Source organism: Heteronotia binoei, chromosome 1 (genome assembly GCF_032191835.1).
Source record: "Heteronotia binoei isolate CCM8104 ecotype False Entrance Well chromosome 1, APGP_CSIRO_Hbin_v1, whole genome shotgun sequence".
In the NCBI taxonomy this organism is placed as follows: Eukaryota; Metazoa; Chordata; class Lepidosauria; order Squamata; family Gekkonidae; genus Heteronotia; species Heteronotia binoei.
The window spans coordinates 98,762,302-98,833,786 of NC_083223.1; the positions used below are offsets into that span (position 1 = coordinate 98,762,302).

The 71,485-nt window shown below is 45.3% G+C and overlaps 2 protein-coding genes across 2 annotated transcripts; one reads left to right on the forward strand and one right to left on the reverse strand.

The window, feature by feature from the left end:
* The first annotated feature begins 1,287 nt into the window (after nt 1–1,287).
* On the forward strand, nt 1,288–31,914 carry NR2E1 (nuclear receptor subfamily 2 group E member 1). The gene is made up of 9 exons (XM_060237852.1): nt 1,288–1,338; nt 8,472–8,617; nt 15,059–15,146; nt 16,921–17,156; nt 19,475–19,621; nt 27,338–27,434; nt 27,826–27,975; nt 28,778–28,883; nt 30,527–31,914. Exons 1-9 carry the CDS (start codon nt 1,314–1,316, stop codon nt 30,687–30,689), a joined length of 1,158 nt encoding a protein of 385 aa, XP_060093835.1. The 5' UTR covers nt 1,288–1,313; the 3' UTR covers nt 30,690–31,914.
* Nucleotides 31,915–35,063: 3,149 nt separating this feature from the next.
* Nucleotides 35,064–65,733, reverse strand: SNX3 (sorting nexin 3). Its single transcript, XM_060237865.1, has 4 exons — nt 65,285–65,733; nt 37,773–37,868; nt 37,466–37,590; nt 35,064–35,745 (listed from the first exon to the last, which is right to left on the reverse strand). Exons 1-4 carry the CDS (start codon nt 65,444–65,446, stop codon nt 35,640–35,642), a joined length of 489 nt encoding a protein of 162 aa, XP_060093848.1. The 5' UTR covers nt 65,447–65,733; the 3' UTR covers nt 35,064–35,639.
* Between the last annotated feature and the right edge of the window lie 5,752 nt (nt 65,734–71,485).

The window sequence follows — 71,485 nt, forward strand, 5'->3', positions numbered from 1 at the left end:
TCCCACGTGAAGAACACTTTCCTCTCGGTCGCTTTCTCTCTCCAGTCGTAGTTGTCACCCACCCTGAGCATTTCTATGGCTGCTACAGCCCTTCACTGACGTGTGATCGCCCTCAGGGTCTTGACAGCAGCCCCCTCCTCGCTACTATCCCCCGTTTGCCCAAGCCTTGGATGGATCAGAGACTGAGGGGCACGGCCCGTGCCCCCCAGTCATCGGCTGCCCGCCCCGGTCCCCGTGGCTAGCTGGTGGCTCCGTCCCGGGAGAGGCAGCCGCCCTGGGCGAGTCCCGAAGAGGTCCCCGCTTGGCCCCGAGTGACCCTTGGCCGGGAGTTGCTTAGCCTGGCCCCGAAGAAGTCAAGACCGCGCCGGCCAGGAGGGGAGGCGGCCTGCCAGAGAGGCTCCTACTCCCCCCCCCTCAGTTCAGAACTTCTCCCCTCCCCCTCCAGGAGGGGCAGGGGGGAAAAGCATCTTTCACACACTGGCGCATCATTCTGCGGGTTGGGCAGCCCCCCCTCCCCTCCCTCCGCCCGCCCGCCCCTTCCCGCGCCCAGTGTCGTCACGCTCCGCCAAGAAGTGAGGGGGGGCAGGGAGAGGGGGAGAGAGGCGCAAAGGGAGCCCCCTCCCCCTGGGCTGCCCTGCCTGCCTGCCTGTCACAGCTCCTCCGGGGGGATATCTCAGGCGCTCCGGGCTGCGCGCTCAAAGCACAAAGTCAGCCAGTGGGATGAACTTCTGGAAACCCCCCACACACACACACACACACCACCCACCCACATCCCCGCGCTCCCTTTCCCCCCTCTTGGCTGGGGCCACTCACTTGCTGAGAACCAGCCCCTGCCCCCCCCCCCGCACCCCCGCGCTTTATTATTCCGCAGCCTCTGATCTCCGCCTAGGCTCCCGGAGCCTCGCCGCCCGCTTTCTGCCTCCCCACTCCTGCCGCCGCTGCCTTCTTCGGATTCCAGCGGGCCGCTGTTGAGTCCGACCAGCAGGCAAGAGGGGAGCGGAGCAACTTCTTCTTCTTCTTCCCCCCAGCTGGAGAGGAGATTCCCGCCGCCCGTCCAGCCAGGAAAAGTTCCCGCGCCTGTTTCCCCCATTCCCTCGCCCCCGCCCCGTTAAGCAACTGCGAAAGTGACTGCGGAGGAGGAGGAGGAGGAAGAGGAGGAGGATGCGCGGCTTCCCCGGGCGGCTGGGCGGCTGACGGCAGAGGAGGAGGAGGAGGAGGAGGGAGCACCTGCTGCTGCTGCCAAGGAGAGGCGAGGCGAGGCGCAGCGAGCTCCTCTGCGGGGCCTGGGCGGCGCGGCGTCCGGGGCCTCCAGCATGAGCAAGCCGGCCGGCTCAACAAGTGGGTAATGCTCCGACGGGAGTCCGGGGCGCTGCGCGGGGAGGGCGGCGGGGCGCGGAGGAGCGAGTCCCCCGGGGGGGCGGCGGGGCAGGCAGGCAGGGCTGCGGGGGGGGGGGTGGCGCCCGCGGGGTTTGGGGCTCCTGCTGCTTTGTCGGGGCAGGGCGCGGATGGGCTGCGGGTGCAGAAGGGACAGCTGGCCCGAGGGCAGAAGTGGAAGAGGCCCCTGCGGGCTTTCTCCCCCCCCCCCCCCCGTCCCGAGTCGGTCTGAAACTTGCGAGGTTGCCTGCCGCCCGGAATGGCCGGGCTCTGCTGCTGAGAGAGGATTTGAAGGCAAGGCTTAGCACACCGTTTCCAGTTCTGCAGAGTAATCCGGCAAAAGAGGGAAGCAGAAACAACTTAAAAGTCACATTTCCCTTAATCCCAAATCCGGGCACACCTCGGAGCGGCGGGATTTATTCCCCCCCACCCTCGGAAGCCACAAATCCCAGAAGGGAGCCCACCCGACGCGACCCGACCCGACCCGACCCGGAGAGCTGGCTGTCGCCGGCCGGCCGGGAGGGAGGGAGACCATGCAGTTGGAGGGCCAGGCCTTTCCGAGCCGGCTTCGGCGGCCTCGGCTACAGGTTGAGAAAACGCTGGCGGGGAGGGGGGCAGAATAGCGGAGAAACACGTGCGCGGAGCCTGTTAAAGCTGCGACATCCACAGCCAGGCCGCTTCTCCGGCCTTTGTCCTCCTTCTCTCTTCTTCTTCTTCTTCTCCTCCTCCTGTTTCTTGGCCCTTTGCTGTGGTGGCTTCAGACTAAGTTGTACTCGTAGCTTTTTTTACTTGGCTCGCTGCATTCACGCTCCTATTCAAAACTTTCTTAGGGAAGCCAAAATCAGGAGACTTTACTGTGTGTCGCTCCCAGGAAAGAATTTGATCTGAAAACAAGACGGTCCCGTGTAGTCTGATCACTTGCATTTCTAATCAGGAAACTTATTTTTTAAGAAGAAGAAGAAGAAAACACACTGCCCCGCCCCGAATGATTTCATATATTAGAAGTACCCAAATTCGGCGTGGGGAGGGGGCCGTTTTCTGGACGGATTGGATAGCAAAGCTTTTAGAAATCGATTCATTGGTTTTTTCCTCTGGAAAGCGTTTCCAGCCCCTGTTACCTGACTTTGGGAAACACTAGAAGGCAAGAGGGAGGAGAGCGGAGTTGCCGAGGGACTTTGTGGCCTCGGGGAAAAGGTCCAGTGAGCGGGGAGAATGATACCGTGGGAGACGCCCCCCTCCAGCCCGAATGCGAGGGAGATCTACTCGCAGGTAAGGAAGTTCTTGGACCCGCTCTTGGCCTGGGGTGAGACAAGCACCCCAGAGAGCCGGGAGGACGCCTGGGTCGGTCGGCTCCCGCGACCGGATCTTTGGTCCTGGATGAGAACCTGTCCACATGAGGAAATCCAGAACGTGACCTAAAAGCGAGACGGGTTTCGCCGCCCCCCAAACCCTTGTGCCTTTGAAGCTCCACCTGTGTCCCGGTAATAGTCCGTGGCGGGCAGAGTTCCGGCTGCGGGCGCAAACAGGGAGCAGCTTTAACATTCCCGGCCTTAAAGAAGGAGTTTTGAAACATTATTCGAAGCTTTCAATTCCAGCAGATTGCTGCGGATTTGAAGTCGGTGGCCACGGAGCGTGCTCCGGACCCGGGCCTTACACTGCGACTCAACATACTTAAAAAGGAAACGGGTCCGGCTGAAATCACCCATTCACATTCTCACTTTTTGCAGCCGGTCCGCGAAATCTTTCATAGGGCAGTTCGGCGTCGTTTTGGGGGGTTTTTTTAGCAAGCCAGTCGAGCTGCGGTCCGTTCACGTCTTTGTTGCCCTTCGTGATCTCTAAAAGCCCGACCGGCCTCGGTGCGGAGGGCCCGGGGATGCAGTCCACCAGCCAGGCTCCATTGGAGCGCCGGATCCAAGCGGCGGGTGCTGGGCGTCCTCTGGATCCCCAGGCAGGCGCTTCGAGGCGGCGATCCTGGCGGCGCCTACTTGGTGGGGCTCGGTGAGTGTCATTTCCGCGTCCAAATGCCTGGGACTGGGACTGGGCTGCCGGCTCCCACAGCTGCTCGCGGGAGGCCACTGCCCTCGAGAGAGTCCCGGCGGATTTACGGCGACCCTGCGGGGTTTTGGAGGCCAGAGGCGTTGGGAGGTGGTTTGCCGCTGCCTCGGCCCGGTGGACTTGCGGGCGAAGATGCTTGCGTGGCCAGAGGTGCGAGTTGCCGGGGCTTCGGCTTGAGGGAAGCAGCGGAGGCTGGCCCTGGCCGGGCGGGGATCGTGGCCGCGGAGTTGTGCTGCTGGGTGCGGGTCGGGGGAGAGGCGGTGGCGGCGGGGCGCGGGGCTGTGCTGCGGGCGGCTTTGCTTCTTGACCTGGGGCGGCGTGTGAGGCCGCGGCTTGGCCTGGCCGGAGCGGCTGGAGGTGCAGGTGGCGGCGGCGGCTGCTGGGCGGGGGCTGGCTCCGCTTTCCCTTCCGCCAGGCTGGGCTGGAGTGATGTCAGATGTGATCTCTCTGCTTGGGTGGTAATCAGACCCCGCCGCGGAGGCCTCGCAAAGCAGCCTCACTTCTTTCAACAGCCTCTGATGGTAATTACAGTAATCGAAGCTGCCATATATCTTTAAGCAATTAGGAGACACAAAAAGCCCCCCGGGACGCCCCGTCGAGGGATGTTCCAAACGGTTTCCCAGCCCAGCCCGGGCCCCGTTTGTCTTTCCCGGGAGACTTCTGGGGCCTTTAAACGGGGTCAATCAGTTAGCGGGTGACCTTGTGTCAAGTGAACGGGGAAGCCTCGCTCGCCTGGCAGCCTCCGGAGGCCCAAGAATTTTTCTCAGCACAGCAGCCCCGGCGGCTGGCCAGGCCTTAATGGGCCCCGAGAGTCTGCCTCCCCCCCCCCCCACGCCCCAAATGCCAGCAGGCCTTCAGGGAAGGAAGGAGGGGGACAGTTTGGAGCAGGGAGAAGCCGGGGAAGAAAGATCCCCCCCCATCCCTCCCCGCCGGCTTCCATAGGCAAGGCCCCCAGTAGATCTCCCCCCACGGCCATCATCAGTGGGCCCCGAAGGCGCTGAACTTTGCCCGGCTTGCCTCTGCTTAGTTACACTCTCCTGGTCTGCTGCGAATGTCGAGATCTAAGAAGGCTGTAGGGAGCGGGAGGAGGAGAAGGAGAATGTGAGAGGGGACCGACGGGGCCCTCGAGGGCGGGTGCCTGCCTGGGGGGAGAAAGCGAGCAGCAGGCCCACTCGACAGGCGAGAAGGTTTGTGCAGAATATCTCCACAGCGGCGGGATGGAGATGCAGTTGTCTAGGCGCGCTGCACATGGCCCGGGCGGAGCAGAAGCAACAGGTAGGGCAGGAAGCTTCCGGGGAAGAGTTAGCTCGAGGTGCCCGGCAGCAGCAGGGACTCGGCAAGGTCAGAAAGCGGAGGCGTCAAGAAGTCGGCTGCCGACAGCGATTCCGGCGACTCGCACGGAGCAAACGGCGGCTGAAGTCATTTCACAACCGGGCTCCTCCCGGCAAAGTTGAAGGCAGAAGAGCCTCGGGGCTTGGCAGCCGCAGCTGCGTTAGCAATAGGGAACGATGGACAATCGAGGTGTTTGGTGTAGTTGTGATTATTACACATTCACCGTGGTCAGAAGTGTTTCTCCACCCAGTCGCTTTCCTGCTCCCGCCGAAGTCCCACCGGGTCTGGCAGAATTTGCTGCTGCCCAGCAGAGCCGCCTGCTCCGAACCCTAAGCACGCCCGCCGGTGCTTGGAAGCCAAGACCCCCTTGGACCCAATGGACAGTTCAGTAATAATAATGAGAACGATGATGATGATAATACTAAATTATAATACTAAGTTTTAATAAATAATAATAATGCAAAATAGAATCGGGCAATCCACAACCCATTTTACAACTTGAAATAAGTGGGTCTGTTTCGAAATAAGTGGACGGTGGATATAAACTACATCTTCGTGAGAAAAATCTGTATTCTGATATTTCCCGTAATTTAGATGTGCAACTGGACATTCTATATACACAGCCAAGCAACACCAACCTCCTTCGATTGGTGTGTGTGTGTGTGTGTGTGTGTGTTGTGCTTTTGGAAACGGCGGGTGGTGTTTCACCCCAGCGAAAGGCGAGTTCCAGGCGGGGTTTTAGGCCAATCCAGGCAGGTTGGGAAGGGGAGGCAGCGCACTTGAGAACTCTACTCCGAAGGTCCTTCTCTGCTTCCTCCTCCGAATGAAAAGCTCACCTTGCCTGGCGCGGGGCTGCCTTGGAAGGGAGGAACCACCTTGCAGCCCGCCGCCTTCTTGTTCCTCCCGAGCAGGCGCGCCTGGGACCGCAGGAGAGAGGCGTGGGCTTCTGCCCAGCAGCGGGCAGCGGGCGGGACGGTGGGCCGGCCGGGGGGGAGGTGTGTGTGCTGGAGGGGTCGAGAGACGAAATCGACCAGCCAGCCCGGGGTCCGCGGCGGGGCCCTGCGGGGAGCGGGGCCTTCTGTCCGACCGAGCAGCGAGCGAGGCGACAAGGCTCCCGCAGGCCCGGGGCAGCAGCGGCAGCAGCAGCAGCGCCTCCAAGTTCCCCGCCTCCCCCCGCGGGAGAGTGCGGCCAGGCTGCAGGCAGGAGGAGCCGCCGAAGGCCAAGGGGGGGGGGCGGAGTGCTCTCCCCTGGGGCCATTGTGTGCAATCCGAATTCCCAGGCTACTCTTTTTGACGGGTCACTGGCGACCCAAGAGGCAGGTGGCAAGGAGGCCGTGGAATTACACCGCTCCCGCAGCCAAGCCCCGCTCGCCGCCCAGCGACCACCTTGCAGCCCGCCCGACCTCGGCTTCCACCCCCCCCCCTCAGTAGCCCCCTCGCCCTCCCGGACTCTCCTTCCTTCCTTCCTTCCTTCCTTCCTTCCTTCCTTCCTTCCTTCCTTCCTTCCTTCCTTCCTTCCTTCCTTCCTTCCTTCCTTCCTTCCTTCCTTCCTTCCTTCCTTCCTTCCTTCCCTCCTTCCCCCACGGCCCTTCCCGGCCGATCCTCCCCCCCACACACACACTCCGGGCCCTGGCGCGCTTCAGTGGCAGTGCCCGCATTCCCCGGGCAGCGGGAGAAGGGCCGCCCTCCTCTCCTCTTGGTCCCGCCGGGCGCAGGGGCCACAGGCTGGCAGGGGGCGGGGGAAGCAGGCCTCCCTCGGGCAAACAGGCTGCCTGGCCTCAGCTCCGGCTCCGCCCTTGGCCGCTCTGGCCCTTCCGTTCCCGGCCGCCTGATCATCGAGGCCCCGGCTTTGGCCCTCGCCTGACCCTCGCAGCCGCCCTCCGCTCACGGCGTGCGGTGCCATTACTCGGGAGGGAGTTCGGCGCTTGGCTTGTGCCCCGGCTGACTCCCAAAGCCCGCGGGCCAAGGAGGAAGGCCTGCAAGCAGCGCATCGACCCATCCCGCTGAAACAAACGCATCCCTCCGCCTCCACTGTGCGGCTGAGAGAGAGAGGCGGCTTCTAGAAGCCCAGGGTCACTCACTAGGAGGCAGGCGTCCCGTCATCCAGGCCACTGGGCTTAGACTGGAACAAACCTACAGGACTGGGGGGCCTCTAGCTGACCCTTCTGAGTAAGGCTGGAGCACAGGCAGCAGGCGAAAGTTTCGGATTGTTTCGAATCAGGCTCTTTCTCCTGACCTTTTCAAGAGCGAGCTTTCCTATTGGCTTCGGTGCTGGGCGGCGGGGGGGGGGGGCTACTGCTTGAGTGATGAGAAGCGGAAGGAAGGGAACAGGGTTGTTCCCACTGGGAAGGGCTTGTGAGACTTTCAGCGATGTGTGTGCGTGTGTATTCTGCGTTGCTGAAATTATAAAGGGCAAAGGCAAATTTGTTTGGTTTATTTTTTTAAAAAAAAAAAAACTTTATTTAAACTTATATAACACATACACTACTAAGACAATACAAATAACAAAGTAATGTCAGGGCAACTTTGTTACCGGATCGTAATAGTGCATTTACTTGGAAATTCCATTTAATTCCAGGGACTTTCCTCCAGTAAAGCCCCGAGAATGTTAACGATGCAAAGAGGAGGGGGAAAGAGACATCTTCACAGGAGCCACCTGTTTGCATCTCAAACGTTCCTTACTCCAGTTTTTAATACCCGTTTTTTTCATCAGTGGTGGTAATCGACCTGTCTTCCCGGAGAGTGAACGCAGTCAGACTCCGCTGGTTTAACTTGTGAGCAACCCAAACCCAATGACACTCAATAGATCTTACTTCGGAGTAAACCAGCACTGGTGGTGCTGTTGTTAGAACCGAAGGCTGCGGGTTGGACGCTGGACGCGCTCCTAGACCAAGCTCCTAAGAAAGCAAAATCCGGTGAAAGCCATACGGTTATTAGTGCTTTGGAATGAAAAGGCTGCGCTTGAGTTTATGTTTGCAAGGATCCCTTCAGGTCTGTTCCTCTTTGGTTCATATTCATTGAGGATCCGATTTCTTGTTGGTAAGGGGCTCTTTCCGGCAGACGCCTGTTTAAGACGCTTTGATTAGGTCTGCAGGACAGAGTCGATTGTGTGCACGTTCGTAGACTCTCCTGGCATGATAGTGTTTAGAATTTTCACTCAGTTAAACGCCCTTGAAGTTGGGCGGGGGGGGGCTTTTCAAGTTCGGCTGCACCCCTATAACACAAGCTTCGTTGACACGACACCCCCCTGAAAGTAGCTGGACTCGCTTGTGAGCACATATGAGTGGCAGAACCGGCTGGTTGAAGAAGGCATTTGTGCAGCAGTCCATCCTAGGAGACTTTCCCGGGCTGGAGGGCTGGCAGATCCCCGTCTTAAGGCTGCAAGCCCAGATTTACCAGCAGGCCCCATTGACATCCCCACTGGGTCGTGCTTCTTGAGGAGCAGTGGATCGGGCTGTACGTGCGCTGAGGACTGCAGCCACAGAGCCACCTTCTCTCCTGTCGGGACTTCTGCTGCTGCTCCCGCAACGAGGGCTGGGGGTGCGGTCGGCGTCCCTGATGCGAGGCAGCAGGCCAAAGCAAAGCAGTCTGGCTGCCCAAAGGGTTCACCAGACCTGATACCCCGCCCCGCCCCCCCCCCCCCCCCCCCCGCACACGGGTCGCTATTTTGACTCTCTTCTTTTTCCCTCTCGCCTTTCTTTCTGTTTCAGGCCGGATTTTAGACATCCCGTGTAAAGTCTGCGGCGACCGCAGCTCTGGCAAGCACTATGGGGTTTACGCCTGCGATGGATGCTCGGGGTTTTTCAAACGAAGCATCCGAAGGAACAGGACTTATGTCTGCAAATCTGGAAACCAGGTACCTGTTCCCGTCCCTACACTTCTTCTAACCATCCGGGCGCTTCCCCTCGTTTGAGGCAGGGGGTCCCTCTGGGCCTTTTCCATTCCAGCCACACACACCCTCCCCTCCCCTCCCCTTTGCCGGTTTGTTTGTACCTCTTGGAAGGAGCTAAGAAACCGGCTGGCATTAACCGCTACGCGCCAGTGGAAGTTTTAGTATATTCACGGTAAAAGCAAGTTTCCCATCTTCTAAAGAGGTCTGCGTGCGCTTGGGTTTGCTCCAGGGGTGGTTTTTTCAACGGCAGACAGAACCTGAATGCTGAGAAACTCATCAAGAGGAGCTGATGGTGAATTTTGGGACGGATCCCAGAAACCTGAATTGCCTGAGGAAAAGGGGATCGGCCACGTAGAGCTCGATCCAGTTAGCATTAGACTCTCCGACAGGGTTGCCAACAGGCCTGGAGAAAAATTGTCCTGTCCCTTCAATAGACGCCTAACTGGATGTTATTGACCGAGAGATGTCATTGGTCGCCCTGCCCTGAAAAGCTTCAGCTGCCCATTCCCACACATGAAGCAGCTTCTCATCCAGGGGCCACTTTTCTCCCGGCCTGTTGTCACCTCTGCCCTGGGATGGCTGCGGTCCTCTTTGCGCATTCAGCCGCTCGACCGCCCACCCACAGAGGCGGGACTCCTCGGCTGGGATCACACGCGCTCATTAATGCGCCTTCACTCCACTTTCCAACTGGATTTTGCAAGTTCACGCAGTAAAATCCAATTGTGAAGTGGATTGAAAGTGCATTTTGTGTGTGTGTGATCCTGGCCCCCGCCTCTCAGCTGGAAGCTCTGCCCCTGCCATGAAATGGAGGCTTTAGCCGAAGTAAGCCTGCTGGAGAGTAAACTCTTCCTGCCCGTGGGGTCTGTCTGGAGGGCTGTAATCCTGTTTACTAGGAAGTAAATCCCCGCCAACTTCAAGGGACGTGGCATCGCTTATCACGCCTGGGGATCGATGGAAGCCTTGACCGGCTGAGTGGTGTCCCCGAGGGCTCTGCGCAAGCCCACCCACACATCCTCGCGAAAGAGACCCCCGGAGTTCAGCGGCAGGAAGCAGAGCGCCCACTCAGGGCACCAGATGCAGCCGCCGGAATCGCGGGAGGTCGAAAAGAACAAGAAGACACCCCCCCCCCCTTTAAGGGGGTCTAGCAGAGCTCAGTGGAAAAGGCCCGCAGTGGCCCCCTGGGTCGTCTGAGTGTGCGGAGAGGAGCACAGCAGGCGGGTTGCAGCCCTCCACGCCACCCCTCCCCTCCCTCCCCTAGAACACGGTGGGATTCCCTCCGAGGAAGCGTGGACTGGCTCCGGCTGCAGGACGCATGGGCTTCAGTAGGACTCGGAAGATCGCTGCCTCCCCCTTCTCCACCCCGGCAGGTCCCCTCTGCTCTGCCTTCCTAACAGATGGAGAGCACGCGGGAGTCAAAGGGAGGAAGTTTCCCCCCTGCCTCCAGATGCGGTTTCACCCGCTGAATTGCTGCATGTTGCAGGCGCAGAAAACTCTCCTCTCGCCGGGCAAAACGCGCGTTGACTCGTGGCAAAACCGGTGTGCTGCGTTTGTAGGGCGGAGTATCCAGGGGGGCTGCACTATCCCACAGTTAGGCGTGCCTGACCTCCATTCCAAATTCGCCGGCTTGATGTTTTTAGATCCGAAGAGGGAGGCTGTTACGTGCCTTCGTGTCAGCCAGGTAATTCATGAAAGCATCTCGATGCAAGCGCCCGTTTGGTTTGGCTTTGAAAAACAGTCGTAAAGGCGTTGCTTGAGGAATATGTCTTTACAGGAGAACCGATGAAATGCACCCCCCCCCCCTTCCTTTAAGCAGGTAAAAATATCTTGTTAATATGGCCCGTCTTGTACTTTGCTAGTGAACTAGACAAGCGGTCAGTTGTATACTTCTGGTCAGGATGGGAGGTTTCTGAGTGAATTTCGAGGCAGCAAGGCGAGGCCCAGTCCAAGTCAGACCCCCGTTGTTAACTTTTCCATTCACAACAATGGGAATTCAGTACATGCCTTTGAGTGCCATCCTCTAGACTTACTCTAGAGTCTAAACCATTAAAACCAATGGGCGGAGGTTGGAATAACTCTACAGAGGAGTTATTCTGCCTTGTCAACTTCCCTCACTGAAGAACTGGCTGCTTAACTGCAGATATATTACTTTCAGTCTGTACCAGTTCCTTCAACCCACGGTATGCAGGAAAGGATGCAAGCCGTGACGTTGCAGCAAACTTAGCCGCCTAAGCATCAAGAAGCACAGTTGTCCCCCTTGCCCAGGACAAAGCACCAACCAGGTAACCATTACTCATTGGAGAAAGGACACCAGGCGTCCGCTGGAGCCTAGCCCCCTTTAGTGGGAAGGGCGCTCTTCACCCGCCGCGGAGGGCCTAGAGAAAAACCACGCGGCTGGCGGACTCCGCCCAGATGTTCTCCCATTGGCCGGCTGAGTAGAATCCGCCCCTTCACCTCTGTCACGCCCTGTTTGCAACGTGACTTTAGAGCGCCCAGCTTAGCGCCCTTGTGTCTGGGGGCGAGGAGTCAGGGGGTGATCCCATGTTTCCAATCTTCTCGACTTCTAACTAGAATAAGGATGTGACGGGGCTTCGGTTCACCTTTGTGTTGATAAAGCAAGAGAGTCTGGGGGTGTAGCCTGGCGAGGGTAGGGTTTGGAGGGGCCCGTCCACCCTCCAAAGCAACCATTTTCTCCAGGGGAGCTGATCTCTGTAAGCTGGAGATCAACTTGGCCCCACCTGGAATAGGATAAACTGTGAGCCGCCCTGAGCCTGCTTAGGCGAGGAGGGCGGGATACAAATCAAATCAATAAATAAAATAAAAATAAGGACCCTACCTGGACTACTTTCTCTAAATTGGCTGGTATTGGGTATTGGGTATGCAGTAAGGCACTTTGCCCTGCATGAATTGTCTCTAGGTCATTTTCAGTGCTGTAAGTCAACCCCTCTTCTGCATAAGTCAACCCCTCGTCTGCATAAGCATCTAAAGTTGAGCATAACCTCCTATGTTCTTTCTAGGGAAGGACTCAAGGAGTGTCTCTGGGAAACTGGGAACTAGTTCTGCTCAGTGCAAGTATCCAGTGTCAATCTGGAGCCTATATTGTTCCATTGTGCTTAAAAATGAAAACTCTCTGCTACTGCACATTTCCAACACATCTTCGTTAGGTGTTTTGAAGGCAATTCATTATAGGCTTCTGCTGTCAGGTCTTTAGGAAGTGAATTCCATTAAAATCAAAAGGAATAGCACTTGCAAGTAACGCAAGTGACACCAGTGATACCTCTTACCAAGAAAACTGGGTTTGGATCTGGCTGCTGCTTTGGGGAAAAATTAAACCAGATGCATATTAAAGCTGCAGGACAGAAGAAAAACACTGTAGTGGAGATTAAATATGATTTAAAACAATAAATGTATTATATATTTTAGAAGTAGGCTTGTAGGACTGCTTCCTTTATTCAGCTTTATGTATGTTGAGTTAATGCAGTGGCTATCTGTTCCTTTAAAACATGAGCCAACTTGTCCATTTAATGATGGGCCAGTTGTCCATGATGTTTCATCCAATCTACGTTGTTCTAAATTTTTTAAGTGAAAGTAGTGAACAAATAGCTTGTCTCTTTTTTTGGATGGTCTGCTAACAAACTGTACCCTCTCCCCTCCTCTCACTTTCACAGACATACACACAGCAGCTTGGCTCATCATATTCAGTTTTAAACCCAAATTATTTCTGTTCACTGATAGAGTCCCACTTAGCATCTATGAGCATTCTTTAACTTTATAGCTCTTGATCCAGCTGCGCTTGAAAACAGTGATCTCTGTGTCCATCATAAACAAAAGCATTAGGCATCTATATGCAGTGGATTATTGTTTCGTCTCCGTTTTGTTCCGGCTTGGTGGGTTTCTTTGTAGGTTTATTCCATGTAATTGGTTAGATACTGACTAACTGAGGCAGCAAAGAGGCAGGTCATTGAGTCCCTGATGGCAACAAAGGCCTTTCACAGAAAAAATTGGATCTGTGTGAGTGACCTGATGCATACAATTAATGAAACCCTGTGCTGTGAAAAGCAAGAACACACTGTGGGAAGAGGTCTAGGAACAAATGTGACTGCAAAAGTGCAAGAGATGTGGGGAAGAATGTAAGAAAGTAGGGGCTGGACATTGCGTGGTAGAGATCCAGATACCTGCATTATAAAGAGCAGACCTGGCTTGGGAGTGAGAGTAGCTGTCCAGAGTGCTGAAGGCAATCTAGAACTTCTAGAAAAAAAGGAAAGGTCCCCTGTGCAAGCACCGGTCATTTCCAACTCTGGGGTGATTTTGCTTTCACAACATTTTCACGGCAGACTTTTTACGGGGTGGTTTGCCATTGCCTTCCCCAGTCATCTACACTTTCCCCCCAACAAGCTGGGTACTCATTTTACCAACCTTGGAAGGATGGAAGGTTGAGTCAACCTCGAGCCTGCTACCTAAAAACCCAGCTTCCGCCGGGAATTGAACTCAGGTCGTGAGCAGAGCTTAGGACTGCAGTACTGCAGCTTTAACACTCTGCACCACAGGGCTCCTTAGAACTTCTAGAACAGGGTTTCCCAAACTTTTCTTTCCAGTGGCCCAGTTATTTTTACACTTCTCCTTCATGGCCCACTAAAATTTGGGGGTGGAGCCAGGAGATTTTGGGAGTGAAGTCGGAAGACAGGAATTATGTCATTTCCTGTGGTGTCAAGGACCAAGTGATATCACTGAACCAAAACCCCACTTTTCCCTGTGATGTCACTTCCAAGGCATGCCCCTAAACATGCCTTTTCTTTGGAAGTAAATTCATTTTCAGAAAAAATCTCTCTGAAACTCATGCTGAGCCAAAATGGGGGTGGAAAGTGGGCAGTCCTCTCTTTTCACCCCACACCTGCATGCACTTATCTGTTTGTGTATTCTTCTCCAGCTTGCAAGCACTCCTAATGCCCATGTTCAATTGCCTGCACCACCTACACATCCCTTCCTCAACAGCACTGGCCAGTGTATGCAGTTGGGAGTGTTGTTGCCATTGCCATCAGGAATGCCAGCACTGTGTACCGCCCACACTGGGCCCTGACAGCTGCTCTACCTCAAAATATGCTGACACATTTAGTAGGCCCTTCCTTCAGCTGCTACTACTGGAACCCTGCCTCAAGCTACAACCAAGCTTGCTTGGTTTCAAGAAAATCTTTCGACAGCTATTTTTCATACTTTCCTTTGGCTGAAACACTGGGAAATTGCTGTGAAAGGTAGCAGGGAATTGTACTGCAATTAATGAATTAATTTCAAGTTATATGAAGTTCATATAAGCTTTTCTGCAGTTATCCCAAAAAGGATATTTATGCGGGACTTGCAGCTTTTTACTGGCTGTGTTTCCCATGCCTTTAAAAGCAATCTGTTGTGCAGATACTTAGCCAGTGAACTATTTTAATCCTTTTTAATATCTACAGGAGGAGTTTGATTTTGGTGTCAGCCAGCTGTTAAAAGCAGGACCAGTAAAATGGTGCCAAGTTCATAGTACCATCTCTTCCAGTGCTGTTGAGATATACTGCAGTAATCTCCAATAATCTCTTTCTGCCCCACACCTCTTACTCTCACTCACTTACACAGAAATCTCATAGAAGGCCACCTGGCTACAACTGGGGGTGCCAACTTTTAATTGGCAGAGCTCCTATGTCTGCAACAACAGTATGATGAACAGAAAAGTTTCATCCAGGAAGGAAGGAAGAGAGAAAGAGAGAGAAAGAAACCCTCTTTCTCACCATCAGATGACCCCAGCCAGCAAAAATTCTGCCCAGGGGTCATTTGGTAAAAAAAAAAATAGCTACTGGAATGCCCACTCCCTGCCCCTCCCAGCTTAAGAAAACACACACACACCCTTCTTTGCCGCCCAGGCCTCCCAGGGAAATCTCTCCAAAAGAACATATTGCAAGGCACATGAAAGCTCATACCTTGAAGAACACTTCATGGGTCTAAAGTGCCAGTGGATGCTAGCTTTTCTCTCAAACACTGGGAGCGGGGGGAGAAGGAAGGAGAGGCAGCCCAGCTCCTCTCTGCACAACACAGAGATGGGGCGGGGCTAGCTTTTGCTTTTCTTGTGACTCGGTAGTGAGGCTTCCATGGCCTGGTACTGGGTCACGACCCTGCAAATGGGAAACACTGTTCTAGAACAACCTTCTAAATTCTCTTCTATCTCAAGCACTTTCATGGGAGAAAATATTGACTTGCTACCTAGTAGAAGTACTGTATAGATCCCACATGAACTGAAAGGGGGGAGGGTAATCCAAAGGGGAAGCATGTATGTATAACTTAACTTAGCTGGGTGATCAAGCAATGTTCTATTGAAGAAGTTCCTTACTGAGATATATTGTTTGTCCCTTTTTCATAAAAGGAATCTCTCTGTTTTAGGGAGGCTGTCCAGTGGACAAGACACACAGGAACCAATGTAGGGCTTGTCGGCTGAAGAAGTGCTTGGAAGTCAACATGAATAAAGACGGTACTTGTGCTTACTTTTTATCAGTGGAGGAATGGACACCAAATGTATGCAATGATTGAAAATCTTGGTCTAAAATGCGGGTCTGCCTTTAAGACAGTTTTTGTCTTTATTATCCCTTCCATATTGCAAAGGTAGACCTGTCTGTCAAACTTTCTGATTACAAATAGCTGTTCACAACTGTCCCAACTGGGAATACAGCTAAAGATATAAATGTCACATAATTGCCTGAAGTCATACACTTAACAGAACTACTTGAGTGTATGTCAGCAGGACTACATACCAGGACATGGAAGAAAAATTAACTAAGTTACTCCTTTCTATATCTATTATAATCAATGAACATAGAAGGGTGCAGCTCTATTTAGGATTGCACTGTAATGTGACTTTCCTCTTGCTTTGGTATGAATAGCCAGAGATCAATTTTACACTGTCAGCAAAACATATGGACTGTGTACAGTGATGTGCTTCCAGAATGCTAAACAGTAATGTTGTCATCAGGGTAGAACATCAAGCATACCCATATGCATTGATCAGAAAACTGTAATCTCTTTGTGGCCCTCAGCAGGCTTATAAAGCACTCATAACTGCCCAATCTAGTAACACTCATAACTGCCCAATCCAGTAAGCTGTTTAATGTTTGTATGTCTGTGTACATGATCATCTGTGTAAGTGTTATGCTAGATTGGGTGCAGCAACTTGCACAGTAGAAGGACCGACTCAAAGATCTACTTTTCATACACATTGTCTGAGTGTGGCTTTCAACATGTATATTCTCTCCCATGCTGGCTGACAGGCAAAGAATATATATGTGCATCCAGCAAAGTGACAGGCAAAGAATATATATGTGCATCCAGCAAAGTGACAGGCAAAGAATATATATGTGCATCCAGCAAAGTATCATCCTATGCATTCTCTGTTGTTGTTTGGTTATATGGAAGAAGGTGCCTATGAACATTCACACAAAAATCTTATTCATTAAGAAAAGAAGACCCATGCTGAATCAGACCAAAGGTCTATCAAGTTCAGCATTCTTTTCATTCAGTGGACAACCAGCTACTTCTAGGAAGCCCACAACTGGGGGAAATACTGTCTTCCCAGTTGTTAGTCCTAACACTTTATTGCACAAAGCCTGTCTCTGGATTGGAGCTACTAGGCTATATTATCCAATGTAAAATAATTGATTTGTATTGGAGATATAGAAATATGAGGTACCCTGATCACATCAGAGTTACAGTAATATAAATATTTGAATAATGGTCACCCCAAAGGAAGATCTGAATGTTTTTTTGCCTATATTTGAATGATAATGTCCCTTGAAGACTGCAGAGAGCACTCCTATCTAGATAGCAGCAAGTGTTCTCACTGTTTTTCCATATTCTCAATTTGTACAGTTATGCGAGGCACTTTATTTACCATGTTTATCCCCAAATTGGCTGGAGACAATTACGTTAAAAATTTGGCTGAGCAAAAAAGAGGCCGCACCAATAACTGGAATAAAAAAAGCCAAAGTGCGGGGGGGGGGGGAGTGCAGTGGGGTAATATTATCCAGTTTGACAGTCCGAGCATATTTTGCCTAAGTTTTATCAGGATAATCCATAAAATGGTGCTGCCAAAAAATTCTCACAGAAAATTCTACAGCTCCCTATGATAAAACATAGTCCTTTCCCTAACAATCATTAGCAACATTCTTCCTTTTCCAGTTACTTACTTAACTCTGTTATACCGATGTTTCTCATCTCTCACAGAAGTTTTACCATTTGTTGTTTTCCCCCAGCTGTTCAACACGAAAGGGGACCAAGGACATCTACGATAAGGAAACAAGTCGCTCTTTATTTCAGAGGACACAAGGAAGATAATGGAGCCACCCCTCATTTTCCCTCTGCAGCTCTACCTACCCCAGCTTTCTTCACTGCTGTCACACAGCTGGAACCCCACAATTTAGAACTGGCTGCAGTTTCTACAACATCAGAAAGGCAGACTTTGGTGGGCTTGGCTCAACCAACTCCAAAGGTCAGCTCCTTTTTTTTTATTGATTCAGTGAGAATTAATGTTAGCCTAACAACCTTATGAAAAATATATCAGTCAGGTTTCATAGTATTTATGCCTTTTCAAATGGGCTTTCTTTGGTGTGTGTGTGTATGAGAGCGTGATATATAGCCATGGGTATTGTTGCATACAATCTGCACATTACTGCTCTCTGACACAGCCATTATTGTTATTACTATTAGTATCGTATGGCATTGTGTGTAGTGTAACCAGGAGATCCTAGGATTGTCTGGCAGCCAGAAGTTCTAGCTCTTCCAGCATTATGCACCACTAGATCGTGAGCTAGACTTGTTTTTGAGAAACTGCCCCAGTAAGTCTAAAAGTGAAATACTGTTTGTTATTTTCCTTGGTCTCTTGGTGGTTGTTGACAGAAGTAGTATCCTTTTATAAGCAGTTGAATATAGGGGTAGGATTTGTCAAAAGATCATAGCCAAGAGGTGCATTTTCCAATGCATCCTACTGTACTGATTTGCATGTGTCAGTGTTACACTGCTTACAAGAACAGACTTGTGAATGGGAAGTTACCTGCTTAAAGCTGGGGAAATGTCTACATGGCTCTGTGTTCTTGGTTCTGCAGTTTTCCTTCCTGCATGCACTATTCTCACTACAGTTGCCTATGGATAATTGTTAGAGTTAACCCTGTCATTATAATGGATGGATTTCTAATGAGGGTGGGCCACCATTTGTCAAGGATCTTATTAATTTATTAAAATATTTGAATCCTGTTTTTCCTCTTGGTTCAAGGTGGCTTACAGGTAATATTTTAAAAAATTACATATTAAAACCAAACAAAATTAAAAAAAAACCCCAATACCTTTATTTCCCCTAAAAGATGCCAGCTGTCCATACACCATGAAGTGTCCTGGCAAACATACAAACTTTGCAGCACCTCCTAAAGATCTCCAGTGTGGGGGCTCCTCTCTTCAGAAAGCCTGTTCCACAGACTAAGGGCTGTGATGCAGAAGGTTGATGCTAGGCAGGCCACCCAAGCAGGGGAGGACAGCCAGGAAGTGGCAGCCTGAAGACTGCCGTTAGTACATGGGACCATATAGGAGGAGACAGTCCTTCAGATATGTGGACTCCAGGCTGTGTAGGGTCATGAATAGCAAATTGAACTGAACTCTGAAACAAACTCACAGCTAATGTAACTGTTTCAAACTAAGCAAGATAGCTCTTGCCAATAATTGACCAGCTGGATTCTGGACTAGCTGCAGTTTCCCAGTTGGCTTTGAGGGCAGCACATTAGAGTAATCTAACCACAGGTTTACAAAAACATGGTTCAGTATGACCAGATCAGCTAAGTTAAAAAAGGACAGAGTTGGCAAACTAGATGCAGCTAATAGAAGGCATTGTTGGTCACTTCACCAATCTGATTTTCCAATACGAAGGCTGGATCCATGAGTGCCCTCAAGCTCAAACTGCTATGAAAAAGCTAACTTCATCTAGGGGGCAAGTGAATCCAGTGTCTACAGCATCAGCCTTCCTTACCAGCAGGACTCACTTTGTAGCAGGAGCTCCTTTGCATATTAAGCCACACACCCCTGATGTAGCCTATCCTCCAAGAGCTTACGGTAGGTCCTGTAAGAAAAGCCCTGTAAGCTCTCAGAGGATTGGCTACATCAGGGGTGTGTGGCTTGATATGCAAAAAAGCTCCTTCTACAAAGTGAGCCCTGCTTACCAGCAATACTTCTGTCATGTGCATATCTCAGGACCTTCACAATATGGTGCATGAGTTTTTGGTTTTCCTTGTTCGACTAAATAGCCACCATTCCCTTGTATGGAATAAAGCGATAGATCTGACTTTCCAGTTATTCCCCACTTTGCCTTCAATAGTTCTTCACCTGGCTGCCCTAGAAAGGAAATAAAGGCCATGTTGGTACTCTCAGCTTCCTTTAGGTTGAGTGAAGACTTTTGAAAAGCAATAGGTCTGATCCCATTGAGAATTTCCATTGCAAAGAAGGGGGCAGAAAAAATTATGGAATAATTGGAGGCCTGAAAGTTCAATTCTGCTGACAGACATGCTATCCATTAGCAGAAAACTTAGTCTGGATAAAAAAAACCTTTTGAAGATCTAACCAATTTTCTATATTCAGCAACATCTTGTTGGGATGACCTTATAACAATAGCCCATGTTACTGGTTTCTGAAGTTTTGCCTACCACTGTCCATTTTCCTTTTTTCCTTTGAACATGCCCTTCTTCGTAAGGGATAAAAAATTCTCTATATAACCAAAGTTTAGTGCTTTCCCAAATAACTTTTTTTTTAAAAACCCTTTTTAATTAGTATCCACATGAAGTCAGCAGTACTCCAATGTATCTCTATGAAGTGGCTACAGAATCTGTCTGTGAATCAGCGGCAAGACTTCTCTTCATGAGTATTAAATGGGCCAAGAGTGTTCCAGCCTTTTCTACACTGTCACTGCAAGACCAGGTAAAATTTATATAGAATGATTTCTCCCCCCCCCCCCAGTAGAATTTAGGTAAGATGAAGGCTGTGAGTCTTACTAGAGAATGGTCCTATTAAAGTTATGTGACATTTGCTTCTAAATAAGCATGCTTAGAATCAAGCTGCTGGTTTTTCTGGCTCACAGCCAATAGTTTCAATTAAGCTGAGATTTAAATGAATGAGAATAGAATTTATTCCATTGGTTTCCCCCCAGATAAATTTGTTCTTACATTATGACAGTTTGTTGTGGCAGGCAATGTTGTGTGCAGTTAAGAGTTCTGTAGACTGTGTATTTAATGCCCCCCTCCTTAGATCATGTTTATTCACATACTTCAAATGTGCATCACATACTAAAATTCAACAAGAGATTCTTCCAACATATTAAATACTTATGCGAATGTTGGGTCAGTTTGTAGCTCTGTCTGACAACTGTAAACTTGCAGTGCAAAATAAGAAAAATTCACACTGTAGTTTCCACAATCAAAATGCACACAAGACTAAGAACACCTGCCAGATGTGGATGGTGGGATCCTTCCTGCCCTCTGCACACTCAAAAACCCAGTTGCAGGAAAAGAAGATGCAGGAGTTTAATTAAGTGATATTCTTAATTTTATTTACCAGCGAGCTTCTTCAGTAGTCACTATTTGAGACACCGAGCTCGTTAAGATCAGGTTTCTTACTTCTGCAATAGTGGAGGGGGGGGGGGAGAGAAGAGCAGCATTTTTATACCCTTCTAAATGTCAAATGACATCTTATCCCCTAGTTCCTTTAAACTGCATTTGTTTTCTTCTGCAAATGCAGCTGGCAAGGAGCAGTTGAATTGTTTAACCCTTTCTTCCCTTGGAATTAATGTCAGGGGTGGTTTTTCAGAGAGAAAACAGCAGAAGAAAAAGGGATTTAAATAGCTTCTCTCTTGTTCTCTACCTCTACAACAGCATTTGCAGAAGAAACAGATATTATGCTCCCCACAAAAAAGTTTTGAGTGTACAGCCTAAGAAGGCAGGGAAGAGATCTGCAGGGTGAAAGAGGCAAAGTAAAGGGAAATTTGATTAATGGGGGAAAGCTCCATGTTAAGAGGAAAGCAACTTGTCTCAAGTCCAGACTGCACAGAACCTGAATGTCAGCACCATCACTTTTTTAAAAGTTAAGAGTGAACCATGGCGAAGTCTCAGGTCAGAGTCATGACCAGAATAAGAATGATTTCAAAAATCCTTGATTTCCTCCTTTTCTTGAATCTGCTCCCTCCCTTGCAGCTGTTATTACTCCTGGTTAGGAATTGGGGTGGGGAGAGAGGGAGAGAGAGATTAGATAGGCAAAGTTTACTTCTCCTAGTTTTATTTCCTATTAAAGCTAACAGCAAGGGTCAATGTTTGTTTCACTTAAAGAACTAGGTTTAAAATGCACACTCTTGAAATGCTGGATAGAGAGTGTGTGATAACTGTGACTTCAGTCTGGGTTTGTCAAACTCTAAGTGGGGCCTGGAGATCTCCCAAAATTACAGTTGATCTACAGGCAACAGAAATCAATCCCCCACAGAGAAAATTGAAGGCTGGACATTAAGGCATGTACTTGACAGGCTCCATCTCCAAATCTCTAGGAATTTCCCAACCCAGAGTTGGCAACCCTACTGAATTCCAGTCAGATTTTTTTCACTGGAAGAAGGACATGTTGCTGAGAGGTGGGTATGGTGGGAGGGAGGGTGAGACCAAACCAGGAAGCCCTGCGGCTCTTGCAGCTCCAGAGGGAATGCCTGAGGAGACAAAAAAGCAGCTCTCCTGACAGTATTTGCAGCCTTGTGGTGCAGATGCACCCACTGGTCAGTGTCTTCGAAAAGTGGCTAGAGGTACATGTACTTGGACAGCATTTTGCAATGGTGGCAGTGCTGTAGGTTGCGTTTGAGGGCCTTTTGCTGAGCTGTTGAAGGTGAATTCAGACTGTAATGATGTTTCTTAGAATGGCAGTCCTTCACGCCTTTCCAATACTACTGAAAAGGGCACAATCCTGACCTTTGATGAATTTAAGACTTAACTGCTTCCAGCATTACTGCTGTCACTATATGGGATTTCTATTTAAGGCCCGGCTTAATTTGCTTTACCATGGAACTTTTGCCAAAAGTATGTTTCTGTTGAGAAAAACGGGACTTAGAAGTGAGTGAGTGTGTTTGTGAGAGAGAACTTTTTCTGAAATGAGAGTCCTCCTTAATATAGCAGGGATGGCTTAGTGCAGATTAAAGATATCACTAAGCATATCTCTGTAAAAGAGGCCTATTATCTATGACAGGAATCAGATTATCCTGTCATTTCAAATGAACTAGCTGCACATCTAACATTGAAATTAAAGGCAAATTTCATGTATCAATTCATGAAATTAATCTCCCTTTAAAGCCCAAGGATTTTATTAATTGCACCATTATCCTCTTTGGATTTTAGAGTCCAGGCAGTGGGTTGCAAAGTTTAGGCTTTCCCTAAATTCACATTTGCAGACTTCCATTTTTTTCTTCCATTGTTCTCCAACTTCCATGAAATACAAATTATCATTTCAACAGAAAAAGAAATTAAGTTGTTCTTTGTACTGTTGTTTATTTTATTTATTTATTCGGCTTATATCTTGCCCTCCCCACCAAAGCAGGCTCAGGGTGGCTTACATTCCACAAAAGTAATATAAAAACCAATATTGATATAAACCACAAACATAACAAATATACATAATAGATACAAACATAAAATAGTATCAGGTGCTATTTTGATCTTAAAATAGAATATGTTAATGTGTTGATAATGGTGGATAGCTGACAGTTCATTCCATGTTAAATTTTGTTGTTTGGCTATTACTACTAAATGTTCTATCAGGAAAAGGTCCTAAAGTCGCGATTGTGCATTTGAGGTGGGCCAGATAGTTCAATGTCTGTTGTTATTGTTCTATGTGTAGCCTGATCCTGCGCATATTTACTCCATTGCAAATCCCACTGAGTGCAATAGGACTTCATGAGGGTAGGTATAGGACTACAGCCTTAATTCTACAATTACTAGAAAGTAGTGACAGAATGATTAAGCAGGTAGGAGTGATTCAGGTGGGTAGCCATGTTGGTCTGAAGCAATAGAACAAAGTTCTATTGGCATCTTTAAGATCAACAAAAAATTCTGGGTGAGATAGGCACAACTTCATGACCACAATTATAGTCATGTAAGACCCCCACAAGTATGAAATAAAAAGCCTGTCTGCTGAGTCTCCTAAAGGCTAGGCAGTGGTAACAGAAGGAGTTAAATATTTAATTATGTTTTATATGTTTTATTGGTTTTAATGGTAGTAATGTAATGTTGTGAGCCGCCCTGAATCCGCTTGCGGAGAGGGCGGGATATAAGCTTAATGTAATAAAATTAAATAAATAAATAAATAAAATGCTGGCAGCAACACAATGAGAAGAATATGAATAGCCCCCTCTTATATCCCCACTTTTCCAAGATTTGCTATGTCTGTGCTGTGGCATAATTTGGGAGAAGGGTCCACCAGAATGGTTGACCCTTAAATTTGTGAGATGAAGGATATCAGCTTCCTCAATTGGCAAAGTCAAATTCTGAGTCTTCTTTGGACTGTTCCTCTTTCATAGTCAGTAGAAGCAGGACAATCATTCCACTGTTTTGTTCAAAAAGTCACTCTGGGAATTTATCATACATCTTTGACATCCTTCAAGAGAGTGACAAAGTTGAGGTGTTTATACACTAGTGTGGGGTTGAAGCCATCCTTTATATTCAGCTGAGCTACTCTTTACAGCAGGGGTCCCCAATGTGGGTGTCTGTGGGCACCATGGTGGCTGCTAACCCCTTTCCTGTTGCCCACCACTCCAAGTGCTTTTAGAAAGTGGCGTGGGCTATATGGGGCCTTTGCCAAGCAGGGGTTCTGATTGGCTCTACAGTTCTGCCTGCAGTGTTGAAGAGGTACTATTAGAGCTATATATAACCTAGCTCCAACATTTTGTGGCTAGTTCTGCCTCTTGCAGCAGCCAATCTGTAATTGTGTCCACTGCCCTGTGTCAGAATTTTAAAGGTACCCACAGGCTCAAAAAAGCTGGGGACCTCTGCTTTACAGGATACTTAGACCATTCCCTGGTAATTTAATGACATGATTATCCATCAGACAACCATATTATTCAGCATGGAGGGGCAGGTCCAAGTACTGTACTTGAATGGGCTGCACAGGCTTGGCTATATCAAAAGTGCTTTCACATGGCTAAAAGTGCTTTTCCCTACAGTCCAAGATGTGGTTATGCCTCAGCCTGTGTTGATCTTGCAGTTATCCAGTATAAGGCCAGCCCTACCTGTACACATCACACAGCTGGATTCCCACAATAAGCTGTGGAAGGGTTCTTTTCTTATGTTCAGAGTATAAAAAAGAGCAAGGACATGGTAGGCCTATTGCGAGGGCAAGAAAGTGAAATTGTAATGGGTAATGAAGAGAGGGTGGAACTGCTCAATTCCTATTTTTCCTCCTCTTCTGAGGGAAACGGTGCTCAACATGGCAAAAACAGAACATATAAGAAGGGTATGAAATTCCAACCTAGGATCAGCATAGGGATAGTACATAAACACCTTGTTTCTTTAAATGAAACTAAGTCCTCCGGGCTAGATGAATTGCATCCAAGGGTTCTAAAAGAGCTTGCAAATGTAATTTCTGAACCTCTGGCTATTATTTTTGAGAATTCTTGGAGAACAGGAGAGGTGCCAGAAGATTGGAGGCGGGTGAATGTTGTCCCCATCTTCAAGAAGGGGAAAAAAGACAATCCGGGTAACTCCCGACCCGTCAGCTTGTCATCTATACCTGGAAAAGTTTTAGAACAAATCATCAAACAGTCGGTCCTGGAACATTTAGAAAGAATGGCTGTGATTTCTAAGAGCCAGCATGGGTTTCTCAAGAACAAGTCATGTCAGACTAACCTGATCTCTTTTTTTGAGAAAGTGACTACCCTGCTGGATCAGGGAAATGCTGTAGACATCATTTATCTTGATTTCAGTAAGGCTTTTGATAAGGTTCCACATACTATCCTTGTTGACAAGTTGGTAAAATGTGGTTTGGATCCTGTTACCATTAGGTGGATCTGTAACTAGTTGACAGATTGCACCCAAAGAGTGCTTGTGAATGGTTCATCATCCTCTTGTAGAGGAGTGACAAGTGGAGTGCCTCAGGAATCTGTTCTGGGACCTGTTTTGTTCAACATCTTTATCAATTATTTGGATGAAGGAATAGAGGGAATGCTTATTAAATTTGCAGATGATACTAAATTGGGAAGGGTTGCAAACACAGAAGAAGACAGAAACAGGATACAGGATGACCTTGACAGGCTGGAAAACTGGGCTAAAATCAATAAAATTAATTTTAACAGGGATAAATGTAAAGTTCTGCATTTAGGTAGGAAATTCAATGCATGGTTATATGATATGAGACTTGTCTTAGCAGTAGTATGTGCGAAAAGGATCTAGGGATCTTAGTGGATCATATGCTGAATATAAGTCAACAGTGTGAGGCGGTGGCTAAAAAGGCAAATGCAATTTTGGGCTGTATCAACAGAAGTATAGTGTCCAGATCACGTGATGTGATGGTATCGCTTTACTCTGCTCTGGTAAGGCCTCACCTGGAGTATTGTGTTCAGTTTTGGGCGCTATATTTTAAGAAGAATATAGACAAGCTGGAATGGGTCCAGAGGAGGGCAACAAAGATGGTTAGGGGTCTGGAGACCAAGTCTTATGAGGAAAAGTTGAAGGAGCTGGGGATGTTTAGCCTGGAGAGGAGGCGGCTGAGAGGTGATATGATCACCGTCTTCAGGTACCTGAAGGGCTGTCATATAGAATAGGGGTCCCCAACCCCCGGGCCGGGGACCAGTACCCAGCCGCGGCCTGTTTGCAATGGGCCTCACAGCCTTGCCCTTCCACAGCCTTGCCACCCCACATGACACCTCCTCCTCCTCCCCCATTTTTACCATTTATGGCTGGGGAAGGGGCGGTGAAGTGCCTCCCAGGCTGACCTCCCCCCCACGATCAACTGATCAGCTGGGAAAACTGCTGCAGCAGCGATGAGGGATGCTGCCCTTGCCTCCTTCCCGGGGGGGGGGGGGTCGGCCTGGGAGGAGCTTCATGGCCCCTTCCCCAGCCTTAAAGTGGTAAAAAACAAGGAGAGGGAGGAGGCTGTGCAGGGGGCAAAAGAGGGAGGAGGATAGATTCAAGTGGGCAGCCATGTTGGTATGACGCAGGAGAACAAAGTAGGAGTCAAGTTGCACCTTTAAAAGGTGGCAAGGCTGTGGGGGGGAGGCAGGAGGAAACGGGGGAGGAGGAGGCGGCGGCAAGACTGCGCGGGAGGGCGAAGGAGGGAGAAGGAAACAGGGGAGGAAAATGGGAGAGGTGCCGTGGGGGGAGTGCAAATTGGGCACCCCCACCCTTCTGGCCCTGGGGCCGCAGTCAGTGGGCTGGCCCTGGGGTCAAAAAGGTTGGAGACCACTGATAGAGAGGATGGTGTGGAATTGTTTTCTGTGGCCCCGGAAGGTAGGACCAGAACCAATGGGTTGAAATTAAATCAAAAGAGTTTCTGGCTCAACATTAGGAAGAACTTCCTGACCATTAGAGTGATTCCTCAGTGGAACAGGCTTCCGCAGGAGGTGGTGGGCTCTCCTTCCTTGGAGGTTTTTAAACAGAGGCTAGATGGCCATCTGACAACAATGAAGATCCTGTGAATTTAGGGGGAGGTGTTTGTTGTGAGTTTCCTGCATTGTGCAGGGGGTTGGACTAGATGATCCTAGAGGTCCCTTCCAAGTCTATGATTCTATGAATGTCCTGAATAGAAAAATATGAGTTACCCCACTTAGAGCAACATGCCTAAACATAGAGTGAAGGAGGCAGGTACCTGAACTGTCACCTAAGTAAAACATTCTAGATACTAACCAGGCCTTGTGTGAGATAGTAATCATATTGTATAACTTGACCTCCTTGTCCAATCATGTTACCATTTAATTGAATAAATACTTATGAGAAAGTTGGCTGTGAGGCTTAAAAAAGCACAGGGGGAAGTCTGACCTATAAACTCAACTCAGATTTGAAATTTGCTGCATTGAATTCACCTCTTATTTGAGTAGGATCCAGTGTGGCTCATGCCTCTCCTGTGGCAGCCAGGCCAAGAAAGCCATGCTCTGAAGGCAGAGGTCCTTGCACCCGGTGAAAATGCTGGTCTGGCTCCTCTGTGAAGAGGAGTACATAGCTCCAACTAGCCAAGTCTGGATAGATAATGGTACTTCATGTATGTGACATGCAAGAATGTTTAGGTATTCTTGTTTTCACATGCCAGCCTCTGTATGAAGACTTTTACAATTCAAAGAAGTACCCCAATATTGATATTAATAATATAAATATATCACTGGAGGGCCCATAATTCTCAAGCTAAACAGACCTGGCCTGGTCCACACCTGGTCAGCCTCCCGCAAACCCAATGTATATAGTCTGGAGCTAGAAGAAAGGCAGGATAAAAATGTAATGAATATTCCTTGCAGCTCATGGACTCTTTTGTCAAAATGAGAAAGGGATAACTAAAATATTCTAAGGCGGAAACAGTGGTGCAGACCTTTTGAAGCCATTTTAAAAACAACAGAAATTTACATATTGAAATTGTTTATCAATCTATAAATTATACACTATGTTATATCGTACCTCTATTATATGACAGCTGATGCTTTTGGAAGACGCTTGGAGGGAACTGTTTGTTCTAGGAATAGCACAATGGGCCATTCCAGTTGATGCTAACACTCTACTGGCTGTATCGGGTAAGAATTGCACAATTTAATGACTTTGTTATAGAAATTACCATAAAAATACATTACTGAAAAAGGACAACATGTAAAGAATAACAAATCCCTTCTAAACAATAGAGTATACCTGTCATTTATAAATCTATATTTAAATGCAAATAATGTTTTGTTGCATTCACGACTGCCTGCATTGTCATTTAAATGCAAATTACTGTGTTTGTTATCATCCAAGAGAAGATTTCATACTAACTTTTCTACAATATAGTCAGTTTTGTGTGGAAGCGGATCTCGGAGAATAACAATTGAATAGCTATTGATACATGTGATTTCCCTACCCCCAGAAATCAATTTATCAAGTACTTCAAATGGCTTATTAGCGTATTTATTTCATATGTTTGTGTTCCAGGCATGAATGGTGACAACACAGATTCTCAGAAGCTGAATAAGATTATCACAGAAATACAGGCGTTACAGGAGGTTGTGGCCAGATTTCGACAGCTTCGTTTAGATGCTACAGAATTTGCCTGTCTCAAATGCATTGTCACTTTTAAAGCTGGTAAGAACACAAAAATAGTCTTGTTTAAATCAAAATCAAAAGGCAGCATGATAGCTCAGTGTCACATTGCAATAAGCATCACGCATTAACAATTATGCTATGTAAACTGCAAAGCAGAGCCTCTGTTCAGCTGGAAATGAAAATGCCAGTGTAAAAGCTGTGTGCCCATGCCCTTTGAACTGGATGCCTTTAAAATTCCCTGCAGATTCAGGCAGCTTTCTTTGGGAGAGCAATAGCTTTGTTCTCAATTGTGAAGGAGTCAAGTTTATCATCATAATTAACTTTATGTGATAGTATTGCCTCACAGTGACGGTCTAGTATGATGGTATCCAGGCCAATATGAGGACCAACATTGCATTGTGGAGGGATTTATAAGGAGCTCATTGTGATCTCTATGATCAGGCAACACTGCGCATCTTAGTGGTACAACGCACACAACATATTCGAACAATATAAACATACAAGTTTCTTCCCTTAAATATTTACTAAAGTCGATGCTTTGGTATCTTGTAAAAGCATGCCCATATTTGCTGGCTGATATTAAATCAGTAGCAGCATTACTTTAATCTCTTACTTGGTTTTCACTTCCCATTTAATGAGATTTTATGTTTTTTTAGAAAATTGTTATCCATTGGGGTGTTCTAGGGTGGAGTGCCCAAAGATCAAGCAATTTTGTCTTGAGCAGACAAAAACCCACCTGGGTGTGTCACACCTGTAGGTGTTAATATGAAATTGCTAGGTAATGAAATTGCTAGGTAATAAAGTACTCAGGTAATAATATAGTGGACTCTTTTCTTTTCAGTACCTACGCATAGTGGTTCTGAACTGAGAAGTTTTCGGAATGCTGCTGCCATTGCAGCTCTTCAAGATGAAGCTCAGCTCACCCTGAACAGCTACATTCATACCAGGTGAAGACACTGGATTTAATTTTTCAAACACAGAATTTGCTGTATCTGCAGTATAGTCAAGGCAGTTGAATTAGCTGAGATATGTTAGTAGAAATAAAGTGAATCTGATGAGGAGCACAAAGAATTCAGAAATATAGGAGGTTCTTATCAGCACTTTAAAGAAATGTTTCTAAGGACTGGCTCTCATTATGTAGGGTTCAGGAGATGTTTGGAACTTTTATCTTGTTGAGATTTAACAGACTTTCAGAGATTTGCATTTATATGAGTCTTTTCCAATGAAGGTTATATAACCAAAGGGCACAATCCAGTCAAAGTAAGCTCTGTTAGGACCCACTGGTTTTAAACAGGAGAGCTGTAGTACAACTCTATGCAGGAATATTTCACTCTAAGCCTATTTACTTTAATGGACTTACACTTGAGCAATTCTGCATAGGGTTGCTCAATTAGGCATCTTATGTTCACCTCTTTCCCACAGAAATCATTGGGATTTAAGTTCTTAACTGTGGATGGATCCAGGGCCAGTTCTCTGAGCAAGACACTTTTGGTGGATTGTTGTAGCATAATAAGGGATTGTAGCATAATTTTGGTACTGGTCAAAGAAAAGATGTATGAGATGCCATCATTCAGGTTGAATGGAAGACTCTGCAGGAAACCTGCCTCATTTTGTTCTCATGCAAGGACAAGGGAACAACAATTCAAAGTCTTTCTAGAATCCAGGTCTCTTATTAGCCCTTTGATAAGGTTGGCCTTGATAAGGAAATGTTTGTTATGCTTTCTGGTCAAAAGAGATTCATAGAGATGCATTTTTCCTGCTGTGCTAACCTGCAAACATTCTGGTTCCTGATGGGGCTAGCTGCTGCACAGGTGAACCCATGCATGTTGAATTTGCTCAGCCCCCATTCTAGAATCTAATGAAATGGAGGTTGCCCTTACACCTTCCTACCCATGCCAAGCCTGCCCCACTATCTTACCCAGCAAATGCCAATAAATGTCCATGCCTCTCCCCCTTCATTTTCCTCTTATTTCTTCTATTGCCTATGTATCTATTTTTCCTTCCTTTCCTGTGTCCTCATATAGGCAGTTAAAATTCTGTAGTTATTTAAAAGGTGGCAAATCTGATAGTAGTATGAGTCTGATATCACCCAGAGTATATTATGGTGGCTGTTGAACAACCTAGTAGCTATTGTAGTCCAGGGATGCCCTACTGTAATAAAATATGAAAATGTGCTTTCTAGTGAAGGAATTCACTGATTTATATGCATTCCTTGAATGCAAAGTGCGTTGAAATCTATACAGAAACAGATCTTAAATAAACATTGACAGGCAAATTAAATGTGGTAGCATAAAACCTTCTGAAGGAGACCGTGATACAAGTGACTTACTCAAGTACTATTTGAATCTGCTGGCTTTAGGATAACCTGTTTTCCAGGGGGAAAGAGAGGGTGGCCCAACACAGCTCCATAAGCTTCATGCCTTAATGAGGACTTGAACCAGTCTCCCCAGGGCCAACACTTGCTTTATCTACTCCAGTGCATTGCTTTGAGATTTGGATTCAAACTTTAAAAAAAAGATATGCTACTGTGTTGCAGTTTTCACCAAGACAAATAATTTCAATTTTTAAAACATTAATTTTTACTTTGCAGGTACCCAACACAACCCTGTCGTTTTGGGAAACTCTTGTTGCTTTTGCCAGCTTTACGTTCAATTAGTCCTTCAACAATAGAAGAAGTGTTTTTCAAAAAAACCATTGGAAATGTGCCAATTACAAGACTTCTTTCAGATATGTACAAATCCAGTGACATTTAAATTGACCTGGCAATTTTTAAAAAATCAGGATGGAAATTTCTGAAAACTTTTCAAGCTATGGAGAGTAAGCCTCAGCTTAAAAAAAAAAAACCTCTACAGGAAGCTGAAGCCTGAAGATGTTTACTCTATTGACAAAATGGGTCCAATAGATAGGATTCTGCTGCCTTGAAAAGAGTGACAAGTCCGTGGACAACTATTGTGCTCCTCAGAGGAACTGCAGTGGATGGAACTTGACTACTGCTTCTCCTGTAGCTGTGTGGTGGAGCCAATTCAGTTGTCATTCATAGTTAACAAAGGCTGTGCTAGTCTGTCATTTAGCTGACAGATTTGACAGGGTAAAGAAAAAGGTATAGTTTTGTTTTCATTTTTTGAAAATTTGGGTAACCAAACATTGTTGTAAAGTGTCATGAGGTGGCCTTCAAAAATGTTTTTTTTAAAGTAGCTTGTTGGTGAATGGTTTTTATATGACAGGCAACATTGAATACCAGGTTATCAAAACATTTACTTCAGTTGTAACATAAAAGTGGCCTTTGTAATGTTTTGGGGTTTTTTGTGGCAAACACATTCTGCGTTCAAATAGGCCAGGCCTCCCGTTGAAAAAAACCATGAATTTGGTGAGCTTTGCTTCTGAATCTTGCCAAAATTTCAGTTCATTTTAACATCTCAGACAGAAGAGCTTTAAAAAAAAAAGTTAAACATACAGTAAGTGAAGATTAAACAGCAAAACCAAATAAAAGCAAATAAAGAGGATTGATTCAGTGAATGGATCACTGTCCCACTGTCGTAGTGCTGAAACCAAAGGCAATGACGGCCAAACTCTTTGTCAATGAGATGTACAAAAAGGAGACCTGACTTGCCAATTACTGCAACAGTTTGAAATATCGTATCAATGATGGAAAATGGTTTCGCAATACAAACCTTTCCTGTGTCTTTATAGAAAACTTCCTGTTGAAAGCCTTGATATCTTTCATGCAACCACTACCACCTACAAGAATATATATTATGAGCTGCTTAATTTGTTGAGACTATTCTTATGGAAAATTTAGGGGGGAAATTTAAGATAGCTGCTGTACTTTTAGGAACTAGCACTGAGGAAGAAGAATCAGCACTTGAAGTATCATAGACTGAGTAAAACTTCTCTTGTACAAAGTGGATTAACTGATTTGTGAAGTTAAGATTGTACTCATTGTATTTACAAAGAATAAAAATATATTAAAATTTAAAATGGCTTCAATTAAATGCTGATTTTGCTCTATTGAACAAAAATTTGCAAAATGGCTGCTTTACTGCGGTATGTTTTAAATATGCACTAAGAGACTTAATAACACAGTTGGGAAACAGGAAGGACTGTAACATAAAAACCTAATACTTTAATTCCAAAGACAGGTGTCTAGAACCAGATGAGAGCTGGGCCTGGATGTGTTCTTCAGTTAGATTGACTGGAAAGCCACAGCCCCATTCACCCCAAACTGATGCTTAATTGAACAGTTAACCAATGAAGGCTGATTTTAGTTTAAACTTGTTGAAGATCTGTTAGACTAGTGGACTGAAACTCATATGCCATTTAACCATAACTTTGTACTTGCTGGGCCAACATCTCCATCCTCTCTTTAGGCATCCTTATGGAGGGTCCTTCTGTATGCTGGGTTGTCTATTTTGTTATTATAAAAGAAAACAAGAACTTCAGGCTTTTCAGGCCTCCCATCTTCAACAGCCCTTGTACTTTCGAGTCCTCAGGTTTAGGGAAGGTCTTGAGAAATGCCTAATACAGAACAGGAATAAGAATCAGGAGAACTCAGCAGTGCTTTGTGTGCTTTACACTCCTGGAACTCTTTGCAACTTGCCCACTGGAAATATGATACCAGCATTGCATCCTCTAGTTAAACAGCAAGTTCATGAACTTTAAAAGGTAAATATATCCCTTCCCCCAAATTATTTATGGAATTCTTTTAACATGATAATGTTTTGATACAGAGTAGTTCTAGGCAGGGCCCCTTATTAATGCAAGAATATATAGGGAAGCTGTTTCTATTAGGAAGAGCCTCTGAGGTCCTTAATAGCAACCAATATGTTCTATCAATAGGACTTCATACTAGAGATGTCCAGCATGGTCTATGATTAGGCATGTGATTAACAAGCTATCTTGGAGAAATTCAACAGTATGTTACTCTCTGAGTTCTTATTCATAGAACCATTTATTTGCAGCCTTATTTCAAGCTTACTAGGATAGCTCACCCCACTGGAAGTGTTTAAACAGTCTGAAGAAGTTCTACTAAGACCAACCTTCTGTATGTATATGCATTACTGAGCATTATGGCTCAAATACATTTTTACAAAGCAAATATCTACATCTAGATCTTCCTGACATCATTTGTGCTTTAGGGGTTGTTCTGTGTTTGATAGCAGTAGCCTACCCTGAGCCCAACTGGGAAGTGTGGGATACAAATAACAATAATAATAGTACTAGGAAATAGGAGTTGGACTCCTTTTCCAAACATACTATTCCCAGGTTTTATGGCACATAATGTAGATTAAGTAAAACCTCTCACCAACTCAGAGTAGGTGTCCTAAATGCCGGGGCAGCATGTTTAAATTGCTCTTTAAAAGGTAAAGGTAGTCCCCTGTGCAAGCACCAATCGTTTCCGACTCTGGGGTGACGTTGCTTTCACAACGTTTTCACGGCAGACTTTTTATGGGGTGGTTTGCCATTGCCTTCCCCAGTCATCTACACTTTCCCCCCAGCAAGCTGGGTACTCATTTTACCGACCTCGGAAGGATGGAAGGCTGAGTCAACCTGAGTCGGCTACCTGAAACCAGCTTCTGTCAGGATCGAACTCAGGTTGTGAGCAGAGAGTTCTTACAAATGCCCTAAAGCAAGCACAAATTTAATTGAGATATCTTCTTGCTTCCCTTTTATGATGACTTATCTGGTTCACTTTTAGAATACAGTGGATAACAGGTAGTCCAGACAAGCTACAGTAAAGTAACAGACTGACATGTCTGTGAAAAGGGGAGAAAGTATTCCAACTAGTCCAAAATTAAGTAGCCCAAGTTGACAGATGTAAATTGTAATGGATACTGGTTTGTTTCTAGGCACAATTCAAAATGCAGATGAGACCAGAGTACTTGAAGGGTTGGTCGTTTCTGTGTGTTCACTAGAGCTAGTATTTGATTGCTCCGCTGTTTGTGCCACCATTATCTACTATAAAGACTGTGGCAGTCCACTTGTCCCTAGCTTCAACTGTAGAATATCTTCCCTAAAGCTGTTTGGCTGGTGGCAGACTGGCAGACTTGCTAAACTCTGATGCCCATTTATAACTTAGTCCCTCAAGCTTTTAATTGAGGTTGCCTGCTTCTTATCATTTCAAGCTGCCATATTTAAAAGTCTCATTTTTAATCTGCTGCTGTTGTTTTTTTATATTTGTTGCTGCTGAGTTTTAACTGCCAGTAATTCAAGTTTTATATTTTAATGACTTTGGAAGCAGTTTCAGCATTAGAGATTTATTTCTAGACAGCAAATAAAAACCAGAGATACCCAAACTGAACTGTTCGCTCCCCCTCCCCCACAATAGCATACATTCACCTAAGGTTTAATTAGGTGGGTTTATGCTTGCTGTAAAATTAGATGGCCAAATGAGCTGTATGGTTTCATTATGTAGAAAATACTACTTTTGAATGCTGCACCAAGTTAAGAGAATTCCTCTCTGAAGTGATACAACCCATTTTACCAACCTGATATTCTACTGGATGCATAGAAAGGCTTAGCTCTTAAACATCCCTCCCTCAGTCCTATTAACGTAATGACTACCCACAAAAAATACATATATCTGCCTCTCTATGTTATTAGATATGCCATAAAGCACGGTAGAGTGACAGAGTTTGATATTTGTTCCATGGGCATTTATGTTTCCAATACATCCTTTTATATTCTTAGCAATTTTTTTTAGAAAGAAGGCTTACATTGAATGTGGAAGTATGTGGAGCAAAAGCAATAAAATGCTAGTCTTAAGCCATTTCTTAGAAGCCATATTTAGAAGATAATGTAGACAGAAATAATGGCTACTCTAGCACTAGATTAAGATATAAATTTAGCTCTCAAATACAAATAGCCCTGTTCATGTTCACTCTGGAGTACCCCTCACTTCAATAGGACTTACACCAGTGCAGGACTGTGGCTTCACTGGGAGAGTCTGATGTCCTTGTATAATACCGTTAGCAAGTATAGTAATAATCCTAGAACTGTTGCAGCTGGAGGGGGGACTGTATCGGGCTTGCAATATACTGCAACTAGGCACCTGTTCACAAAAACAACCAACCCAAAATATGGAAGAAGCAAATATTTGTCTACCTTGATAGGAGCAAAGACATGCAAAATGCATTTTTAGTTTTTATTTCAAAACAACTTTAGACAAATGATCTTAGTATACAAATCTGATTTCTTTTTACACAATATAAAGATAGTTCCCACATTGCTTCTCAGTACAAAGGCTCCCTCCCACCCCACCTTGAGAATACAACTACAGAAGTGCTTATTTTACACAGGGGATATTTAAAACAATGCACCATGTTAGTTAGCAGATTTGCAGGTTGAATACTAGTTATTTTACAGGAAATTTCTAGTGTCTTAATCAAATACAAGTGAACGTGCAACACCAGAACAGTGCAAGTTTGAGTAAGGCCAAGTCAGTAAACATCACAAGGTCATTGCAAATGAGAAGGAAGAAGTTCAAAATATTTCAATTTTTTAAAAAAAACAATTAATGAAAAATGACAGACTTACTTAAGAGTTCTTTAATGCCATAAAATGAATGCAAAGACCAAGCAGTGCTGATAGTATACTGAAGGCTTCTTGTGCCAGTTTGTCTGCAGCATGCTAAAACCTTAAACTACAAGTCTTAGACCAAGTGTGTTAATCACTAACATTTACGCCATTTAAGTGTTGTGCAGCATTCAAGCATGTCTTATTTTGGATGGTGTGTAGCTTTTGTCTATGACTTCATCTTGCAAGAACATATGAAGACATCGTTCATTCTGTGCCAGAGGGTGGCCTGCAACTCTAAAACAATTAAGATAGAAGTTATTTTCCCAGTAGTTTCAAATCTCTTCCTACCCCAAACTCCCATGAGAATTTTCCATTTAGAAAGATCAACATGTATGTTGCATTTGAACACACACCCTTTCTGGGAAGCTGGATCATTTCTCTACATTGAGAAAGGCAGTTCACTGACCAGCTTCTCATACTTCCACACAAAAACAGCACATGAATAAGACCCACCCTTCCCCCTGGGATTTCAGAGGTGACAAATAATTGCCAATTGTGTCTTTAACAAAGCACAACCACCACGAATTCAGAAGTTTTTTTTACAATTCAGTGTTGAATTTATAACAGATTCCTTAACTAGTCTTCCCTGAGAATGAGACATAGCAAAAACTCTATGCACACTGTGTGGTATAAACTAACTATCTCTATCCAAAAGCCCTGTGGTGAGTCTTTGACCACTTTTTGTCTTAGGTTAGGTTTAAGTAGATTTCAAGTGACCACAAAAACCTTGATAGAAAGAGGCAGTCTGTCCAATGGCAACTGCTTTCAGCCTCTGCTGTGGAATAAAGCAGCAGCCTCTGTGATCCTGCTACCTAAGCTTCTTAATTGAAGGAGCCTAAGCATGTGTTATGCTACCAAGCACCAACAGTAGCTACTTCTATCATGCATCAAAGTTGACTGCTATGTTTCCATCAATGCTCACAAGTCCTCACACAATTCAAACAATTCATCTCAGCTCTAACAGAAGGTTTAAGTCATCAGCTGTGCCTAAATGAACTTTCTTCATTTGAATTTCAGACACCAGGGCCTCCGGGGGGGGGGGGGGGGATTTGCATTGGTCTTAAAATGTCCAGGTCCAATTTTTCGAAATGGGAGCCAACAGGGATGCAGTAACATGCAGCCAAGAACGGTCAGCCTCTCAAGTGCTAGAAGGAAAGACATCTGAGCAGTAGGGAAGGGTCACCTCACAGCAATAAACCAAATTTCCTTCATATCTGCACAACTATTTTTCTCTTAAGGAAACGGGGCAAAACAGTATTTGAAAGAGGCCATCTGCTCTTTTTCATTTTACAATTTTGGGGCTGGAAATTGCAGGACCTGCTTGATAGTCCCTGTATTTTTCAGCTTCCATTACCCTCAAATAGAGTGTTACATTCAAGGCCAAGGTGGCAGTAAGCAAGTCTGACTGCATAGAAATCAAGTCAACACTTCATATTCAGGCAGCCCCAAATTCCCTGAACCTATTTTCCCCAAATTAAAAGCAAATATAACATTATCCTTCATATTCTGGAATGCTGATGATAAGAGATTTTAAGATCTGTTCTTCAGATGGAGCACACATCCCCTACCCATCCCTCCCCCCAGCCTTATTTGTACGATTCTATCTTTACATGCTGTAATTTTAGCAATTTGCATAAATTAAACCAAATTGAAACAAAACCCAGGTCACTACAAATACTTCAATCACTGCAGCATGTGTTAAGCATTTGTAGACTGTTCAGCTTATATATTCACAGCACTTACACAGCTCAGCCTAGAAAGCAGTTCAGGAGTTGTTAATAATTTTGTGCTGAGCTTTGCATTAGCAGAAGCACCACTGGCCCTGGTAGACATAAATGAGGCAACCTTTCAGGCACATGTAAGGTGACTGTAGGCTGCTTAACACATTGTTGTTAGCACCATAAATATCACTGAACTTGTTTCCCTGCTTCAAGAATTAGAATCTCACACTTACTTGTTTATAAATTGTTCAAGCCCTTGTTTCCTTTCTTCTATAAAGGAATCATCAAATATCCCATCATCTCCTCTAAAAGGCAGCTGGCGTAGAAAAGCTTTTCCAGGTAAGGGAGGTACAACAACCTGAAAGATAGGTAGGATCTAAAGTATAAGTTCTATACTGAAAACTAAAATGACTGTATGCTCCAGTTACTGTAAAGTTCAGGTTCAGAGCAGCTCCACCCTTCAACCCACACCAATCATTCACAGTAAGATCATGCAGCAAACTGCAGTGTTAACATGTTCTCTTGGATATTTTGCCTTACCTTACTCTCTCTCTCTAGTTCACTTCGGAGCCATTCAAAGTCACTGTATCGTCTTCTGACACAAGATTCCTTCAATTTGAAAATAGGAAGGTTTGTCTGAAAGAGATGTTTACTACTGTCAGTTCAAAGAGACCAACAACAAAGGTTTAAGAATAGGGACATGGGCTCCAACCTCTCCATTAGGGACATCAAACTCCTAAGGCTCACTGCTGAATTAAGAAAACCACAAGCATAAACATGTGCCAAGCATAAACACAGCTGCAAATATGCAGAACAACTTGTCCTAGTCTAGCTCCAGGGCTAAGGCAGGACACCCTATCATGTAGCCCATTGATCTCACTGCTAAGTATGCAAGTTAAAATCTATGAAGATGGCTCCATGGCCAACAAATTGCATTAGAACTACACAAAGTGGGTCACCTGTTTAGGGTTAAAAAAATTCCTAACAACTAGCAATGATATTTTCACCCTCTTAAGAAGCCAGCCCTTGCAATATCATAATCCAGCCTTATTTGCATCATATTGTCTTGCCACATCTAGAAGTGGCAGAATACTGCTGGTATGGGGCAATACTATTCTCACCAATCTCCTGGGGCAGCTCATCCCAACAATCTGATTGCCACATTGCCATTGATCCTGGGATATGCCAAGAGAGGCAAATTCTGAATACAATAGCTCAGACTGTGTTATATCACCTTTTAGTCAGCTTGCTGACTTGAGTAATAAGCTTTATGGCAAGAAGAGTGTTCGAACAATGGCTAAGTACACCAATATCTCCTTTTATTGCAACAGCAATTTGCATCAGAAATTCTTCAAGTGGTAAAGGCATTTCACAGCAGCATACGTAAATGTAAGTCTCTCACTAACTGTACATTCAATATGGATTGGAAGAGAATTCAAGTTCCACAAGATATACACATGTGAGTTAGATCCAACCAGCTCTTCAGCTGGTGAAAGGAGGAGAAGGCATCCACCTGACCATCCAAAAGTTATGCTGGGTATTATGATACATAAATATACAAGAGCCAGGGAGGATGGAGGCTGTAGTAAGGAGGAGAACTGAGTGAGACTAGGCAAAAAAAGGACTTGGATTAGGAGTTTACACTTAAACTGCAGTTCGTATAACAAATGAAGCAGCTGAAAATGCGTATACTTATTTTCCTATCTTGCTAAGACATACTAAAATTACTCTAGACATTTAAATATAAATTTGAGCTTTTAATTCAAAAGCTAGTTATGAGAGCAAGGAAACCCCCAGTTTAGCAGTGAAGTCCATGGCATTTCATCACATACAGCAGCATCTGTAAATGCACGCATGAAACTCAATCCAAGCAGCATTAGGAAGGCACTTGCGTTTTCCCAGGTAAGCACAACACTGTTCATTGTATTAATGTCTAAAAGAAAAATCATCGTTTAACAAGTTCCTTTATGCTAGAAGTCACGCTTGTATTTAAAAAGATGCTGGCTTTTGTGAAGGTATTTGTATCCCTGGTAGGGAACACCAATGCAGAGTTCTCTCAGAGCACAGCATAAAGATTCCCAGAAATAAAACACTGGATTATTGCTCTCTGATTTCACCTTTTGGCTTCTTAACAGTGTTCAGCCTTCCAAATTAAGTCATTGTAAGTGTGTAAATCCTGTACAGTTTTAGTGTTTTCTGCAGGTGAGATTTTTACCTTTAACATTCCATTCGCTCAAATTACTTAATCTTTCTTGTTAACTGCTCTTTTATTCAGTAAGTTAAGATTAAGCAGTGAAAGGAGTTCCTCAGATATTTTCCTCTTCCTTGGTACAGAAGCCTATAAAAGTTAATCTCTGGACAACACTCGGTTTACAAGCACAATGTTAGGTAAAATGAGCTGTACCAGTACTTCTACCCTTCATTTTTCCTTCTTTGAACTTTTGACATAATCATGTTTATACTTTAATGCATTTGACTTGCCCATCATTCCCAAATACCTTCCTCTTCAGCAAAAGATGCAAAACTAATAAATAGTCACTTGAAGTCTTAGCAAAAAGGAAATTTGCCATACTGGTTGTCATCTAAGCATCTAAAGAAACTGCTTCTAGCCTGCCTCCAGAAGTTTCAGTGTCCACACCAAATGCAACATTTGTTTTTGCAGTTCCACTATTACCTTTTGAAACATGAGACTAGAACTGCCTACAAATCCTGGTATATCAGAATTTTAACTAGAGATGCCACCAGTGTTTGGGGATATAGTATGCAAATTCTCTAATCTCATTTCAAGGGAGGCTGAAGATCTATTCTAATTTGGGTCCAATTTAATAGGACTTCCTTCTGTGCTCTCAGTACTAGCAAGTCTTTTCAATGCATCAATTGCTACTTTTGTTGGGTAGGGAAAATAGCCAACAGTTGGAAGAGCTTGTTAAACCTTCTTGCAACTGCAATAACTAATCTTCACTGGCCATTTTCTGTAAGAGACCAAAGGAAATTAATTTATCTTGGGCAAAAAATACAAAATCTCCCATCATCTCCATCTTAAAATGGCCAAGATAGATTAGGCTTACACCCATGATTTCAAGAACACTTCCCTGCTGCGGGTTACATCTTTCCTCTTCTGAGTAATCAGTTTTGTTGTCTAGAAAGAACTGGAAAACAGGTAGGCACCTATTCTGCAAGTGCTGACAGCAGCTCCAGAAAATGACAGATGCCCGTAAATGTAACAGTTTTGGGATGGGAGAGAAGGTTTCATTCATCACTAATTGCAACATGACAAAGAGGAGCCATCTACAGCAACATACATAGTAATTACAAGTATTACCATCACTCCAGTGTGGAGCTGGAGAAACAGCCGCTCATTCTGGCTAACTGATGCATGAGACCATCTACTGACCATGTTGTACACAACTGGCTATTCCTTCTTGTAATTCTTTGCAAGGATGCATGTACTATTCTGTCTTCTTCAGAAGAATTCAAATATGAAACAAAGCATAAGAGGGCCAAATGGCTACATTCAATAATGATCATATTTTGGTCCCTCAGACTAGATCCAGTTCTGTTTTCAGAAATACTGGTTCATAAAGAAAGCTTAAACTGTCAACGAATGAACTAGAAAATCTAGTGCAAATCTCACCTCTGCTATTAATTTATTAAGTAACCATCACCCGAATCCTTATGAACTGTAGGGCTCACCTTACATTATCCAGTAATTTCTTTTAACAGCACTGCATGAGAAGCTATTTGAGCACTCAAGAACATTTAAGCATTATTTATGTAAATGAAGACAAGCATAATATGCTAAGAATGCAAAAGTAGCCACTGAAATGTAGGCTTAGTTTCAATCAGTGAGGTGGACTGCCACTGAACCATAGATAGCTGTTTTGAAAAGGGATTTGAACCAAGGGGACACCACAAAGGTGTTCTGGGACAAACTTAATGTAGCTTAAGGGAGTAGTGGCTAGACATCAGAAAAATATCTGGATACAAGAGTGGAAAGATAAAGGAGCTTTGGGAAGCCCAGAAGGCAAGAGCAAAAAGATATGCTGGATATATGGAAGGGAACAGGAAGCTACTATTGGAATTTACAGTAAGAATGGACATCGCATAGTCTTAATGCAAAGACTAATGGTCTGGGGAACACAGCAGTGGATAGAAGCAGCAAGATATGCCTCTACTGATATGCCTTAGTGTCCCAAGATGACCAAATATGACAGAAAAGACTTCAGGCACAGTAGCTATCTTTACCACCTCCTGAAACAATATTCCCAGGTAGAGGTATAAGCACACTCTTTTTCCAGCTGTCTAAAATGCTACGGAACATGCCTGAGGTCAGTGTGTAACAACATAACCCTTCAGCAACTAGAAGGAGTATGTCCAGGAAAAAGATCAGCTAAACAGACACTTATTGCAGAAAATTTGTCTTGCTAGAATTAACAGGTGTCTGATAGGAAAGGTGTCACTACTGAAGCCCAGAATATTAGTTACATTGGAGGAAGTATACATGTACCAAACCAACATCTCCAGCTCCAGCTAAAAATGAGAGTAACTGAGCTATTTTATGTAGCTATATTCATTTGTTTCATACCACAGCTAACAAAAACATTCAGGAGAAAGAAACATTAATTGGTACTCTGATTTTGCACTGGACACTTCATTTTGCATTAGAAGTCAGGACTACGTAACTTCAGCAACATGCAATCACATTTTATACTGAATCAGACCACTGGTGTATGCAAGTCAATACTGACTTTCAGTGTCTCAGGGAGAAGTCTTTTTCATCACCTACTATCTGATCCTTTTAACTGGAGACTGAATCCAGGACCTTGTGACTGCAGAGCAGATGCTCTACCACTGGCCAAAGAGGCCCAGAAGGCTTAGCTCCTTGAAGGGAGCTGTTCTCCCATCCCCCAAAAGAGAAACACAGAATTCGGCCATCAGTCACCAACCAAAACAACAGGAAGCCTGTCATTACATCAGGAAAGAATTTAAAACTATTACAAAAAGGACAGTAGTAGAATTGCCATAGAAGAATTGCTATGACCCATATTGCATTTATGCTGCTTTATAGATCTTCCCATTTTGGTCACCAATTTCTATTTAAATCTCTAGTTTATCTGTAAATTAAGACTCCTTAACATACGCCTCTCCCCTCTGGAGAAGTGTAATTCTACACAAAATCATTCTGTTACCATAGCACCAATTTTTATGCTATCTATTGGTATAAGACAATCTCATACATTTAGATGTCAGAAATCAGTACATGGAATAATTAAAACCACCACCACTGGAAATGCAGATTATATACAGTATTTGACCAAAAGGATCATCACCCACCCACTAAAGGAATTTGTAAATTCATGAAACATAAATACAATTGAGAAAGTCATAATGTACTTCCACTGCCTCCTGCTGGTTGATTTCTAGTGATTAACATTTCACTTGCTTGTTTGGTACCTTAAGAACATTTTGGAATTTGCAGTTTGCAGTGGAATTTGCAGTGGAAGACAGTTATTTGGAAGTGTTATAGGTTGCCTCTCATGAAACCTGCTTGAAGCAGCTCACAAAGTAAAACAATGCAACAATAAAGCATAAGCTAAATCAACACTAGCAGCCACAATAAAATTAATAGATGCACTAAAAGCATAACAGTATAGTGCAGTGTAAACCAATATTAAAACAATTTTTGAGTGATAGATCAGATAAAACGCAGACCACCGAAACCAGGATGGGATAACTCTTTATTCAAAAACCCAGGTAAGCATTAGGTGTTTTGAACCTGGTACCTAAATGACATCAACATAGGCACCACACAAACTTCAAGGGGAGGGCATTACAGAGATTACAAACCACCACCAAGTAAGCTCTACAGAGTTTCTGCCCACCTCAACACAGAAGGTGGAGACTAAGAGAGCACGACTGGGGAGTAAGATCTTAACCACCAGGCTATATTGGAGGAAGGAGTCATTCAGGTATCTTAGCTTGAGCCCTTGAGTCCCTAGAGGGTAAGAATCAGCACTTGATTTGTGCCCAGAAATGAACAACGCTGACAATGCAGGTGTTTCTAGTAAACAAAGGTCTGAAGCCTTAGGGAAGCATCTGTTCCTTTTGAATTTTATTAGCATATTTATATGCTGTCTCCTTTGGCCAACAATGGCAACTCAAGATGGCCTAAAAAAAAGCCTGACCCATAAGCTTCTGCCTAGAATGTTCATCAATGATTTTATTGTATCATCTCTCAATTCTCAGTGGAAGTACAAAACTTGGATCCAACCACTACTGAAAAAGGGTGGAAGGGGTCTTCCCTGGCCACAGAAAAAGGCTGCATGGAGAAAAAGCAGCTGACATGGGAGCTACACAGAGAAAAGTTATGCAGAACAGGGCTCTAAATTATTGTGGGAATTAGCTGAGACTGGGCAAAAAGCTGGCTGGATTCAGTCCAAAGCTTTTTTTATCATTTTGTATCACAGTGTTTTGCTGTATGACAGAAGTGTGCTTCAAATTTTTGTCACTGCTTGTTTATATGTAAGCTTCACACCATTCACTGGTGGTGAATGAACTCATTTTTTAACCTGATGCTATCTATATTGGCTTTCAGTTAAATGGAGGTTTCAAAAGCAATAATGGAATTATGAGAAATTGGGCTAGGCTAGGATTAGAAGATACCTTTTTGCTGTGATGATGACATTCAGGGTTAGCCCTATATTTATGTATGGACTACAGCACTTCTGTCACATGATTAATAAAAATACAAGGAACAACAAAGAAGTCAGGATTAGGTTTTGTAGTAGCAATAATTAGAAATTTTGGTCATTAAAAACTAAAAACATGAAGATTCAAAAATTGCAAGTGGCTCCTAAATGTCACAACTGGCTCGTATAACCAAAGAAAATATGTCAAGGCCTACAGAAAGCCCACCTAAAAGTGACAGCTTTACTTGAAAACACAAGTTTTCAAACAGCCAGCACTGGAGTCTCACACTTCCCTATAGAGCACATCTTACACAGCTGTCAAGAGCCAGTTTGGTGTAGCAGTTAAGTGTGCAGACTCTTACTGGGAGAACCGGGTTTGATTCCCCACTCCTCCACTTACAGCTGCTGGAATGGCCTTGGGTTAGCCATAGCTATCGCAGGAGTTGTCCTTGAAAGGGCAGCTGCTGTGAGAGCCTTCTCAGCCCTACCCACCTCACAGGGTGTCTGTTGTGGGGGGAGAAGATATAGGTGATTATAAGCCACTCTGAGTCTCTGATTCAGAGAGAAGGGTGGGGTATAAATCTGCAGTCTTCTTCTTCTCCTTCCCGGAAAACAGGATTGTGATTGGCAGCAGTGGTCTGTGCATTCCCCCATTAGTGCAAATCATTTCAGAGCAAATGTTGTTATAGTGGTCAGCGTTTAGGACTAGGATCTGGAAGATCTGGGCTCAAGTCATCATTCCACCATGGAAACTTGCTGCATGACTTTGGACAGTCACCTGCTATTTTAACCTAACTCACAGGGCTGTTGTTGCAAGGATAAATGAGGAAAGAATGTTATAAGCTGCTTTGGGATCTCACAGGGCTGGTGCAGGGGCGGGGGGGGAGGGGGAAGCAAGGTATAAATATCCTAATAAATTTTCCCTGTATCCAGCCCATTGTAAGCTGGCCAAGTGGCTCTCCATGCCTACTTTGAGGGCAAAATAGTAAAGTAGCACATTTAAGACTAACGCATTTTATTGTCACATAAGCTTTCAAGAAACACAGCTCTCTTCGTCAGATGCATGGGTACAAAGAGCGCTCTGTTTCTCGAAAGCTTATGCTACAATAAAATTTGTTAGTTTGAAAGAGTCTATTGGACTCTTTACTATTTTACAGCAACATACTAACATGGCGAGACTGCTGGAAAAAAAACCCTCCTTGCAAATAACGGGTTGATGCTTTGAGCCAGCTTGTTTCTGCTGAATGGACCAGACAACTGGTGCCTAGTGAGTACTCTAACTGGGAACCCACAGCCAAAGGGGGATATTACACTGTAGAGCCATTGCCAATCTGAGTAGACTAGGGTGGGGGGAGAAGCTTGCAATGCCCAGCCATTTCATGTTTTCCCAGGCTCAGAGCATTTTAGATTTTCAGTTTCTGCTGTGATCCTTGTGCTTTTTCTCAATGCTTTATTTTAAAAATTGCATTGCCAAACCCCACTATTCTCCACCTTTCCATTTTAAACAAAATATCACAAGAGTTTTAAGCATGCTGGATAGATGTTGGAAATGTAAAAAACATGAAGGATCTTTCTACCATATGTGGTGGACTTGTGAAAAGGCAAAACAATTTTGGCAAATGATTCAGCAAGAGATTTCAAAAACTCTGAGTTATAACATTAAGAAGGCACCAGAAATCTTTTTGTTGGGATTACAAATGGAAAAAATTCCGAAACAAGATAGAACGATAATTTGGTACACACTTTCAGCTCCACAGACACTATATGCGCAGATGTGGAAGCAAGATAAAATACCAGAAAAATGGGACTGGACTTTAAAAGTTATGCATTAGAGTAAAATGGACAAGCTTACAAGAATCTTAAAAGAATATGATCTAGAGAAGTTTAAAAATGAGTGGGAAAAATTTCAAAAATATGTTGAAAAACAATGGAAGGTTAAAGGATACTTGGTGATTTTTGACAATAGTTGAACTTTAGAGGAATAATAAATGAACTACAGTTAAAAAGCGAGACTATGTGGACATATTTTTTAATTTTTTTTATAAGGACTAAAGGATTATAATGAAGATGGATTATAATTATAACATGTGTTTTTTCTCTTTCCTTTTTTCTACTTGTTTTAAGTTTGTTTTAATGAAGATTCTTTAATTGATAAAATTACCTTTTAATTTCAGCAATTTAATTAAAATACACCATCAGGGGTCATGAAAAGGGGGGGAGGGAGGAGAAAAATGTAATGTATTTGTATTAACTTTTTAATAATAGATGAAGAGTATTATTACAATATATTGCAGAATAATCAAAATTGGTTTTAAAAAAGATTTTTAAGCATGCTTGTATTTTAAGTAAAAAATTAATATCTTTAATTGTATTTATCTGTATCCTTTATAAACTTTATAACTCTGCTATCTGGCATTACATTTTATGACATGCATGGCTTGGCCCCACGAAGTCCCATTTGTGTTAAAGTCATCCCTCATAAAAAGTGACGTTGACACCCCTGCAGAGATCAGAACAAACCTATGAATCTGATATAGAAAAGTCCTTTGGTACATAACTAGCACAACTTATAAAACTAAGCAACAATGAGGCTTCATGAACCTCCTCAGGTAGGCTGTTTAAGAGAACAATGTGATTAGATTAGAGGGAAACTAGTATGATCTAAACAGAGCAGACCGAACTTTGTGGTGTGATGAAATCACAGGCGACTTTTGCTGAGTGGATGGGAGAATCATTCCTACAGGTATGTGGGTTATGAAGGGAATTATACAGTAATACTCAGCACTTTTAATGATGCTTCATTATGGAAGTCTCAGATGCTTGCACCTGTTCAGAGTGACCACAGCATTTTGTACTGACTTAAGTTTCAGGGACAATAAACACCAGAGAAAACTACTGAGCATTGATACTGTGTGACACTATCCACAATGTAAGGTGACCATGTAATATGACCAAGTCAACACAGAGGGGCGGAATCATAACATGGCTTAGCTACACTGCATGTGTCATAATTGAGTATGTTATAGAATCAACTTAGTATATATCAAGGACTGCAGGGTAAGGTAGCCTTGCAGGTATAAAAAAGGTAAAGGTAGTCCCCTGTGCAAGCACCGGGTCATTATCGACCTCTGGGGTGACGTCACATCAGGACATTTTCTTGGCAGACTTTTACAGGAATGTAGTAAAACGAAGAGTGGAAACTCATGATGTGGTATTCAATATCAAGCTTCAAATACAAGAACTGTTCAAGTAGCATGTAGGATTACAAGATAACATGTAGGATTACAAGATGTCAGCAGATCTATGAATACTTTACCCAATTCAAGAAGCCCCCCTCCAACACAATATCTACCTTTTTTCTTTTCATTTCTAGTTTCATAATGTACTTTTCAGTAAACACACACAATGCCTTGAACCACTAATGTCTTGGGGAAATTGACTAGACTGACACGCAAGTATTCATTGAGCATTGGTTCCAGGTATAAATAAGTTGTGTCAGATGTAGGGTGGCCAGACCGTCCCGGGAGCCCGGGAATGTCCCGGTTCTGGCCACCCAATCCCGCCTCCCGGGCTGCCTATACCGGGACCATTAAAGGTCCCGGTTTAGCCAGCCCCGGAGGCGGTGGGCCGCGGGCGCCGGCGGGGAAGGCGGGGAGTGAGGGAGGGAGCGTCCCTGCGCCTGCGCAGGGCCCCTGCGCACGCGCAGGGAAGCTCCCTCCCTCACTCGCCGCCTTCCCCGCCCGCGCGCGGGGCCCGGCGGCGGTGGTGGAGGCCTCCCCGCGGCCTCCGCTGGTCCCTGGAGGCCCTCCAGAGTCTCTGGAGGGCCTCCAGGGACCAGCGGAGGCCGCGGGGACACCGCGGAGCACCCGGCGCTGGTCCCGGAAGGCCTTCCAGAGCCTCTGGAAGGCCTTCCGGGACCAGCGCCGACCAGCGAAGGCGTCCCCGCAGCCTCCGCTGGTCCCTGGAGGCCCTCCAGAGTCTCTGGAGGGCCTCCAGGGACCAGCGGAGGCCGCGGGGACACCGCGGAGCACCCGGCGCTGGTCCCGGAAGGCCTTCCAGAGCCTCTGGAAGGCCTTCCGGGACCAGCGCCGACCAGCGAAGGCGTCCCCGCAGCCTCCGCTGGTCCCTGGAGGCCCTCCAGAGGCTCTGGAGGGCCTCCAGGGACCAGCGGAGGCCGCGGGGACGCCGCGGAGCACCCGGCGCTGGTCCCGGAAGGCCTTCCAGAGCCTCTGGAAGGCCTTCCGGGACCAGCGCCGACCAGCGAAGGCGTCCCCGCGGCCTCCGCTGGTCCCTGGAGGCCCTCCAGAGTCTCTGGAGGGCCTCCAGGGACCAGCTGAGGCCGCGGGGACGCCGCGGAGCACCCGGCGCTGGTCCCGGAAGGCCTTCCAGAGCCTCTGGAAGGCCTTCCGGGATCAGCGCCGACCAGCGAAGGGGTCCCCGCGGCCTCCGCTGGTCCCTGGAGGCCCTCCAGAGGCTCTGGAGGGCCTCCAGGGACCAGCGGAGGCCGCCGCGGAGCACCCGGCGCTGGTCCCGGAAGGCCTTCCAGAGCCTCTGGAAGGCCTTCCGGGACCAGCGCCGACCAGCGAAGGCGTCCCCGCGGCCTCCGCTGGTCCCTGGAGGCCCTCCAGAGTCTCTGGAGGGCCTCCAGGGACCAGCGGAGGCCGCGGGGACGCCGCGGAGCACCCGGCGCTGGTCCCGGAAGGCCTTCCAGAGCCTCTGGAAGGCCTTCCGGGATCAGCGCCGACCAGCGAAGGCGTCCCCGCGGCCTCCGCTGGTCCCTGGAGGCCCTCCAGAGTCTCTGGAGGGCCTCCAGGGACCAGCGGAGGCCGCGGGGACGCCGCGGAGCACCCGGCGCTGGTCCCGGAAGGCCTTCCAGAGCCTCTGGAAGGCCTTCCGGGACCAGCGCCGACCAGCGAAGGCCTCCCCGCGGCCTCCGCTGGTCCCTGGAGGCCCTCCAGAGTCTCTGGAGGGCCTCCAAGAACCAGCGGAGGCCGCGGAAAGGCCGCAGAGCAGCCGGCGCTGGTCCCTGGAGGCCTCCAGAGGCCAACGCCGGCAGCTCCCTCCCTCCCTCGCCGCGAGGCCGCCGCCGCAGGACTCGCCGCCGCTGGACTCTATGCCGTCGCCGCCCTGGAAACAGGTAAGGGGGCCGAAAGCGGGGGGGGGGGGCGGCCTTCCTTTCTTTCCTCCCTCCTCCCTCCCTCCCTTCCTTCCTTCCTTCCCTCACTCCCTTCCCTTCCTTCCTTCCCTCCCTCCTCCCTTCCTTCCTTTCTTTCTTTCTTCCTTCCCTCCCTCCCCCCTTCCTTCCTTCCTTCCTTCCTTCCTTCCCTTCCCTCCCTCCTCCCTTCCTTCCCTCCTTATGTTCTTATGTGACCAGAGTGGTGGAGTGGATGAGCCATTGGTCTGATGCAACAGGGCTTCTCTTATATTTTTATGTGGCACAGAGTGTTGGACTGGAGGGGCCATTGGTCTGATGCAACAGGGCTTCTCTTATATTTTTATGTGGCACAGAGTGTTGGACTGGAGGGGCCACTGGCCTGATGCAACAGGGCTTCTCTTATATTCTTATGTTACACAGAGTGTTGGACTGGAGGGGCCACTGGCCTGATGCAACAGGGCTTCTCTTATGTTCTTATGTGACGCAGAGTGTTGGACTGGATGGGCCACTGGCCTGATCCAACAGGGCTTCTCTTATGTTCTTATGTGACAATACTGACTTTGGTGGACCCAAGCACTGATTCAGTGTAAGGGAGCTTTGTGTTTGTGTCTTCTGGTGCAATTTTGTTCTCAGATCCTGCATTTACTTCATCAGTATATGGGATAAGGCACTTTCTCAACTGTGCTGCATAATGCAGCCTATTTATTTTGTCCTGTTGGCTCTGTCTGCGCCACCTTCATCACTTTCGGGGTTTGGATCCCCCAGTGGGGTGGTCTCGTGACTCCCTCCGCCGGCTGTTTCTGATAGCCCTGCGCCCCCTCTTTCATTTGATATGTGTCCCGTGCGGGTGCCACCCTCCCGCCGGGAGATGCCGCAAAATGAGCCCCCTTGAGGCTTATGGCGGCAGGGCTCGGGGGAAGCGAGCTAGACTGCTGTTCTTTTGAGGGGTTATAGAGTGTTTCGAGCCCGTCCCTGTGGCATCGGTCCCATCGTTGTGGGGCCCAGGGGGCCGGTGCAGCGGCACGCTGAAGCAGCCTGTCGGTCACTTCCGGGTTCCTGTCCTGCATCTCGACCTGTGTTATTAGTGACAGGCTGCTTCGGCGTTTCAGAACAAATTTGTTTCCGGCGGTGATATTTGGGGGATTTTTGGGGATGTCACAGGAAGTGCTGTGAAGTCACTTCCTGCTTCCGGCAGTGGCATTTGGGGGAAATGATGTCATTTGGGGGAAATGATGTCACAGGAAGTGATGTCACTTCCCATTTCCGGCAGGTGACGCGGGGAAATGATGTCACAGGAAGTGATGTCACTTCCTGTTTCCTGTGGTGGCGTGACGTCACCGGAAGTGACGTCACTTCCTGTTTCCGGAGGCGCGCGCGCACCCCTACCTCCCCCCCCCCAACGTGTCCCTGGCTGGCCTTCAGACATTATGGTCACCCTAGTCAGATGAAGGGTGTCTGCAACACAGAGAGAAAGAGAGAGAGAGTCATGATCAACTATTGTTTTGAAAACTTACATCTGTTGTGAAAGAAACTGACCGGCTTTTCGCACATCTGTATAGCTTTGCTCTTCAGCCTCGTGAACTCAGTTCTTCTTTGGTTTTTGTAAATTATTTTTCTGAAGTATGTTGCATAGATCAGTTTGTTCTTTACTGTTTCTTTATTAATTGTGGAATCAATTGTTAAATTGTTATTAGATTTCATTACAATACTGAATTGAAGTGCATAATAGTAACTGAGTGTTATAGTTATTTCTCACAAGGTTTTCTCCAGGCTAGCCACGTGGGGATTGGCAGCCCTATCCTGTGATCTTCTCTGCCATTGCCCAATCAGACCTGTGCCACAGATATTAAGTAAAAATGGCTTTAATTTTATTCATGGCAAAAAGCAACAAAATGGTAGAAGTTCTTTCAGTGCTCCCTGCAAATTCCAATTTTTTCTGTTGGGGGAAAAAAATGAAAAAAGGATCCTCAGGAAAAGATGTTTCCCCCATATTTTTATTTCCCCCCCCCCACTAGGTCTTCACATTTGTAATTTCACCCAATAGTCTTCTTGGCCACATCTGAGAACATCTCCAACTCTTTCCCCTACATCCCCCACAGTTTGTATTTGTCCTGGACCCTTCGATGCCCCCCCATCTATCTCACTGGCAATCTGCACACCCATTTCTGATAAAATTCTTAGAATTTCTTAGGCACTTACATGCAGACACTACTAAATAATGCCCTTCCTATGCATGCACCAGGGTCACTTTCATCCAGGCAATCCAGACCCATAAAGAAAACAATAGCTTTGTTTCCCTGATTATGATTTTTGCCTACTTCATTACTTATGACTTGAAAGCAACTGAAATTCCCATTTGCTGAAGCTCCGTTTTTTCCTTTACTGAATTTCCCAGCTGCCCAGCTACATGGACCTACTTCACCAGTGTTCGATACGCCACTCAACCCAGGTAAGCAGAGCTCTCAACACTTTATCACCACTGTGTCAAGGACCAAAATTGTGGGAGGGGAGTCACTGCTGCAACTGGTGTCCAGAATTACTGGATCTGGGGAGGCATGTGAAAGTACCGCTCAGAGGCATTTTGTTTTAACCAAAGATCTAACAGCAAGAGGCTTCAGGAAAATAAGTCATCCCCCTGCATTAATAAAGTGGTCTCTGGAACCCAAAGTGGGTTCCATTCAAAGAGTAGGACCACTTCCACACAGATGTAAAGTTTCTGAAAATTTTGAAGCCATAGAAATTCTGGATAAATACACAATACTAACTTTTGTATCAAACCTAAACCTATTATGCCGCTTCAACATAAAATTGTATTAATTGGCATAGTTACAAAATAGGTGTCAGAATATTGTACTAGGATTGAAGAAACCCAGCTTCAAAGCCCCACTGACATGGAAGTTTGCTGGGTGACGTTGAGCCAATCACACATTCTCAGCCTCACCAGCAGCCTCACAGGGTTATTGTGAGAATAAAATGGAGGAAAGGAAATCAATGTATGCTACTTTGTGCCACCAGCAGGGAGAATGATATGGTATAAGTGAAGAAATAAGTTTTTTTATAAATAACATTGCAAATACATTGAGTACTAAAGTGAAAGATAGCTGTAAATTGCTGCAGCCAATATTATCTCAGGGTATTACACCTGTGCCAAAAGAAAAATCCACAGGCATTTCAGTGTTCAACCAAATTTCCCTACAAGAGCCCTAAACTTCTTCCCCCCACCCTGAGCCTTCACATATCTAACAAACACATGTCTATTGTACATCTGTGTCTATCTATATGAGCTCCATACAACAGTGATTTAAAAATGGGAAGAACTACATGTATTGGGTAATTCCTGTGAAACTTTGGTCTCCTTGCTTCTTCCACTTGATAACACAGCACAGTTTTTTAGCATTATGCTGTTCCATATATGTTTGTTTTAACAGCAGGAGATGCAAATAAAGCCAAAACAAATCCTTCTATCTAGTCCAGCATTTTCAAAAGTAAGTAATACAAGGCAGCATGGCTTACTATAGTGGACTTTCGACTGCTGATACTAGTCAGCCAAATTTAGTACCTAAGTGAAGGACAGAACAAGCAAATCATGTGGTGAGTAACTGATTGATGTTCATGCTAAATCAGCATTAAAGGTCATCCCAGCTTTCAAGCTAGCAATTCAAGAATGGTATTCTGCATTTTCTGTCCCTTTGGTCAATCATCAACTGAAAGGGAGACTGCAACCAAGAAATTAGAAGGAGACTGAGGCTTGGAAGGACATTCATGAAAAAAAAAAACCTAAAAAAGATTCTTAAGTGTAAGAAAAATATCTGGAGACCAAGATAATGCATAATACTGTATGCCTCATTACTATGTATGGATGTGAAACTTGGACAATGAAGTAAGCAGACTCCTTTGCAATGTGATGTTGGAGGAAAGTTTTACAGATACTATGGACTGCAAAAGGACAAATAAATGGGTTCTATATCTAATCAAGCCTCAATTCTCCTTAGAAGTTAAAATGACCAAACTGTAGCTATTATACTTTGTTCATATTATGAGAAGACAAGAGTCGCTAGAAAAGACAATAGTGCTACGAAAAGCTGAACACAGCAAGAAAAGAAAACCCAACATGAGATGGATTCATTCAATAAAGGAAGCCCACTGCCTTCAGTTTGCAAGACCCTAGCAAAGCTATTAATGATAAGGCATTCTGTACATTAATCCATTGGGCCACCAGAAGATAATGCATTTCTGTATCTGTAAAGGATACTGAGTTGGATTTAGACTAAATTGACAATTTCTGCCAATTCTTCCCCTTCCTACTGTAGATCACCCTCATGTTATCCCTTAGGGTTCTCTGCTTTCCAGAAGCATGTTTTTGTGAAGATCAGTGGGCTGAAGTGAGAGGAGTTCAAGTGTCAGAAAGTGGCTTTTAAAGACAGTGGAAAGGAGGGGAAGGGAGAGAAAGGGACAACATTTACATTATCCACAAAGTCAGAGACAAGGAATCCTATCCAGAACCGAAGTAACACCTTCTGAGCACTACACAAGAAGCCATTATGTATTTTCCACCTCTCCTAGCCATAAGATTGACTGAATGGCTTTACCAGTCATATTTCTAATAATCAGATAAAAACAGGTCTTGCAACGTTTTTCTTCCACTAGTTATCACTGGTTTGGGGAGAGGGCTGTCTTCATTTTATATAAGCTGCATTCCCCCTCCCTTCCCCTAGTAACTCTCGGAGTGATCTAGCTGTCTTTGAGCGCAAGTGCTTTCAGGTACTTGACTGGTTTGGAAATTGTGTAGCTACTGGGGGATAGACCTGTGAGAGTGTTTCATTTGGTTGTAACAAGAGTACTGCTATACATTACATTTTTTCCTTCCTCCCCTGTCCTTTTCAGGATTAATTCTAATGCAAGTCTGCCTTGACCTCCAAAAAGTCATTAGTGTGTCAATATGATTTGTGCAGCACACAAAAATACAAACATCTCGGACATTAGGCATACCAGCTACAGACATTAGTTGTCCATTTGTTTGTGTCAGCAGGACTTCCATCAACTCCTGTTGTACTAAGCACATGGTGAGTGAACAAATGATCAAGATATTAAAGAAGGGATTATGTGTTCACCTCCATCTGGGAGAAGTTGCACAGATGTTGAGGAAGAAGTTATGCTGTCAGTAGGCTTGATGCCTTTCTGGAGATGCCAGCTCTTGGTGCCTGGTTTGGGTTGCCAGATACAAGCTTCTGTGTAGTCTACACTGCTTGCCTTCTTTGAGTTGTGAAAGGTCCACTTCTACAACTCTGCACAGTATTTTTATGCATTTATCTACTCAAAGCTTAGTAAACTGCTGAAAATATTTAGCATTAAAATTGGAATCTAGCCAGAGAACCACTGTTCCCCATTCCCCAGTTCTTAGAGATGTCAAAATGTAAACCTCTAAACCTTCCTTGCATTTCAAGTGCCTCTTAAGGCTCACTTTAATGCTGTCTGCTTTCTGAGAATGCTAAATGCCTGTCTTGATTAACTCCAGAAGCAAGAAGTTTAGTTGCCTAAAGAACTAGGGCTCCTCAGTCTTCCGGACATTTAGTACTAAGGGCCCTTTAAGAATAAATCTCTATAACAAGAGCATTTTTGAGCAGGAACGCAGTTCAAGCTGGCTTGGTGCCAGAGGGTGTGGCCTAATATGCAAATGAGGTCCTGCTAAGCTTTTCCCACAAAAAGCCCTGTATGAAATAATGGTGATGTCAGGGTATGTGGCCTAATATGCAAATGCTGGGTCTTTTCTACAAAGAAAGCCCTGTCTATATGACTTTGAACAGAAAACATAAATGTATGTCCCATGCAAACCCAATAGGAAACACAAAGCATTGTATGTAAAATATTTTAAAACACAAAAATTGTAAAGTCTTAGATAACGTGAAGCCTTCTAGAAAATCCATTCTTGCCCAGTATTACCAAAATCAAGTCTATCACCATTAGTGATCACATGATCCATGGGATAGTTCTTGGCTCATTTCAGTGTTGACTCAGATACACAAGGCTGGCAAAAACCTGGAGCCCATCATGCACAGGCAATCTTAGAAAAACAATGTATTTGACACCTGGCAAGATATTTCCAGCACCAAAATCCACCACTTTTTTTGAACTCTGCTATCTGAAATGAGGCAAGAAAAGAGAGAGAGAGAGAGATCCTTCTTCAAACACTGAGAGAAAAGGCTGTTCAGAGAACTTTAAAAAAGGAGATGTAACTCTTGCTTGGATCCAAAATAGCACAAACACAGAATAATGAACTTCCCACATTCCCTCTCCTGCTATCCACTATATCAGGGGTGGGGAACCTCTGTCTCGAGGGCCGGATGCGGCCCTCGAGGTCACTTGATGTGGCCTTCGGGGATTGCTGGGCCAAACCGAGCCATGTGGCAGCCTCTCTGGGGCCTGGCTGGCCAGCAAGGGTTGTGGGGCCCAGCTGCGCTGTGCAGCAGCCTCCCCAGGACCAGGCAGGGATCACAAGACCCAGATGTACTGTGCGGCAGCCTCCCTGGGGCCTGGTTGGCTGGCCGGAATTGCTGCAGGGCCTGGAAAAGTTACTGTCACAGTTCGGTTTGCACTTGATTATCCCAAACAGTGTGGCCTAATATGCTAATGAGTGTGTGACCTAATATGCTAATATTAGGGGATGTGGTCTAATATACTACTGAGTTCCTGCTGGGCTTTTTCTACAAAAAAGCCCTGGACCTATGTATTTGCCTAGGGCGGCGGGCCAGGCGTGTGTGTGTGTGCACGCGCGCCAGATTAGGCTCTCCCCACATGACTTCAAATAGAAAAACAATTATTTGCATTAATTTTGCTGGCCTGAATCATTCTCCCTTGGTGGAGCAGTGTTTTTTAAGTTGATAATTTTTTATGGTCCACGAATGATGTTATAAATATCCATATGGCCCTTGGCAGAAAAAAGGTTCCCCATCCCTGCACTATATGGATAGAAATCATGCTTCCAATCAGCAAAAATTGTGCCTTGTAGAAGACAAGGCTCGAATCTAGAATAGCAGTGGCTATAGCAGAGGTGAATGACAATCTACACTAGCAGCTTTCTCTTTAAATAATAAATATGCTTTGTTCTAGTTAAGGATGCTTTACAAGGTAGCATATTTTAAAATTCAGAAACTGTCAAAGGCCTTTTTAATTAACAGAATAAATTATCCTGTCACATACTGGTCTCAACAACAAAACCAAGAGTAAGCTAGCATGGTACAAGGGTTACGGGGCTAGACTAGGAGCTGGGAGACCCAGGTTCAAATTACCACTCTACCACAGAAGCTCACCTTGAGCCAGTAGCACTTGACACTTAAATCTACCTCACAAAGGCTATGAAGATAAAACAGAAGACAGAAGAACAGAGTTATAAGCTGCTTTGGATCCCCAATGAAAGGAAAAACCAGCGTATAAATATTTAAATATATGAATCATATGTAATTGTTTCTTCTTTAACAAGTCAACAAAAGCTTGCTTTAATTGTCCCAAGCTACGGAGACATTAATGACATTCACATTTTTACATTACACTTGAATCTCAGTGAGAAAGGCAGGCTACAAGTGAAGTAAATAAAATACATCTATATTAGGGAAGTCTCCCATTTTATGGGTTAATATTTTGAGAAGGAGAAGAAGATGATATTGGATTTATATCCCGCCTTCCACTCTGAATCTCAGAGTGGCTCACAATCTCCTTTATCTTCCTCCCACACAACAGACACCCTGTGAGGGCTCTCACAGCCGTTGCCCTTTCAAGGACAACCTCTGTGAGAGCTATGGCTGACTCAAGGTCATTTCAGCAGCTGCAAGTAGAGGAGTGAGAAATCAAATCCAGTTCTCCCAGATAAGAGTCTGCACACTTAACCACTACACCATACTGGAGTATCTGGAGCGTTTCAATTTTGAAACGGGAAGGTAGACTGAAGGGATTTATAAAATTATGCATGGTGTACTGAATTTCCTCTCTTTCCCATAAGACTAAGACCGATTTCGCACTCAGCTTACCTTGCTGTCACGTTCCTCTTCTCTGTGCAGCGTCCTTTGGATTTCACACTATCTGCTCCGGAGCTGCAGCAAACATTGCGGTTTTCGCGGGGCAAATGAAAATTGGTTTTTAGCAGTTTCCGTTTGCCCCACAAAAACCACGATGTTTTCTGCAGCTCTGGAGCAGATAGTGGGAAATTCGAAGGACGCTGCACGGAGAAGAGGAACGTGACAGCGGAGTAAGCTGAGTGTGAAATCGGTCAAAAACTCATGATCACACTAGTATAAGGTTCAGAAGCAACAGATTCCCTTCATAAATTTCTTCTGGAATTCAGTGCCACAAGATATAGCGATTGCCATTTGCTTATATGGCTTTAAAAAGCAACTAAATGTATAATTCCTATATTTGACAGCCCTGACCTGAACGGCCCAGGCTAGCCGGAGCTCATCAGATCTGAAAAGCTAAGCAGGGTTGGCCCTAGTTAGTATTTGAATGTGAGACCACCAGGGAAACCCAGAGTTGCTGCTCAGAGGCAGGCAATGGTAAATAACTTCTGAACATCTCTCGCCCTGAAAACCCTAGGGGCCACCGTAAGTTGGCCGTGCCTTGACAATGCTTTCCACCATCAAATTTGTCTACCAACCATGATAACTAGTTGAGACCACCCTCCCAAAGGCAGTGAACTGCAATCCGGTTTGCCCCTGCAACAAACAGTATGTCAGATGAGGTGGTCTCTTGATCTTATCAAGCAGGGCTCTTCCAACAAATCTTAAAGGTTTCCCAAAGAAACTAATTCAACCTATTTCTTTTCCCCATCTCCATTATATATCTCCCACTTCCGTCAGTCTTGTTAAATTTTAGTTTTTTCATCAACAAAACTGTATACAGATATACCTACTTGTTCAATATCCTAACATTAAAGTCAACCATTTTCAAGCACGCATACAGATTACCTCACTGTTCAATATAGCATTAAATACAAAGCATTTCTTTAACTGAAAAGCTGCAGACATTACTGCACATCTGCAGTTACCATTATCACCCATTTCACACAAAAGAAGTATGAAGTGCTATTAAAGCGAAGTTTTATGCCTTCCTCACCTTCAATTTTTTCACTAATACAGCCTCTAGATTCCTTTGTAATGGAAAGCCAAAAGGGTAAGAACAGGATTTGTATCTAGTTAGAGAGCATTATAACAACTTATCAATGAAGCTTTTCTTAGATGAAATGTTTAGGGGTAGCAATTACCTTTAAAGATTTCAACAGGAAGAATTAAATCCATGTGTTTTGTATTAAAAGTTAATACAGGTTAAGTGGTAAATGTAATAAATAGCTTTTAAGTATCTAATTTGAGGCTTACATAGAAAGGGGTTTCCATTAGAAGGATCAATACTAACTTTAAAGTAAAGTCATAGAAATGCTTCTGTCCTTGTCTTTTGTGAAGGCAAAGTACTCCAGTTGTGTGCAGATTCATGTAGTTGGTACCAGCCATTGCTTCAAAGCCTTCTAAGCTCTCAAATCAAGTGTAGTCTACAAATTAGTTTTAGCCTTGGGATTCTGAGCCACTTAAGGACCACTGTAATACATATATAAATGGTATAAAAGCTATACAAAAATCCTATTGCTTCTATCAGTGCTGTGGCTTGGGAGGAAATTTGTTTGGGTAGGCCCACTAAAGCTCCCATGGTGACATAAAACATTGACTTCAGGAATTCAATTTGTTTAAGTTATCAATCAAAGCAGACTCCAGATATCATATTGAATATAACTCTTTTATCTTTAATTACGGACACTAGTATTTACTTAGTGCCTCATAGGCCCCTACAGATACCACAGCATTGTCATTTCAAGAATCATCCCTATATCTGGGGATGCAGTGTAATAGGATGCAGCAACAGCACATTTTACAATTTCTATTTGGTCAGCAGTCTGGTGACACAGTTTTCCTTAACAGGTCAAATTTCCCCATGCCAGGCCATTTCAAGTTGGGAAAATAATACAAAGGAAGGCTTAAACCTCTTCTCTTGATCCTCAAGGCCTCAGGCATGTGTGTACCTAATGTAAGTTCCTAGCATAGAACTCAGAACACACATTTGACTTAACATGTATGTATACCCTGAGCATTTTGACTAGAATGAGTACAAGTTTAAGGACAATGACAACTTCTTAAAGTATCACTTAATGCACACACACCCTGCCCCACACCCCGTCTCTGGGCAGGAAGAACTATGTCACTGTTCTCTTCACAGCTCATATGGAAAACCTGAGTACTGGGTTCAGTAGCATTTACTCCAACTGCCTTCCAAGGATAAAAACACAGGTCTCTCCAGCCCTCCTACCAGAGTCCTTTTGACTGGTGACACCAAGAACTGAACCACAGTCTCTTAAGAAGCCAGGAAGAACAAAGTATAAGTACACATTTATGAACAAACACAGAATTGCATTACATAGGCAGTAGCTGTTAGAGTGATCAATATGTTAGCCAGTGGACTTAGTTTGTATTATCACTCTCAGCTTTCCTAAGAGAAAAAGAGTAAATACTAGAAAAGATTCTTTACTTGTTTCTAGTTATAAAGAGTTTCTTTAAATATATCAAACAGTTTCTTTAAATATATCAAACAGTTTCTTTAAATATATCAGAATAGTTCTCAAAGATTAGAAGAGCCTCCTTAGTCAAAACATTATTGCCAATGAAGAGTCCATAAACTGTTCCATTTAGGAAGTCTAGTCATGTGGATATTCTTTGGCTTCAGCCTTTGCTTCTCAATTCTAACCCATGACGTGGATATTTAGAGTGGGGAGTTTCTATTCCTTTCTGCTGTGCTCTTCCCAAACCGCACAATTGGCTGCCCGCTGACAATCAAAAATAGGAATTGTAACCTGTTTGTGATTCTTGATATACTGTTTCTCAGATACAGAAGGTCTAACAGCCTCCAGCCAACTGACAAACTGAGTCTGAGTGGGGAGGGAGAAAACCGCTAAGCCTCAGAGGAGGCTGCAGGCCATCCCTCTGAGATTAAAATTGCTCCGGAATTGCAGTAAGAGTGGCTGCGAGTCTCTGGGAGTGATTTAAAGAGGCTGCCAACCAGCTGGGCCTTTAAATCATTCAGAGAGGTGGGCGGCTGCTTCTGCCACACCTCCACAGCAATTTGAATCATGGAGGGGTGCCCCACAGCCTCCTCTGAGGCTTGGTAGCTTCCTCCCATCCCCCATGATTCAGATCACTCCAGAGGTATGGCAGAAGCAGCCACCCATCTCCCAGAGTGATTTAAAGACCCTGCCAACCAACTGGTCGGTGGGGTCTTTAAATCACTTCCAGAGGCCGGCATCTCTGGAGCAACTGTTAGGTGGGAGGCACTTTTTAAAAATTCAGGTGCCTCCTGAATTCTTTAAAAAACCCTCCTACCTTTAAATTTCTGGCTATGGCTCTGATTTCATTATTCTCCTTTTAAAAAATTTAACCTTCATAACTCTCTGTGAGGCAGGTTAGGCTGAGAGTGTGAAACTGACCCCAAGTTATACAAGAAGCTTCAATGGCAGAGCAGAGACTGAAGCCTATTATCCCAGATCCTAGTCCAACACTCTACCCACTATACAACATTGACTTCCCCTCACTGTGAACGTGTCTAGATCATCCTAATAGATGTCTATATATCTGCTAAGTCAGCACTGACTCACAAAAAGCTTACACCAGAGTGAGTTCTGTTATTCTTACACATGCTGGACTCCTGTTTTATGTTGCAGCAGAAAAGTGAACTGAATCAGTAACCCTGCAGGCAGCAGCATTATTTTCTTAGCCACTCCGTTACTAGTTTGCATAAGTCTTATTATGTACTGGGAGACTTCCAACTACTTTCACACTGATTGGGTAAACATGTGCTCAAATCATGCTGTAGAAATGAGATTCCTAGACATCATAAATGACTGCACTGAAACAGGTGGCCACAGAACCAACCAGAGGGACTTGCTTCTGAGTGGGTCTCAAGACCTGCACCGATTCTGTATTAGCCTGTGTCTTGGTCTTGTTCTCTGCTCTCTAGTTTGCGCAGGGCAGGGAGCAAGCAGGGAACACGTAGGCCTGCTCCAGAGATCCAATGCAGTATCCAGGAAAAAGAGCCACCATGTGGAGTCCTGCACAGATGGGAGGCAAGTGCTAAATGCAGAATCAGTCCTGGTGACAGATGTAGAGGTTGCTATACCAGTTGGAAATAGTGACCATAAGACTATTAAGTTCAGCATTCAAGCCAATGGAAAGTTACCCCCTAAGGCAGTGGCCCCCAATTTCTTTTGTCCCAGGGACCGGCCCCAGAGCCAGCAGGGTGGGGGCACCCAATTTGGCCTCCCCATTGTGGCACCTCCTCCTCCCCCCGTTTCCTCCTCTGCCCCGCCCCGCACAGCCTCACCCCCCCCCCATTTTCACCATTTTAAGGCTGGGGAAGGGGCTGTGAAGTGCCTTCCAGGCCAACCTCCCCCCCCCCGCCAATCAGCTGATCTGATCAGCTGGGAAGACCGTGGCAGTGTGGCTGTTTCAGCGGGTCATTCGCTGCTGCTGCGGTTTCCCCAGCCAATTGGATCAGCTGATTGGCGGGGGGAGATTGGCCAGGAAAACACTTCACGGCCCTTTCCCTGGCCTTAAAATGGTAAAAATGGGGGACGGTGAGGCTGTGTGGGAGACAGGGGGAGGCTGCGCGGGGAGGTGGGAGGTTATGCAGCCCACAGACCAGTACCAGTCCAGTGTCATGAGCCCTGACGAGGAGGAGCTGGAAGGGTTAACAGACCTGGAAGAGTTGCTAGCCAGTTCCTCAGCTGAACAAACAGCAGCTGGCCCATCAATCACTCTCCAGGCACCAGTGTCAGCTGTTGACGATCAATCTCCACCAAGCTCTCCTCCTCCCATCTCAAGAGTTCGAAGCAGGCTCTGGAAAGAACTTTCAGAGCGAAGACATGAGGCACACTGAGGCTTCAGATCTCTGAGCCCTGAATTCTAGCAGAGTCACTGCTACCCAGGGAGCAGGCTGATTGAGACTCCCATATAGCTCCCACCCAGGACCTGGTAACCTTGTGGAAGCAACAAGTCTGTTCTCTGGGTTGCATCCACGCTCCTTCCTGATTCTAACTTGCTTATTTCCTTGGCACCCTGACCTTTTGGCTTTTGGACATTGACTTCTGATTCTGGTTTGTGATTCTGCATTGGTGACTTGGCTCCTGCTTGACTTCCTGGACTTTGACCTTGGACTGGCTTCGGACTCCTGCCTGCCTGCATCCTGAGAACGTGACATCCGCAGCCCAGGGGCTGGAGACCCCTGCCCTGAGGTACAAAACTATAACACCTGATTTCAAAAGAGGGAACTTTACAAAAATGAGGGAATAGTAAAAAGGAAGCTGAAGGGAAACGGAAGAGAGTCAAATCACTCGAAGATGGTGGGAGGCTACTTAAGCCACAGTAACTGAAGCCCAACAGGTTAGGAAAGGTACTACCAAATCTAAACGAAAGCCTGCAAGGCACTGCCAAGTCTAAAAGGAGGCCTGTGTGGCTAACAATGCAAGACAACAAAGGTATAAAAAGTAAAGAGGCTTCTTTTAAAAAGTAGAAGGTCTGCCCCAATGAATTGAACAGGAGGGACCACAGGCTCTGGCAAAAGTAATGTAAGACAATAATTAAGTATGCAAAAAGAGATTTTGAGAAGCAGGTTGCTAAAGCATAAAGACAAACAATAAACATTTTAAAAAATACATCTGGAGCAGGAAATCAGGCAGAGGAGCAGTGGGGTTTTTGGATGACAAAGGAATAAAGGGATCATCAAAGGACGATGGAAAGATGGCAGAGAATCTCAATGAATTTTTCCTTCTGTGTTCACTGTGAAAAATGTGGGACATGTACCCATGCCACAGCCTCTATTTTCAGGAACGGAGTCTGAAGAACTGAGCCAAATTGAGGTAATCAGAAATGAAGTTCTACACCTACTGGAGGAAATTAAAAACTGATATGTCTCCAAGTCCTGATAACATGCACCCAAGAGTTCTTAAGGAACTCAAATATGAGATAGTTGATCTACCAACTGATATATGTAACCTATCACTAAATTCAGCGCTGTACCAGAACACTAGAGAGTAGCAAATGTTACACTGATTTTTAAAAAGGGATCTAGACACGAACTAGGAAATTGCAAGCCAGTGAGCCAAAGTCTGGACCGGGCAAATTAATAGAAACTGTAATTAAAACTAGAATTGTTAGGCATACAGAGGGACAAAGTCTGCTGAGAGAAAATCAGGATGGCTTCTGCAAAAGGAAATCCTGCCTCAACAATCTTTTGGAGTTCTTTTGAGAAAGTGAACAGGCATGTAGACAACAGTAATGTGGGAGACATTATATACTTGGACTTCCAAAAGACTTTTGACAAGGTGCCTCACCAAAGACTCCTGAGTAAACTTAGCAGTCATGGGATAAAACAATAGGTTCTCTTATGGATGAAAAACTGGATAAATGACAAGAAGCAAAGAGTAGAAAACAATATAGACAGTTCTCACAGTGAAAGAAAGTAAGCAGTGGGGTCCCACAAGGATCAGTATTGGGGCCAATATTGTTCAAGAAATGATCTGGAACTAGGGGTGAGCAGTGTAGTGGCCATGTTTGCAGATGACATAAAATTACTCAGGATGATGTAAACCAAACCTGACTGTGAAGAGCTCCAAGAGGACCTCCACAAACTGGGTGAGTGGGTGACAATGTGGCAAAAGAAGTTCAGTGTTGGTAAATGTATGGTGATGGGAGGGGGGAAAATCCCAACTTCAAGTATAGGCTAATGGGGTCTGAACATGCTGAGACAGAGGGAAAAGATCTTGGGGTTGTAGTGGATAGCTCAATGAAAATGTCAATGCACTGTGCTGCAGCAGTGAAAAAGGCAAACTCTGTTAGGGATTATTAGAGAATAAAATGGCCAATATTGTAAATGCCCCTGTACGCATCTACCGTGCAGCCTCACTTGGAAAACTGTGTATAGCTCTTGTCAGTATATTTCAAAAAGAACATTACAGAACTGGAAAAAAATACAGAGGAGGGCATCTAAGATGATTACAGGATAAGAGCTTCTTCCCTATGAGGAAAGGCTGAATAGACTGAAAAGACCTGACTGGGGGGGAGCATGGAGGAGGTTTATGAAATTTTGCATGGGGTGGAGAGGGCTGACAAAGAGAACTTTTTCTCCCTCTCCCAAAATGATAGAACTCAAGGGCATTCAATGAGACTGATGGACAGTAGGTGCAGGGCAGACAAAAAGAAATACTAGTTTGCACAAAGAGTGATTAAAATATGGCATTCTGTACCAGATGATGTAGTGATGGTCACAGGAATAAACAGCTTTAAAAGAGGATCAGATAGATTCATGGAGGATAAGTCTATCAATGGCTACTAGCCATGGTGACAAAGGGAACCTCCACATTCAGAGGCACAAAGCCTCAGAATCCCAGAGCCAGGAGGCAATGTCAGGGGAAGGCCTAAGCCTCTATGCCCTGTTGTTGGCCCTCCAGAAAAACTGGGCTGCCACTCATTTGAGACAGGATGCTGAACTAAATGGCTCACTGATCTGATCCAGCAGGGTTATTCTTATGTTCTTCTGCATTAACAGGATTAATCGGACATGTTAATAAAGGAGTGAAGATGTATTTATTAAAATCTTTACTGTAAATCTTTACTGTTACATTACACTATGATCTTTCTGATCTGTCCAAAGACACATTCAAACTCTATCTTCTCCTACACCCGCAACACCACAGGCCTGCACTGGTAGCCCAGCTTGTTGATTTAGATGCCACCTCTCCCTTCCATCTCCCCCTGAACACAGGTTAGCTTACCAACCAGAAACTGCCCAGACCCAAGCGTCAAGAAGTCTGTCATATCTTTTTGTTTTTGTTGACTAATTAGGGATACATGAGATGAAAACAATCAAGAACATCAGCCCTCCCCCTGCAATGTCAGCATCTTTGCTGAAAACGCACAATGAGACCTCACATAACGTATCGTGCCCTCTTATAAAGAGGAAGGGGAGGAGGAAGAGGAAACTCTCCCAGGACCCTTCAGTCTCTTGCAGCGACCCAGAGGAATGAGCGGGGAGAAAGGGGCCCTTCTATGTCTGGAGGCTCCAGCGACTGAGCCGGGCTAATCCGGGACCCTCAGTAGCTCCCCTTCCTCGGCCCCGAAGTCTCTCACCTTGACCCTGACTTCGTAGGTGGTGAAGCGGCCCCTGCCCACGCCGATGGTCTGCGGGTTGCTGACATCGATCTCGAGGAAGTTGCTAGGCGGCCCGTAGGCATCGTTCAGGTTCTGCGGCTTGGTGATAAGGCGCCTGGTGTCCGCCACAGTCTCAGCCATTGCCGATGCCCGCCCGCCCGCCCCTGCCTCGTCACCTTCGGCCGGAGAACTGTCGGAGAAGAGGCACCTGAGGGGTGCACGAAGGGGAAGAGGCGAAGACGGGGGGCGCTCGGGTGTCACGGCGACCCAACGCTCGCCACCTCTTGCGCTCTTATTCACGGGCGCAAAGCAAACACGACGCCCCCAAGACTCGCTCCGGCCCGGCCACCGCCCGCCGCAGAGAGAGAGCGCAACCTTTCGTTAGCGCGCAAAGCGGCATGGGACTTGTAGTCTTCTGCGACGTCCAGCAGACGAAGAACACTTTTAGTGAACTACAAGTCCCATAAACTGCAGAGAGAGGAGTTAAACGGGAGTCTGAAGAATACTCTTTAAGGGCCCGCCGGGAGTGAAAGGGGGAAGGGGCAGGATCTAAGAGATTGTAGCTCTGATCCGTCAAGTTCTCAAAACCCACAACTGGCAATGGGTGAATGGAAAAACAAGACTCCTCAGCATATTTCCCAAAGGGGTTTGGAGATATTGGCCTTTTGTGCCTCTCTTGCACTAGTTTAGACATGTGAATGTTAATACAACGTGGAAAGCGGAAGGTTGCTGTCAACGTAGCTGTGTCTTTAACGGCACACTGAAGACTCACAGTAGCGCATAGAATAAGTTTGCGATCCTATACAAATTAAGGCAGCTTCAAATCCATTGATTTGAATGTACCTTATTCTGCACAGAATAGGACTGCATGAGATTTCTGACTTCCACTACTGGAGTTCCCAATTCAAGACCCCTAATGCGTTATGGGATTTGCCTTTTAAAAAGAGATAGAGCGCATACTTGGCGTGCAAAAGGTTCCACGTTCAATATCAGTTGTAATTCCAGGAGATCTCCAGGCGCCGCCTGGACAAAGTCTGTGCTCCTTTCTATTCATCTCATTTGAGTAACCTTTACATTTTCAAAATGAAGCCTTTTTTGTCTTTTGGGAGTTTATGACATGGCAACTTCAAATGTATCATGTGGAAGACCCCAGCTTTGAGTGCCCACTCTGCCATGGAAATTCACTGGGTGACTTTGGACCTGTCACAGGGTTGTTGTGAGAATAAAACTGAAGAGATAACAATGGAAAAGAATTTACCCCTTTGGGAGTTTCCTTGACTTGGGTCATTAACCACACAATCTTGGTAGTAGCTTTACTAAGGGGAGGTATGTATTCTATCTGGGCCTCAATTAGTGTGGTTTTAAGTAGTTTCCCAGCACACTGGAGGTATGTAACTCTCCTGATTCCCATCCTCAGCTTCATTTTGACTAGTCACCTCTTTTTAGTACAATTCGCTCTTATTAGTATGGGTCATAAGAGAAGTATAATTTGTAATTAAATTAATTATTTCCTACCAGTTTATAAGAACTGTATTACTCAGGACTGTAGCCAGGGTGGACTCAGATCTGACTCAGGAAATATCTGGAGACTTTGGGGGGTAGAGCCAGGAACAAGGTTGTGACAAGCACCATTGAACTCCGAAGGGAGTTCTGGCCATCACATTTAAAGGAGCTGTGCTTCTTTTAAATGCCTTCCTTCCATCGGAAAAAATGGAGGATAGGGGCATCTTCTTTGGGGCTCATAGAACTGGATCCTTGGGGACGGGGTTGAGGAGAGGCACCAGATGCTATGCTGAAAATTTGGCACCTCTACCTCAAAAAAAAAAGCCCCCCAGATACCCACAGATCAATTCTCCACTATACTCTATGGGAGCTGGTCTCCTTAGTGTATAATGGAGTGCCCAGTGGACATTTCCCTCCCTCTCACACACTTTCTGCTAACCCTGTAGTGGGGGGAGGGCCCTCCAAACCAGGGAATCCCCTGTCCCCACCTCCAACCCTTCCCTCCCTATCCTTCCAATATAACTTATATCCAGGAATCACCGTGTCCCACTGATTCTTCTCATTCCACCAAGTTTCTGAAATTCCCACAATGTCTATGTTTTCCCCCAACACTAAACATTCCACTCACCAATTTTAGTTTGAACACTTCTAGCATTTGTATACAAACATCATCTAACCCTTCATCTCTTTGAGATGAGTCATCCCGAACCAGAGACATATCTCCTGTTGACTTTCCCCCAAGATTTAGTTTAAAAACTGCTCTGCCACCTTTTTGATTTTAAGCACCAGCAGCCTGGTTCCATCTGGGGACAAGTGGAGACCATTTCTTTCGTACAGCTCCCGTTTGTTCCAGAAAGCATCCCAGTGCCTAACAAATTTAAACCCTTCCTCCTTACACCATCGTCTCATCCACACATTGAGACTTCTAATTTGTGCCTGTCTCTCCAGCCCTGCACGTGGAACAGGTAGCACTTCCTAGAAGGCTACCTTGGAGGTCCTGGCCTTAAGTCTTCCGCCTAGCAGCCTAAATTTTTCCACCAGGACCTCACGACTGCATTTCCCCACATTGTTGGTGCCAACATGCACCACGACCACTGGCTCCTCCCCAGCACTGTCTATCAGTCTATCTACAAAACGCATAATGTCCGCTACCTTCGCACCAGGCAGGCAAATCACCATACAGTCAGTACGTGGTTTTGCCACCCAGCTGTCTACTTGCCTAAGGATCGAATCCCCCTCTCCCTGCCCAAGGATGGTTCCTTTGCACAAAAGGATACCCGCTCACCAACTGAAGAAGAGGTCCCTACTGAGGGTGTGTGCCCCTTATCCTCAGCACGGTGCCCTGTTCCCTCTCGACCCTCATATTTCCTGGCAGCAACCGGGCTGCCACGTTCAGAGTGGGGCTCATTTAATACGTCCCCGAGAGTCTTCGAGTGCCTAACTGACTGTCTCTGCTTCTCCAGATCAGTCACCTTGGCCTCAAGGGTACGAACTCGTTCCCTGAGGACCAGGAGCTCCTTGCATCGAGCACATGCCCAAGACTTCTGTTCTGTGGGCAGATAGTCATACATGTGACACTCAGTACAAAGCACTGGAAAGCCCCCACCCCCCTGCTGGCATTCTACCTTCATGATAGCTTTTTAAAAAATATACAGTCCCCTTTTAAATCCTGTTTTTTTATGTGGCTCTCCTTCTGGAGGGTCTACTTACCTTATTGGGAACACAAGGAAAATAGGGATCTGGGTTCCTGGTCCTTACACAGCCCCCAGGCTAAGAGCCACAGGCCAAGAGCCCTTTGGCTCAAAAGGTGCAGCTTAATAATGCAAAAAGGGTGGGGCCTCAGTCTGCCCCAGAACACAGCCAATCCTAATCAATCAGCAACAATCACCTTCAGCCCACTCAAACCAAACAAACAGCAGTTCCCCAGCAACCACAAACTCAGAATTTTCAGCAATCACACAGTCACAAAAATTCAGAAATTCTCAGCAACTTCCCCAGCGGTTTAGAAAGCCAAACCTCACCCTTATAGCACTTATTATCCGCTGTCTCTCAGAGCTCTCTGAAATGTGCTCAGCCTATGGCAAAAGGTGCAGCTTAATTTCAATACTCTTGAAGTAAATAGACAAATATATGAAGGCACAGCTTTGGCAATACATCTAGCAGCACATTATAGATTGGACATGGACAAAAAACATGACCCCGTGTACCAAGACAATCATGAGAGCAATACTAAGGAGTTTAACTCATTCAGAACTATTTATTTATTTATTTGCATTTGTATCCCACCCTCCCTGCGAACAGGCTCAGGGCGGCTGAGTAACATGATAAAATACAATAATCTATTATAAGACAATATTAATATTAAAAAATTAAGCAATTATTAAAACCAAATACATAAAAATAATTTCTTTGGTGCTATATCTGCTGATATTGAATGTATAAAATGAATAAATAGATGGATGGACAGCGTCCCATAGTTCTTCATGGTTTCTCATAGTTTCCAGACAAGCTGATGGTCTAGGTTGATGTCTCACAAAGTGCAATGATAGTAATATATCTGGCTTCTAGGCAGTTGACAGCACTCTCCCCTTAGTTCTTAAAAACAATGTTGTTTTACAGGCCTTATGGAACTGGACAAGATCTCGTATGGCCCTGATGTCATTTGGGAGGTTATTCCATAACATTGGCACTGCCACCAAGAAGGCTCTGGTCCTAGTCAAACTTAGCTTAGCCTCCTTTGGTCCAGGGATTGACAAAAGATTTAGGGCCCCTGAACGCCATGCTTTCTGGGGTATATGCAGGGAAAGGCGGTCCCGCAGGTAGGCAGGTCCCAAGCCATATAGGGCTTTAAAGGTTAGTACCAGTACCTTAAATTGGATCCGGTATGCTACAGCCAGCCAGTGCAGCGCTTTTAGCACAGGTTGGATGTGGTGGACATCGTTACGTATTGGGAGAGTCCTAGTGCCACCATGGATGACACCAGGTCCGTCGCCCAAGTGGAGGTCGCATCATCAGCATGGACATTGAAATCACCCAAGACTATAAGCCGAGGGTGTTTCAATGCCCAGCCTGCTACAGCCTCCATCAGGGACAGTAAGGCACTGGCTGGTGCATTAGGTGTATGGTACACCAGCCAAATTGCCAAATTCTCCCCGACATCCCACATCAGGCCAACACACTCAATGCCAGTGATTTCTGGGGACGGGAGTGCCCGGAAGGAGCAAGCCTCCCATATGAACAGTGCCCTCCCTCCCCAATGCCTGCTAGTCCATGATTGGTGAAGGACCAAAAACCCGGGGGGGAGCAACCCGGGAGAGAGCTACTATCTCCCCATCTCGCACCCAAGTTTTGGTCACACAAGCCAGATCCATTTCCTGCTCCAGCAGGAAGTCCCTTATGACTGCAGTCTTATTATTAATGGATCTGGCATTGCACAACACCAAGGATGGAGGTGAGTCTCTTCCATTGGCTCCTCTATATGTCACCTTTGGGATGGGACGCAGGCTGTAAGGCGAGCGAGCATTCCTATATCTCGGTCTCCTTCCCTTATGATTATGCCTGTTCCTTCTAGGAGAGGGTCCTTCAGATTGCAGCCTATACAAATCACTTCTGAGACTGCAATACATTGTACACCTAGGAGGAAGTCCTACAGGATCTTCTGAGTAAACATGCTTAGGATTGGGTTATTATTGTGTCACATCAGTCTTGTGAATAGTTCAGTTTGTCTTCAGACTGCATGTCATCATGGTTTGTTTAACCTGGTTGTAAAAGACTTTGATAGAGGAGATAACTTTGCAATATAAAATATGGTGCAAATGCAAGATTTCTTCAGTACTCCAAAACCACTGGAAAAGTGATTGACTACATTCAGCAATGCTTGTATAAAATGGTTCTCAGTTACTAGGCTTCCAGAGAAAACAGCTTAGTCATGTTCTCTGAAAGAATCTAAACCCATCCTGTCTCTTCACCATTCTTGCAGACAGTCAGTCAGTTTATTTATACGGCACTAAGCCAACGAGAAGTCTAATAATTAAACAAATTTAAACATCGAATGGCAAAATTGTCTGTGGTTAAAACAGAATAGTAAAATTAATAAAGGTATCAATAAAATCAAGAGATATATGCCTTTCTAATACAGAGACAAGCATTAAAAAACTTAGCTATCTGTTTTGTGATATTCTGAATGGCATCTGAGAGGAGATAGATTACCTGAGCAGACTCTGTTAGCCCTGGTTTAGTCTTAACCCAAGGGAGAATATATTTAGCACGGGCTAAACTATACCAAGGACATCTTAGAAACACGTTTGATTGTTTCTATTTCTTGAAACTCACACTGGGGAAGTCTCTGAGCAAATGGATTTTTTAAATATTTTCCTTCAAAAACAGCAGAAGGAAGGGTTGAACATCTTGCCAGGGAGAAAGCTGATGACAAACCATTAATGTCAGAGCCTTTCTCAGAATTTTAAGAAACATGTCTAAGCAAAACTCATCTAATTGTGCAATACTTATTTGTCAAAGAATGTTTGTTAATCATGCAAAGTCTGAGCTATATGTAGTGTGCTCAAAATTGTCCCAAAAATGAAAAAAAAAACCCTAATAGATACATTTTAAATGTTTCTGAATGGATATAAAACATAATTCAGCATTCTCTATAGCTTCCAATGTATTGTTGTTATT

Excerpts from the sequence above, each read along its gene's own strand:
- NR2E1 (XM_060237852.1), top strand. The coding sequence starts at position 1,314 with ATGAGCAAGCCGGCCGGCTCAACAA. Across the intron at positions 8,618-15,058 it reads TCTGCAAATCTGGAAACCAG|GGAGGCTGTCCAGTGGACAA; the intron begins GTACCTGTTCCC and ends TCTCTGTTTTAG. Across the intron at positions 17,157-19,474 it reads TGGCTCAACCAACTCCAAAG|TATCCACATGAAGTCAGCAG; the intron begins GTCAGCTCCTTT and ends CTTTTTAATTAG.
- SNX3 (XM_060237865.1), bottom strand. The coding sequence starts at position 65,446 with ATGGCTGAGACTGTGGCGGACACCAGGCGCCTTATCACCAAGCCGCAG. Across the intron at positions 37,869-65,284 it reads CCTACGAAGTCAGGGTCAAG|ACAAACCTTCCTATTTTCAA; the intron begins GTGAGAGACTTC and ends CATCTCTTTCAG. Across the intron at positions 35,746-37,465 it reads CTTGAACAATTTATAAACAA|AGTTGCAGGCCACCCTCTGG; the intron begins GTAAGTGTGAGA and ends TAATTGTTTTAG.